At 36.8% G+C, this 72,089-nt stretch overlaps 1 protein-coding gene and 1 non-coding gene across 3 annotated transcripts; both read right to left on the bottom strand.

Annotated features, from left to right (window-relative positions):
* Positions 1 to 28,663: 28,663 nt before the first annotated feature.
* Positions 28,664 to 28,773, bottom strand: LOC145625941 (small nucleolar RNA R71). The gene has a single exon (XR_014110832.1). It is a non-coding gene; the product is annotated as a small nucleolar RNA R71 (small nucleolar RNA).
* A 3,059-nt stretch (positions 28,774 to 31,832) lies between these two features.
* LOC145624005 (hyperosmolality-gated Ca2+ permeable channel 1.7-like) lies at positions 31,833 to 48,774 on the bottom strand. Of its 2 annotated transcripts, none has more exons than XM_081676930.1 (12): positions 48,481 to 48,774; positions 46,374 to 46,710; positions 44,801 to 44,950; positions 41,580 to 41,715; positions 40,842 to 40,943; positions 39,907 to 40,026; positions 38,777 to 38,857; positions 35,998 to 36,338; positions 35,203 to 35,448; positions 34,249 to 34,573; positions 32,804 to 33,037; positions 31,833 to 32,191 (listed from the first exon to the last, which is right to left on the bottom strand). In XM_081676930.1, the coding sequence occupies exons 2-12, from the start codon at positions 46,682 to 46,684 to the stop codon at positions 31,973 to 31,975; spliced, it is 2,265 nt and encodes a 754-aa protein (XP_081533056.1). In that variant the 5' UTR covers positions 46,685 to 46,710; positions 48,481 to 48,774; the 3' UTR covers positions 31,833 to 31,972. The 2 variants fall into 2 exon arrangements, with proteins under 2 accessions (XP_081533056.1, XP_081533057.1); XM_081676931.1 differs by having other exon boundaries at positions 46,374 to 46,704.
* Between the last annotated feature and the right edge of the window lie 23,315 nt (positions 48,775 to 72,089).

Raw genomic sequence — 72,089 nt, 5'->3', positions numbered from 1 at the left:
CTTAGTAATTCACCAATATCAAGACCCGAACCTCGTACAATACCTACAACCACGAAAATAGAGAAAATAAAGGAGAAAAGAGTAGAAAAACCAACAAAATGCATAAAAGCTACAAAATAAGAGAGGAAAGGTAAAACCAAGACCAAATGCATAAAACTAAGCATTTATTAAGCATGAAAGCCATGAAAAGAAGGTGAAAACAACCTTAATGCTCATCAAATGGGTTCCATTTATGACACCCATCACTAGTTTCTACAAGTATACGAATGTGTTATTGCTTTAATTATTTATGACTTTATTTATTACATGTGACTAACGAAAAGGGTTTTGAATTTCAATTTTGTTTAAATAAGGGCCTACAATAATGGTTCCAAGTTGTAGGTTGACTTTATTTCACTTCGTTTGACTTTGGTTTGACTTTACTTTCGTTGTTTGATTTTGTAATCCCCTGTATTTTTAAATAATTTATAAATGAAAATTTATTTTATTTATAATATTTATTTGTTATTTTACATAATTTAATTTCAAAAGTTTCAAATTATTAATCTGGGTTGAAAATTATTTGAACAAATTATTTTATGCACCTTTATTCTACAATTTATGTCCAATCACACAAGCCTAACCCATTTGTTTACTTAATTGACCCATTATTTTTATGAGGCCCAATATTCCTATTTACCCTACAATTATCTCCTATAAATACCCCATGAATCCCCAAAAATTTCCCACACAAAAGGGTAGTCTTATTTTCTTTCTCCTTTGTTTTATTAATTTGTGTAATTATAATTATTGATTTATGGGTTTTAATTTTATTGTTTGAAATTAATTTAATTAGTATCAAATTGTATTTTGATGATTAAACTTTATAATTTCAGATTTTATAAGTGTCATAATTTTCAGATTTTGTAAATTTTATAACCTAGGGTTTTTAATTATTGAAAATCATGATTTTAAGGTTTTTATGAGCAATTGATTAAGGGCTTTTATAGTAATGATGTTTTGAAATTTTGGTGATTATAACTAATGATTAGTTTAACTTAATTCCAGATTATTTTGAACATGTAAATTCGTGTTTTAATTTTTAGATTTCCGTTCGTTAATATTAATCCCGTTTTAATCCCGATCAGGTTCTGAACTCATCCGATTTCGATAAAAAAAAGTAGTGTTTTCCATGTGGAAACAACGTTTTAAGAAAGACTCACTACCTTTGATAGTGGATACCACCCTCTCGTGGCCAAATTCAGCCTCTAAATACGATTTTCGGGCAGTTTTTGATTTTAACGAAGTTTTTTTATACTTAAAATATTCTCCTTGAGTTTGATTAATAAAATGAATTATGTTTATAGTTAATTAAGCATAAATATATGTTTTTATTGAAGTTTTAAGTACCGGAAATAGTTTCTAAGTACTACTTTTGATGTTTTATAAAGAGGGTTTAATCATCCATTAAAAAGGGAGATTATTAGGGGATTTTAAACAATTTTAAGATTTTTATTAAACTTACTTGCTGTAATTTCATGTATAAGAGTGTATTTTAAGGTTTTAATGAAGAAAATTTAAAGAACTACGCCTTTAATTTTAACTAAAGGGGAGGTTTTAAAGTGTTGTTTGATTTGGATTTTGAAGGTTTTAAAGTAAGTTGGTATTGCTGTAAATTTGATTATTGATTGAGATTTGTTATTGTTTGGTTTAGGAGAGGAGTTTATTGAAGGTGATTTCTAGATAGTAAAGTGGCATACCAATTCGTTTATTCAAGGTACGTACGAGTTACGAAACCTTGCTTTTAGATGCATGTTTAAGGACGGATCGAGAACTTAGTATCATGTATAGGGACGACTGAGTTAAATTGTTTGGTTATACATTGTGAATTTCGTATGACGTGCACTATTTTATACTGCAAGAATTATTTATGCTCTAATTATGCAAGGTGCGCTTAGAGGCAAAGGTATGTGATTTGTGGAATGATTTATTTATTACTCATTCATGATTATTGAAATAGGATGAGTAACGGAAGAATTCAAGTCTTATAAGACGAGGTTAAGGTTTTGGGGTGCCTTATGCACTCAAGGTGTTTATACAGCGAGGTAGTTAAAGGAATAAATAATAAATGTTGCTTGTCACTATTAAATCAAGAATTGAAATTGGAAAGTTGTTTTACTTGATTGATTTTGTATTGGATTGATTGTATTATTTGCACATGAGTCATCACCAAGTCTAAACCTGTAAATCACGTAAAGTGCAAGATGGATGAGCAATAAAACTCTAGATTGGTGCACTTCTGGAGTAATGACAATCAGGGGTTGGGGTACGCGGGGTATTAGCCGTGTACTTTTCTCGAGGCCGTTTGATCTACGAGTCTCTTATTTCAAATATTTTTCAAAACTAGGAGTTAGGTGAGATCTCATACTAACTACGATATAGCCTTAACATTTGAACACGTCCCAGAGAATCGCCTGGCGCCGGCGACCCCACCCCCACCCCCCTTTCCTCCACCGATGCACCCCACCCCTTCCTTTTACCCATTTCGTTTCCCGACTCACCACCCCGAAACCACCCTAAACGCCCCCTCCCCAGGAAAACGCCCGTCCTCCCCTTCCTCCTCCCACGGAAACGCCCTCCCTCTCCTTTCCCCCTCCCTTAATCGATTCCCTACCACCCTAGACGAAACCCTAAAACCCATTTAGGGTGGTTTCGGGGTTGTGGGTCGGGAAACAAAAATGGGGAAAGGGAAGGGGTGGGGTGCGTAGGTGGAGGAAAAGGGGGTGGGGTGGGGTCGCCGGCGCCGGGCGATTCTCTGGGACGCCGGACGCCGACAAGGGCCGGGTTTGGGGACAACAGTGGTGGCGCGGTGGGTGGGGCAGGGGTAGTTTTAGGTTTTTAATTTTTTAATTTTTATTTTTTTTTAATTTTTTTTAAATAAATAAAATAGTGACACGTGTCACTGTGGACCACATTTAACGGAATTTTTTAACGGAAACTGTTAAGTGGTGGTAATACCAATTTTTTGGAAATTTCTTTGGTGTTAATACCCTTTTTTTTTTTGGGAGGTGTTAAAAACCATTTTCGGGTTTTTAGCAGGTGTTAAAATCTAAAAAAACCTAAATAATATGAAGGGGTAAATTATTATTGTTGATTATTAATGCTTGATTAATTTCCTATTGATTGATTTAATGCTATGTAATTAGATTTTGCCAGATTTAATTTGTATGAGTTTAGCAATATTGATCCGAGATTCGAGAGATGAGAATTGATGTTTAGGCTTAGTTTCAACAGGCGGTCTAATTTATAAATGGTTAAGTCGAGATTCGAGAGATGAGATTTAATACAGATAAATTAACTCTGTGATTGTAATATGCAGCTAAATCCCTTTATGATCCGATTAATGAATGCATTGATGATGATCATTATGTTTTACCCTGGAATATGATTTCTGGTGAACCTATACCCTAGGCTTTTATTAATTTATTTCTCCTTACTTTATTCTCCCTTAGTTTAATTTAATCATATCTATAATTTAGATAATATTAATTAATTAGGAATATGATGACTTGTTTCCCTGTGGATCGACCCTTCTTCCTTATCTGCATAGTTAGAGGAACTTAAGAATTATTTTTGACTAGGTGATATGACTTTAGCCTGTCACATCAGGAGAAGGATATAGACGACGATGAACAGCCGCAAGGGGACAACAAGGAGGATGCGGCTGTTAATGCTGAAAACCTCTCCTAATTCTTTTAAGCTTTTTAGGGATCTTTTTGCGGCCGAATGGCCAAGTGTTTTTATTTCCGGCGTGCGTGCCAAGTATTTATATATTTTTACCAACCAGGGGGTCAGGCGAATCAACGTTTTCTCCCGGTTAACTCTTTTAGTCGTCCGCAGGGACCACTGTTTTATTTTAATCAAGCATCTAGTCAATCTGACCGGTTTTAATCATATTGATGTGATGCCTTAAAAATTTTAAAGCTTTCAATTTATAATTTGTCGTGCATAGAATTTAAGCTAAGTGTTTAACTTTACTGTATACTATGTGATTGTTTGTGATACCGGATGTCTTTGCCTGTGGCTGGATGTTCGCTTGGTTTTAAAGGGTGGGTTGATTGACTTAGAAATTGTTAATACTTAAAAGAGTATGATCGGTTTTGAAGTCAATCAATCACTGTAGGGATTGCCCCAAACAAAGCGAACAGTCGGCCATCCTGAGCAGACGGGTATGCGCTTAAAATATTCGGCCATCGACCTCAATGAATTATTAAGTCTTTAGACTTAAACTTATAATCGAGATATTGAATCTAGAGGCCTGTCTTGCCGTGAGGCAGTAACAAGTAGTGCCGCATAATAATTTAAGCCTCTAATGAAATAAAGCGGTAGCCGCTTCCCGCCTGTTTTAAATCAGTTGGGAAACTTAAAATTTTGATGTGTCAAATTAGATTAAGTCAAATAGCTGCGAGCCTTATCTTAATCCAGATAGTCGGTAGGGTCGTTTGTTTTTTTATTTATAAAGCAATGTACCACCCGAATGGGAGATGCGCTCTTCAACGAATTCGCCCGAATGGACGTCGCCGGTTGTCGTACTCATGTTGGCGCAGACGGCTTTTATTTATAGAACATATCAGGCCTTCAGCCTCGTTAAGAAGAATAGTTAGCCGCTAAGTTTGTGACACTTAGCTAATAAATTGTACGCAGATTCAGGTCGTCTGCAAATTGTGCAGGCAATGCCTTTAAACATAAATATTCAGGCCGATTGCTTATGGTGTAGGCAGTCTTTATTGATGCATTTTTCAAGATACTAAGTGAGTTCGGGCCGTTAGCAAAATGTGCAGGCGGTTCCCTTGAATGCAGTTAAAAGGTTGAGTTTAGGCCGTCTACACATGGAGCAGCAGGCGGTACCTTTTAATGCAATAAAAAATGTTGAGTTTGGTCCGTCTGCACATTGTGCAGGCGGTGCCCTTGAATGCAAAAAAAATAATAATAAATAATACAATAAAAAATAAATAAATAAAAATAAAAAACCTTAATTTGGAAAGAAGGTAGATTTCTCATTAATGAGTTGAATAAAAAATTTACAAAGTTTAAGAAGTAGTAATTTTTAAAGTTATCTACATTCCAGGTTCTGGGTAGCTGCTTGTTTTCTGGTATTTCTAAACGGTAGGTGCCGCCTCTTACTTCTTCATAGATTCAGTAGGGACCTTCCCAATTTGGGGTTAGCTTTCCTTGCTCATTCGCCCTATCGACTGCCTCCATTTTTTGTAACACAAAGTCCCCAACCTTTAGGGGCCCCTATATGTGAGGCACAAAGGCCCGCATGCAAATCTTCCATAATTTCCTGCCCCTTTTTTGGGATGATGCATTTCAAGAGGGGTTATAGGAACCCTCCCTTAAAAAGTTCTCCTGGCAAATTTTAAAATTGGTTGCACGCTTTTTTGGTGCGGCTGCTTCTGGGGATGAATCTGGCAGCGTGCCGTCTAGCAGATATGCCCGACTGTTATCTATCTAGGTAGAGGTTCGGTTAAGTACTCCAATGGGATCTTCTATAATGCTTCGTTTTTTCCATTACTTCCTAGAAGACTGACCGAGGTGTATCACATGAGGCGGATGATGCCAGCTTAGACAGAGAATCCGCCTGATTGCTTTTACACCGAGGCACTTGACCTAGATTGAATTCTTCAAGTGTCCCGGCCTCAGCTTTGACCACCTGCAAATATTTGATCATAGCCGGATGGGTGGCTTCATAGTCACCATGGTATTGGCTAACAACCAACTGAGTGTCAGAGCAGGCGTCAATCTTAGTTTCCCGTGCCGCCTTGCACATGCGGATGCCGGCTAGCATGGATTCATATTGTGCCTCATTATTTGAGGTCTGGAACTTGAACCATAGTGCATGCTCGTACTTAAATCCCTCAGGAGACTGATATATAACACCTGCACCACAGCCGTTCACAGTGGAGCTCCCGTCCACATACACTTTCTAAACCTGATTAGTGTTATCCGGCGTAGCCGACCTTGTCATTTCGACAATAAAGTCGGCAAATGCCTGCCCCTTTATTTCCTTCCTTGGTTCGTAAGTGATTTCCAGACTTTGTAATTCATTATCCCATTTGAACATTCGGCCCGATGATTTTAGGGTCGTCATTGGGCGCTTGATCAGTTGGTCAGTATAGAGCATTACCGGGTTTGCCAAGAAATAAGGTTTCAAGGAGCTGGGTATTGTCTCTTTCAGCAAGGAGAACAACACTTGGACCATGATATGAGATAGCCCAGTACATGTAGAGCGTCTCTTTGAGTAGAGGGCTGACCAGCCTTGGCAAAGAGTGCAAGTGTCGCTTTAATTTTTGGAAGGCCGCCTCAGCAGCATCCCCGTATTAAAACATATCCTTCTTCCTGATTGCTTGGAAGAAGTAAAGTCACTTGTCACCTGATCGGCTGAGGAATCTCCTCAGGGCCGCAAGGCAACATGTTAATTTTTGTACTTCCTTGACAGTGCGGGGTGACTTCATGTCATTGACCACCTGTATTTTTTCATGGTTGGCCTCTATCCCCCTCTAGGCAATCAGGAATCCGAGAAACTTCTCAGACTCAACACCAAAGACACACTTCTTTTTATTGAGCATGTGTAATGCCCCGACCTCTAACTCAGGTATTAAGGTAATCTTAGCAGCGGAATTAACCTAATTTGGTCAAGACGTCACTGCCGTAACTCACTCATGAGTGTTACAAGGCAACATTCATACCTAAAAACCTTAATTTATATAATATGGAATCTATCCAATACAGATATTAATCCTACTTTAATAATAGAATATCTTATTTTGATATAAACTTACTAAAGTCTTACTTGCTAATTAATAAATCATCTTAAAACTATAAATAACTAGTGAGCTTCTTAAATCCTTGCCACTACGTATTCCCTTTGTTCCAGCAATACATAAAATAGAAAAACATAAAAACGATGAGCCGAATAGTCAGTAACGTACTACTCCAGCAACGTAACATCATTTAATTTCAATTCATTTTAGTTAATAAATCAGGGAGAATAGAATATATTAAAACAAGTAATAAAACACCATTTCAATAAGCCTTCATTCTTAACCTTTTTAATAAAATCATTATAATCATTATACATTTAACAGGGGTAGGACGTCTCCTACTAACAGGGGGAGCCAGTGCTCCATACATATTAGGGGGAGCCAGTGCTCCTAACAGGAGGAGCCAGTGCTCCATATCAAAATTGGCCAGTGCCCTCAGGGGAGCTATTGCTCAATCATATCAGATTATATTTACATTTTCTTATAAATTTATAGAAATCAAGAAATTTCAGTCATTCATAATGCTTTTATAAAATAGTAAAAATCTTTATAAAATATTTACAGTGTACCATAAAACTCATCATTACAGTATCCTTGTGATTTATCATAAAATCATATATTTCGGGAAAATATTTTAGAAAAATCATAGTTATAATCCCGCAAATCATAAAATATATCAAGGACATAAATCACTTTCAGTTCAATCGTAACATCATAATTTAATAAACGCATTTCGAAGGGAATTGCAGGTACTAGCAATAGCCGTTACCTCGATTTCTTTCTGATAACCTTCCTATTAGACTTTATTCTATCGTTCTCACTGAGCTCCGAGGTCCGATTCCTTTTGGGTATAAGAATATATAAATAGGTTCAAGAGATTATTGGTTTCACCAAACCAATCTTTGTCTTAGCAACAACAGAGCACGCAGCACCCAAAATGGAGGAAAAAGATGGTTGGCTTTAGGTGGTGCAAAGGACGCAGCGCACACTGGCAGGGCGACGGTGGTTGGTCGATGATGATGGGCTCAGGCAGTAGTAGGAGAAGAAGGGTGACGGTGATTGCGATGTTTCTTTTACGGTCGAAAAGTAGTATGTTTGTTGCTAAGACTTGTAAGAGAAGGATAGGATTAACTAAGTCACTTGATAACTATAATTTGGTTTTTATATGTATTGGAGGAAATTAAACAAAACTTGGTCTTATCCAAGTCATTTCTTAACCGTGAAGGTGGTAATTGAAGAGGTGAAATTTGTCTTCTTGTTCCTTTCATTCCTTAACCTTGAAGGAGTAGGATAAGCTCAAGGTGGCTAACTCTAACCTCAATTATCCTTGCTTGGTTTGGAAAGACACAAAGCAGCAAGTAATAGGATAAGGAAAAACAACTTTGATCCTCATGACTTAATCGCGAAGAAAGGAGATTGAAGAGGTGGGTTTTGTCCTTTTGTATGAATAAGGGTATTTTGGTCATTTTATTCTCTCGGGTAAAAATACAAAATTTGATGCAAATCTTTAAACATTTTACATATCAGAAATAAAATTTAAAATAATAAATTATTTTCCTTCGTAAAATTAGCTTATGAAATAATATAATATTAAAATAAAATTCAAGACTAAAACATTCGTTCTTGTTAAAATTGAAATAAAACCTTAATTAAGCTAATAAAATAAATATCAGAGTATAATAAATCGGGTTTTAAAATCTCGGGTATTACAGCATGTCAGCATGACCTTGTGCCGCTTGAGTGTGGTGAATTTTTCTTGGAGGTCAGCAAGGTGATCCGCCTGCTGCTTGGATTTGACTAACATGTCATCAATGTACGCCTCTACATTCCTCCCAATCTGATTAATGAAGACTGTATTAATCATTTGTTGGAAAGTAGCAGGCGTATTCTGTAAGCCAAACAGCATCACGGTATAGCAGATTAACCCCTGATCAGTGACGAATGTTGTCTTTTCTTGATCCTTTTCCCATAGGGGAATCTGATGAAAGCCTGAGTAGGCGTCCATAAAGCTCATCAGGGCATTTCCAACTGAAGAGTAGACCAGATTGTCGATCTTTGGAAGTGGATAACTATCCTTCGGATATGCTCTGTTCAAGTTAGTGTAATCAACACACATGCACCAGGTACCATTCAGCTTCTTCACAAGAACAACATTTAATTTGTAACCCAGTCATGGAAGTTACATGGTCGAATGAACCCGGCGTCTAACAACTTTTTAACTTTGGCAGCTGCCGCCTGACTTCTTTCCTCACCGTGATTTCTTTTCTTTTGTCGGATGGGATTCTTTTTTGGATGCACAGCGAGTTTGTGGACAGCAAGATCTGGGCTGATGCCTTGCATCTCTTCCACTTCAAAGGAAAAAATGTCCTTGAATTATTTCGGCAGATTGTGCAAGTCTGCACCCATCTTCACAAAAGCAACCGTCCCCAACTTAACAAATCTCTCTGGACGGCTGTCGTCTAGAGGTATATTAATGTGTTCATGACAGGCTCAAGTCGTAATCACCCAATCAAAAATAATACCTAAATCCACTAACTATGTAGATAGGGAAGAAGGGTCGAACCACAGGGAACGAGCTAATTTATTCCTAATTAATCAAAATAATCTAACTTATCAAGTAACCAAATTGTTATTATAAAAGGTAACTAAACTACTAAGAGTAAAAGTGGGAAGGAATAAAAGTAGGAAGGAAATCAATGAAATAAAAGCCTGGGGCATAGGTTCACCAATAAACAATATTCCAGGGTAAAACATAACAATCAATCATCAATGCATCAATTAACATATCATAAAGGGCTTTCGCTACGTATTACAATCACAGAGTTAATTTAACGGTATTAAATCTCATCTCTCGAATCTCGACTTAACCATTTATAAATTAGTCCGCCTATTGAAACTAAGCCTAAACATCAATTCTCATCTATCGAATCTCGAATCAATATTTCTAAACTCATACAATTAAACCAGGCCTAATCTAATTGCATAGCATTAAATTAATCAATAGGAAAATAATTAAGCATTGACAATCAATAATCATAAATTACCCCATCATATTATTTATTGGATCCCCATAAACCCTAGAAATAAAACTACTCAAACATAATTAAATCTAAACTAAATAAAGCAATTAAAAAAGTCATAAAGGAATAAAAGAATAAAATTGCTGAAATTAATAAAGAAGAAATCGTTACCAAAATCGACGAAACTACAAAGTTGAGTCAAGAACAAGAGTAAAAGTTGAGAGAAATCTAGAGAGAGAAATAATCTAAGTAGAGAGAGAAAGTCTAAGAAAAGAGGTAAACAAAAATATAGTACTAAATCGTACTTAAACAAACTCTAAAAACACCCCTAATTAGAAACTAAGAATTCAGCGAAGACGTCTCCCCGGAAACACGCGCCCGATCGGGCGAAGGGCCGCCCAATCGGGCCCGCCTTTTCTTCGCGTTCTCTTCTAAGAAGCCGCGCCCGATCGAGCTAATGCTCACCCGATCGGGCGCGCCTTGGCCTTGCTAGCACCACATAATTGCGCGCCCGCCCGATCGAGCGAAGGCTTTCCCGATCGGTCCCGGTTCCACCTCGAGGATTGGACTTTGATTGGGTTTGATTCTTTGGCCCAATCCGGATTTCCTCTTTGGGTCTTGAATACTTGGTCCAAATGCCCCGGTATCACATATACCGAGCCCTTAATCACCGGCTTGATGACTCTAACCGGCCTTGGGCTTCAAAGACGGTCGTGCTCCTCCAATGTCCGTAGTTGCTCCATGAAAAACTGGGAAAATGCTCCAAAAGTGCAATTTCCTACAAAACTCAAGCAAAACTACGAAAACACTAGAAAACACCAATTAGTAATAAAAGTGGCTTTAAAGAGCCCAAAACACTACTAATTATGACTAAGGGACGGGGGTAAAATACTATATAAATTAGACACATCAGTTCACCAGCCGGCTGGGAACGGAGGTCGTCTGACCGTTCCCTGGTCAGTGATTGCTATTGCTTCTCTTTTTTTACCACCACCAAGTGATCAATATTTATTTTCTTCACGATTGGTGGGGCTTGATCATCATCCTTGATAATCATCAAGGTCTATTGGCTCCTTCACTTGTCTGGTTACTGTGGCCGCGGGTTTAACGTCTAAGAAATAAGATTCCCTTGCCATCTTCTGATCTCCGTTCATGGAGTCAATAGAGCCATTATCCCTCTCATACTTGAGCAGCATGAGAGATGGGATGATGGTCGGCCTTGTACTCGTTCAGAGTTGGTCGGCCAAGAATGAGGTTATAGGCGGTCAGCTCTTCGACCACCAAAAACTGGACAGTCATGTGCCGCCCTTTGCCCTTTTCTCCCAACTAGACAAGGAGATCTATCTGTCTGGCTAGGTGCATCACTCTTCCCCCAAACCTAATAAGAGGATGGGAGACATCATGCATGCAATCCAGCTTATATTTGATCTTGGAAAGGAACTTGTAGCTGATGATGTCAGAGGAACTACCTGTGTCAATTAAAATGCAGCCAACCAGTTGGTTGGCCACTTTTCCCTCGATGACCACAGGGTCATCATGCGGCCGCCGGACTTTGCCCCGGTCCTTCTTAGTGATGATAACTTCTGGGAAGGCGGTGGTGCCAGGCGCCTGTCCCTCTTCAACAAAATTGACCATCTTTTTCAGATGGTCCTTGGTGCCTTGCATGGTTGGGCCACCTCTAGTGAATCCACCTGCTATAGTGAAGACTGGCTCCTTATCTGTGTTTGAACTACCAGCAGGCTGGGGAGTCTTTTTGGAGGACTGCCCTAGATTTACTTGGAATTCAGTTTGGACTCCACATAGGACTTCAGCACTTCTTTGTCAACCAGACGGTCAAGCGTCCGCTTTTGGCTGTAACAGCCGTTAATGTCATGGCCGACATCCTCATGGTAGTGGCGGTGTTTGTTTTTGTTTCGGATTTTAGCGGTACCTTTTATTGGATATTCGGCTTCTCTAAGATCAGCCGATCCTTTATCTCCATGAGGATGGAGTAGCTGTCCTTATTAAACTCGTACCTTGGAACGTACGGTTTAAATTCTTTTTTCTTTTTCTAGGACGTCTGATCAGAGTTATCAATTGCCCAAATCTCTTTTTACCTCTTGCTCTCTTTAGGCTTTTGATCCGGCTGAGCAAGCTGACTCTCCTTCTGCTTGTCAGACCTTTTATAGTCCGACTGCTTATTTGAAAAGTAGAGTTTGGTCGCCTGTATATAGGCTTTCGCCTCCATCAGGGCTCCTTGGAGGGTAATTTTTTTTTTTTTTGCGGACGAGGTCAAACTTGAAAGTTGACCCATCCTTCAGACCCTTGAAGAAGTCTTTATAGGCTACCTCATTAAACATCCCTTGAATCTAGATTCTCACCCGATTAAACCGTCTGACGCAGGAGCGCAGTCCTTCTCTATCTCCCTGCTGCACATTGCTCAGATCAAGACTTGTTTTCTTTGAAGGGATATTCATAGAGAAGTTTGAAGCAAACAAGAACGCAAGCGTCTTGAAGCTGTTTATGAACCCAGCCGGCGAGTTGCCAAACCACTGTTGGGCTATGCCCTTCAGGGTAGCTGGGAAGCAACGACACCAGGCAGCATCATTCAACCCCTGTAAATACATGAGGTGGGTGTATGCCTGAAGGTGATCCTCTGGGTTGGAGGTATCATCATAGGTTCCCACCAACACATTCTTAACCTTGGCCAGCTATTCGACCTCGGTTATCTCCCTAGAGAATGCAGAGGGTTGTTCTCCAAGGTTTTAGAGACGAAGCTACCAGTCCATAGGCTGGTAGTTGTATGTCGCCTGTCTTCCGAAGTAGGCAGGCTAGATGTAGGGCAAAGCAGGCGGCATGTATAATGGCTGGGCCACATACTGTGCCGAATTGATTACATGGAGACCTGTGTGAACGGAGGGGCCGCCTGACGGAGTCCCATGTACAGATTGTGAATTCCTCACTGAGGTATTCTTGAAGCTATATAGGTAAGTTGACGTGAACACCGACTCAAATAGCTGCTGATTCTTTTTTTGCTCAATGTAATTTCGAGCATCAGAAAAGGTCTTTTTGTTGTCGTCCGACTGCATATACCAGATGGCCTTTCTCTTTGCCGCTTTTGGGAAATGGAGTTTGGAGATATCAGTCAGGGGCCAAGCCTTCTCCTTTGTAGCAGGGTGAGGGGTAGGCTATCAGTCCTTGACTAACTTTGCTTTCTCAGCTTGAGCTGGTTTTTTGGCCGACTGTTCCTTTCTAGGAGCGATCGTCCTTTTGGTGATTAATTCTTTGATTTCACCCTTAAAACTAGTCATGAATTTCATGAGCTCATCTCGGGTGACTGGGGCTGATCCTGCCGCCTAGGTCTGAACAGATGGTTGTCTGGGGGCTTACTTGTACTCGCCTAGTCAATGTTCCACTGTCGTCTGTCTTTGGGACGGATATGTTTAGAGATTAGTGACCCATCAGGGGCCACATAGGTTTTGACTTCATAGTCGTCACCACAGTCATTGTACGAATGGATCTCTCCATCAACCAGAGGCCAGTTGGTCTCTGGAGGCGGTACATGTTCTTTTGAAACTATCCTTGAGGTTCTCGTCCCACAGATGTCGTCAAATGTTTTGGGTGTTTTTGTGTCCTTTGGGAGAGTTACAACTCGAAACTGGATCCAACGAAGCCTCCTGTATCTGCAAAACCACGGATCTCCGGATGTTCGGAGGTCTACTTCCGAAGGTAAAGTTAGTACGGATTCGGAGTAAAACGTGCGGAAAGTAAATATCTTCTCAAATTCCGAGATCAGGGGATCTCTATTTTTTAGAGTAATTAATGATGTGATGATTAAGACGTGCCCCAATACATGGGGAAATCTCCCAATTTATAGGGTCCTAGAAAAGTGTGCCCTATCCTAGGGTTTGATGACCTAAGGATTTAGGCTATGCCGTTTTGCAGCGACCTCGGGAATTAGGCCTTGAAGGCCTCCAATTCCTGAGGGGATATCTGCTTGACACGTGTCGTCCCCTATGAGGTCCAGTTGGTGACCTTCTCATGTGACACGTGGCAAGCTCACATTGTGCCAAGTGGTGGGGTAGAAATACCCAAATCACAATCCACCTTAGCCCCAGCCAATCGGGTCGCGCTCCACTAGCTCCAAATCAACCCTTAAGCTAGCTTCTCATGATTCCTCGAAGGAATCAGAAAAAGATAAAGAAGTGAAAATGATGAGAAGGTTATTCCGATGTCTTAGCCATGCTTACTCAACACCAACAATAATATATACAAAAACGAAGTAACGCTCCCCCCAAAGCTTGAACGAAGCATTGTCCTCAACGCTTAAACAACTGAAGAAAAACGAAACCAACTAAAATATTTTTGTGTTTTTTATTCTTTTCCAAATTTTTATGGATTTTCTTTTTTTTTTTCCTTCTTTTTTTATTTGGTGTCCTTGCCTTTTTTAACTATGGATGACTTTTTCTTGAAACTTCATTTGGTTTTCTTGAATTGCATCTTTCTTTTAAAACGTTTGTTGCATATTCATATCAAGCTCAACCTTCAATAACTTACTTAAACTAATTCTCAAAGTGTTTCTTGCTCATACACAACACGCTCAAAACTCAAACCTCACATGCCAAATTCTTCACTAACTAAAAGGGTTTATAAACATAGGTCATTGGGTTTGTAATGTGGTTAAGACAAGAAAGGAAAATTAGGCTCAAATTGGTTAGCAAGTAGGTTGATGCAAAATAGAAAACCAAATTTGTAACAAAACAAAAAGAAAATAAAGAAAAATTAGAAAAGGTGCCCTTTCCTCCCCTAGAGTGGCTCGGTCACGATCTTGGGATCTAGAGGTCAAAACAAGGATTAAGACATGCATATCCAAGGCTCCTAGATTACTGCTCAATAAGGTGATGAAGTCTAGAACAAATGAAGCTCACAAGGGAACTAAGGCTTCATGGAGCCCTAAAAGTTCTTAAAACGGCTACCTTAGCATATAGTATCCTAGAGTCAACCAATGACATTCTCGAACCGTGCATAGATTTACCATTTAGGAAGAAAAACATCCAAGGATACAAGTCCCAAAATTAAAGCAAATTCCAAAACATATGCATTTCAACTTGCCATGGTCATGTATGACACACAGAAAAGAGGAAAACAAAGCTAAAGAAGGAGGTAGAAATCAAAAGGTTCATAAATGAGGCATATAATCCAAATAAATCCCAATCTTCAAACAAATGATCGTTCGATAACAACATCAACGATCCCAAGTTCCATAGTCCTAATGCAAACAACCTCGAACCATTCAACTTCTTCCTAAACTAAGCACTCAAAGAAAAAGTAAAAGACTAAAACAAGAAAGGTCTCACCGGGAGGTTGGCTTCAAAGAATAAAGGAGCATAAATTAGAATTCACTAACAATTAACAATTTGTTTGGATAAAGAAAGGGGATGGAAAAGAAGGGGAGGGAGGAGAAGATGAGGGGAGAGAAAGGAAGGGGAGGGAAGAATGGTGAGTTTTCCTTCCAAATCTCTCCATTGTTAGAGGGATCTATTTCCTACAATTTAATCATTCCATTTCTCTCCCCGCTAATTCCCTCCCTTCCTCATTTGCTATCCAAATGAAAGATACTCCTTCTCTACATTTCTCTTCCCTTCCTTTCCCTCCATTTCCTTCAATCCAAACACACGGTAAATGTCACTCCGCTCCAAGCTTCCAAAAAGCAACCTACAAGTCAAGACAAGATACAAAAGAAAACATTTAAAGAGAACAAAGAAAGAAAACAAAAAGAAAAAGAAAGGAGGGGGAGAAAAAGGGTTAGAAATCCACCGGGTTGCCTCCCGGGAAGCACTTGTTTATGGTCTCTAGCTTGAATCTTCACCTCATTCAAGGTGGATTAAAGAACATCACCTTCATCAACTTGAGGATGGAATCATAGATTCCCCCAAGCTTGAGAACAAGCACTCCTTGAGGTCTCACATCACCACAAGGGAAAGGAGGGGATGAATCAATGATGAGTTTCATTTATGGCAATCTTAGGGTAGGTTTTCTTTGTATTTTTATACTCATTTTTAGTATTTTATGTCATGTTTTTACATAATAATGCTTGTTTTGCGTGTTTGTGTGTAAGTTTAGAGAAATGCGTGCTTTTGATGATTTTCTTATTATTTTATTCATTTCTCGGCTATTTCTCTCGCTTCTTAGTTTATTTGACTTGTTTTGTAGGTGTGTTGAGTTTCCCGAGGATTGAATATCAAGGAGGAAGCTCGAGCGCATTCAAGGAAGTTGATGGAGCTAAGTTCGGGAATCCAAACATGCAGTTCAAGTTAGCTCCACAAGCACAAGCACCATGAAAGCAATGTTAAGGTTCGAAGTGTTCAAGTGCTTGGAGAATAAAAAGGTCGCCCTTCTCGCGGGTGTAGGGAATACTTCAAGCATTAATCCCTAGCTTGAACCCCACTGTGATCATACACTAAAGTACGGTGGCGTCCAAAGGGAAAGAAGATAGAGCAAAAGAGTCGCCAACAAGTTTTAGGAACTTGTAAACCGTTCACAGGGTGAAGGTTACACCCCTTAATGATCCAAGAGGTCGTCAACTCCAATAGGTCCTGAACCATGACTGGTAGTTCGGGGATGAAGGTACAAATCCAACCTAAAAGAAATTGAACCTGCCCTAATAATAGGCCTCTACTTTATTCTGATCGTATTCATGTGCGCTTTCTGACTAACATGCAATCATTAGGTTTACCCTAAACCTGTTTAATCTATGTTGGTTGAATATTAATGCACAAATAAACTATTATTGGCGATCACTTGAATTATAATCATATTAACCCTAAACAAGATTATTAATTATCTTAATAAGCGTGATTACAAGTACCAATTCTCTTTAAACATGCATAAAAGGTGTGATCAAGCAATAACAATAAATATCAAGCAACTAATCATAATAATAATCATGATTCATAAAATAATCATAATCATGTTAAAGCATAATAATAGCAAGATCCTAGGCATGATACTAATAAGATTAATAACAAACCCTAGCATGTCACTAAGGAATAAAAATCAAATATTTAGCCCTAACATGATACTAACATGATATTAGGCAAGAAAATAGGAAGCATCGCAGGAATCATAATAAGCATATTTGATATTATGACCTTTTCCCTAAACATGATACTAGAAATCATTGTTGTTATTCAAAACATCAAATTAAGAAAAACATCCTAACATGATACTATGAATCAAAATAACAACCTAGACATGATTTATATATCATAATAACAATAAGTCAATTAAAGTACTTACTTGGATGCATCGTATTTCTTTCTAATAACAAAATACACGCGTTAGTAACTTCAAGGAAAATATAAAATCAAAGAATTAAATAATAATTAAAATAAAGATTTGGGACCAAACCCTCAGAAATTAAAACCTTTCACGTCTAGGGCAAAGGCAACTTCGAACAATACTAGGTGTGTCTAGTGCTAATGTATAAGGAATTGTGTTTGTAAAAGGCTAGGCTAGAAAGAGAGAGAGAATCAAGAATTTCTTGATGAGAGTTGATGAGAATTGGTGAATGAATGGAGAGAATTGGTGATTGAAAACGGAGTTTTTAGGAAGCTATTTATAAAGAAAATCAGTCAAAAAGATAAAAAAAATCAAAACAGATTTCTGACGCGTAAAACCAGATTAGCGCCAGACGCTGACATTAGCGCCAGGCACCAAGCTTAGCGTCAGGCGCTAATGCTGGCGTTTGGCGCTGACTAAGATATTGACGCGTTTTCTAGAATCAGATAGAAATTGACCGTACGAGAGGATAAAATCGTATTTTCCTCAAAAACATTCTTTTATTCTGATTAAAACTCTAAAAGTCAACAAAAGTCAATTTATCAATGCTAATTGAATTAGGAATGAAAAGAACCTTCTTGAAGAATCTAGAAGACTAAAATCATTCGTAATTGTATTAGGAATGATAAATCTATATTAGGGCCTCCTCTAGATCATTGGGCCGCATATGAGGCTCAAACCGGGCCCAGTTCAGTAAATTGGCCATAACTTCCTCAACATTCATCGGAATTGGGCTTATAATATATCGTAGGAAAGCTCTTTTCAAACCTTATCCAACTACACTACTATTGGACCCATATCATGGACCAACCGAATTGGATTGGCTGTTTTCTTAAAATAGGTTTTCAAAAACAGAGAGAAGAAAAAAGAAATTAAAACTATCCGCAACACTAAACTTTCCCCACTTTCACTTATTCGATTATGATTCGACGTGAAAGGTACTCATCACCGGGTTTGGTTTTGGGGAGACACAAATGGGTGTCTACAGAAGCCCCCACTTTGACTGAGTTTGGAGAAACACAAGTTTCGAAAACAAAAGTCAAAGTATCGATAGGGACGAAGAATGATTCAGAACGTTCTGCGATCCTAAATCATTCTTGCAACGCCAAAACCTGCAAAACTAGCGTTAGTTAAACAGATAAAAGAGTTAAGAAATGCGTATCTTGCACCGTCGAGCACACATCTCTGAAGGTAACCGATTTGTTGTCGTATTCAGTATTTTTGACGACCTCCTGCAAGCTAGAGAATGCCATTCCGCTTGAAGACTGCTACGCTTGTAACTGCCTCCAATTTCCACTATGATAATCTTCCGCAAGCCAGGGAACACTATCGAAGATCGCTTCGCTTGAAACAATCCTCTTCCGCTTTGTGACCATCTTCCACATCTTAGGGAACACGATCGAAGACAACCTCGCTTGAAATCATCTTCAATTGTTTGTGACAACCCTCCACAACCTAGGGAACGCCATCTTGCTGTTTTGATGTTCACGCATCTCTGAACAAAGAGCTTTTTGAATGATATGCCCACGCGTCTCTGGAGCAAAAGAGCTTGATGATATGTCCACGCGTCTCTAAACAAAGAGCTTGATAATAGGATGCCCACACGTCTCTGAGCAAAAGAGCTTGAATAATATGTCCACGCGTCTCTGAACAAAAGAGCTTCGATGCTTGAATGTTTGTTGCGACAATATTCCGAAGAAAAACTTCTGAAGACCAACGCTTGTCGATCTTTAAAGCTTGCTTGAACTTTGCTTCCGTTATGCCAGTACGTCGGCGCTTTTGATGCTTGTGAACCATTATGTCGGTGCCTCTGCTGTTTATGAACCAGTATGTCGGTGTCTTGCGATGAGACAATGTTTTAGGCGCTTTAAGCTAAGTGAGACGATCTTTCGTCAGGTCGATCACTTATTGCGATTGTAATCAAGCCGACTATTTAATCATGTCAAATTGCTTATAGGGGCTAACTGGCGTACCAAGGAAATTGAAATTGTTGTATGAGGTCGAAATAACTGCTCTGAGTGGTTGAGCGTTCTGTCGCCGCTGCAATGCCTCTAGCGCCGCAATTTGGCTCTATCGCCAGACGCTGGGATCTAGCGCCAGGCACTGAAATCCGTTGTCAGACACTAGATGTTTTCGTCTAGCGTTGGAGTAGGGTCTTGCCTACTCTGCTCTTGTTGTCGTTGTTGCTTGGTTTTGCTCCGAACTTTGAGCTTGGTCGTTTCCTTTCAACCAAATCCGCTCAAATCTTTTGTAAATTAAAGTTCTTCATCTCTAATTTACTAATCCATGTAACTCCTCTTATCTTGGAGGAATCTCCTATGTCACATTTGCGGTTTTTTCGAAAAAAAATCCGGGAATGTCCTCGCTTGCTGGGATGCACCTGCATTTATATCTTTGACCATAGGACTTTGCTTATCTTTCTTTAATTATCTTAGGGTTGTTCTAAGGCTTAGCGTTGCTTGAATTATTGACACGACACGACTCAAGGTATAAACTTGACTCGCTGTGATTGACTCGAGGTTGACTCGACTCGAAGTGAAATGACACGTGTGACTCATGACCCATGTGTGCATTGTAATGTGATCGTGCGACTCGAAAATGCAAAAAATCAAAAATAAAAATTTTCCGTCATTTGGGAGGGTACCGACTTTCTCCCGAAAAAGAAAGGCGCGAAAAAATAATCGAAGTGAAGTTTTTTGAAGATGCATGTTGAATGAGCTTAGTCAAATGTTGTTTGATACTATCTCAATTGTTGATTCCATGATGAAAGTATTTGGGTAACTTAGGCACGGAGGCTAAGCACTTCATACTTTGTAATGCAATGATGATTATGATTGATTTTGACATGACAAGGCATGCTTCAGCGTTGTGTTAAGATTTCATGACAAAGGGTTCCTAAGGGAAGTATATTTGGTTATGTATCTGTGATGTGTGTGATAGTGACAGTAAATTTAGGCTACAAGGGCTAAGTGTGAGGAAAATACATTGAAAAGGGTCAAATGGTGGTGACTCTTGGGCTGGGTAAGCTAATGATGTAAGGATCAAGCCCCCAAGTCTAGCTCTAAGTAGATAGGGATGAGCATAGGAGATCCCTTGATATGATCATGGTGTGAGTGTATGAATGTGAATATGAATGCATCTTTGTTACGGCCGCACCTCGATGTGAGGTTACCTACGTATCCGTTAGGAATCAGGTCGAACGTAGCTCTAGCCGAACCTCGCACAAGTGTGTGTATACCTCAAAAAGGTCTTTTTAAGGGTTGTAATGTGGTTAGGCTAAAGGTTGAAGAAGAAGGGGATAAAAGGCTCAAGACCCTAGATAAGCGCCTAAGGTGTGAAACTTTGCTTTTGAATATTTGTGTTTTTATGCTTGAGGCTTTCTACTCGTTTTTAGCTCTTTTTTATTTTCGCTCTCTTTTTTGCTTTTGCATTTTTTTGTCTTTAAAAGTATGGGCAATCCCGATCATGCGGTCTATCACTCACTTGGCATTCATGTTTCTCAGGCACGGTACCGACCACTCGATAAGAGACACAATCTGAGACGTGTTCTTATCAAAGACATTTTCAAATCAAAGACATTGGAACACTTACCCTTTTGTACACTTTTATTTACTTTTTGCTTATTTTTTGCTATTTTAAGTCACTCAAGCTTTTTATGAAATTGAAAATTGCATAAGTTGCACACTATCCCATCCCAAGGTTAGGTAGATGTAGGTTGAAAAATGAAGGGTCTATCGTTAGACGAGGCTCAAAGTGGTTTATCAAAAAAAACATTGCATATTTGAAGGGTGAAATGTGATATGATGTGGCTACAAGGGGTGCCTCAAATCATTGGTATACCTTGTGCTTAGTTTGACATGGATTTTTTTTTTTTTTTTTTTTTTTTTGGCAATGTAATGATCTTATGCAAGGAAATAAATGCTCATTTTATTAAAAGGGAAAAAGAAATAATCTACACAAATAATCTAAGTGAAAAGAAAGGTGCCTATGCTAGACTTATTGGGGAAAGGGTAAATAAAAGAAATAGAAAAAATAGGTCATGAAATTTCGTCGTTGAAGCTCGCCTCTGTCTTGTGTCGTTTGCTTCATCATCACCCAGTCTTCTCGTTAGCTAGAGGCAATTGGATCTTATTTGCTTCTATGAGATCTTGAATGAGATTTTGAAACCTGTAGCATTCATCAGTAGTATGACCGCGTCCTCGATGGTACTTGCAATAAGAGTTGGGATTCCATCTCGAAGATCAATTTTCTGGCGTTGGATCCTCAGTAGGGCCAATAGGCTTGATTAATCCTCGATCATATAGACGATCGAAAGCAGCATCGTAGGTCATTCCAATGGGTGTGAACTCTCTCCTGAGTTTCCTTTTAGATCCTTGATTGTCCATGGCTAAGACACCATTATGGTCGAAAGTACCAACATTGTTACTAGAGTAGGTGTTTTCGGAAGAAGAAGGATAGTCGTTCTTCTTTCCTTTACAGCCACTGTTTTTATTGTTACTAATCTTGGCCTTCTTGTCGCGCGGAGGAACATGAAGGAGATTTGAATCAATGAGATCTTGAACACGATCTTTGAGGGCAAGACATACTTCGGTGGTGTGACCACGACCTTTATGGTATCGACAATAAGAATTTGGATCCCAATTGGGAAACCGTTTTTCAGGCGGAGGGTCTTGACTGGGACCAATGGGGTGGATAAGACCTTGATTGTGAAAACAGTCAAAAGCTTCATTGTAAGTCATTCCTATTGGTGTGTATTCTTCAATGGTCTGTTTTGCCCGTGGCTTAGGAGCATTGAGTTCTTCATTAAATCCTTGTCGAGAATTTTGTTCGATGACCATCACCCGATTTGCTAGTCCTTCTACCACATTCAAGAGCATGGCAACGACATCTTGCAGTTTTCAAACGTCCTCTTTTAGACTTGACGAGTCTTCCCTGGTATTATCTAAGAAAATACTTTCATCCTCCTCAATTATGGCCACTTCATCGAGAGAGGTTATATAAGTTGTCTCGATCATGGGCTCACCTACAGGTGTGATAAGAAGTGATGGATCGAAGGATGTTTGATCCTCTTCGATAACTAGAATCTCGGAAGTTTCATTGTTATCGATCAGATCTTGAATAGCTTCTTTGAGATTCCAACACTCCTCATTATCGTGACCCTTTCCTTGGTGATATTTGCAGTGCTTATTGGGATCCCATTTGGGTGGCCTGGATTCTGGAACTGGGTCTTTGATAGGCCCTATGGGCATGACTAGTCCTTTGTGGTGTAGCTTCTCGAAAGTTGTTTTATAACTCTTACCAAGTGGAGTGAACACTCTTTTCGACCTTTGGATTCGTGATTTAGAGGCGTTCGTAGCATGTACTTCTTTAATGGGAGAGGAAGAAGAAGGATGGTCGTTCTTCTTTCCTCTCGCACTATTATCTTTCAGAAGGTCATCTTCAATGTCAATGCCTATATTATACACAGCCTTGAAAGTATTCAAGTTGTGTTGGTATTTTAAGTGCTTTGAATATTTCTCTTGGAGATTCTTGATAAACATCCTCACAGATTCTTTTTCGGTAGGAACCTTGACCATATTAGCAGAAGTTTCCCTCCATTTGTTGAAGAAAGACGTGAACCCTTCGTTTTGTTTTTGTTTTAACATCTCAAGTTGTCTATGGTCTGTTTCGTCTTGAATGTTGCATTTATATCTATCTATGAAAGCGTTTGTTATCGACTCCCAAGAAGAGGTTTTCTCTTTGTCAAGGGAAAAGAGCCATTGTTGACAAACGGTCTCAAGGGATAAAGAAAACAAAGAATGAAAGACTTTCTTATCAATCCCCTTAATATTCATTATAGTTTCAAAAGCTCTTAGATGAAGGTAAGGGTTATCTGTTGCCTTGAATTTTGGGATGTTGTTGGCATTGAACTTATGCGGAAGAAGTTCCTTGTCCAGCGAGACCCCTTGTGAACTAATGCCCTGAAATTTATAGTCACTAGATAGCTTGCTCAAGCTTTCTTGCATAAGGTTCATTCGTTGTTGCTTCACAGGGTCATCAATTTTGAGGGTTAAAGCCTTTAACACCTCAGTCACGTCAGTCAATTGACTCCTAAGTTCATTGACCTCTTCTTGACTTGCCATTATCTTTTTAGCTTCCCTCTTTTGACGAATAGGTTTATCAAAAAGTAAGACTCGAATAACGAGGTTGTCCTTGATTAATCGCCCTTCTCTCCTCGACCAAGTACTGTGGAAAAGGAATTTGGGGATATTCATTGTTAATTATTTGACTCAAACTTTATTCAACATGCAATGGATGGAGGAAGTGAAGAAAGATGATGTAGATGGAGGGATATGAAGAATTAGGAATGGAATGTACCCCCAACTTAAATGACGGAAAAAACCAACTCATGAATGAACCTAAGACATGGTCATGGTGTGAAAAGAGTATGTACAAAGTGTGTGCTAAGACTAGTGAGTGTAGGTGACATGTTAAGACTCGTGTCATGACCATGTGGCTAGACTATGTGACTAGACTCAATTAATGACTTAACAAGGTATTATTGACAGAATTAATTAGCGGTCTGTTTAATTAGACACAAGGTGATGACTCGAGCAATAAACCAAACTGTCGCCAAAACGACAGGACTGGCGCCGCACTGAATAGTGTAGCGTCGGACGACAGAGCTGTCACCAAGCGCTACACTCCATAGAGTGGCGCTGTAGTTCAAACTTTGGCGCCATTGCTGGAGCTTCGATCTGAGACTGTTTTCGGTATTATTAATCAACAGGGGTATGCCTAAAGTCGTACTAGGTCAATTCTGGTTAAAATATTAGACTTTATTTACTCAAATTAATTAATTAATTAATTAGGCAAAGTTCTTTTAGTCATTAATTTATTTAATCTTAGCACAAGTCAAACAAACGGTTAAGAAAACATATATCATATGTACAACATATAATGCACAATTAGTCAAGTAGGCACAATATGATGCAATGAGTTTGCAACCTAACCATGGCTCTAGTTCTCTAAAGTTCGGGATATGGGTTAGTCAATAGAGTTTCCATGGTTAATTGTCCGGATGCACCGCGCAAAAGCCTAACCGTGAAGGGTTGGCGCGAGTGGATGGGACACTGCGAGTTTTAGAAAAACTCGCTTCCATGGTTTGGTGAATTCAACATTCTCGGATGTACCCTTTGTTGCTCAGAGCGTTCAATCGGGTAGATGGAGCATGAATTCCCAGGGGGTTATGTCCATATGTAGAACACATATGGGTTTCAGAAAAGTGAAAAAACTCAATCAGGAAGTAGGATCGAGCAAACAATGCTAAAAACTGGTCGAAATTAGAATGCATATTTCTGGCTCGGTATTGGAAGAATTCGGCGCCAGCAAACAGAGATTGGCGCCAAATTTTGGCTTTAGCGCCTGGCGACAAAGCTGTCGTCTGGCGCTACAGTCAAAATTCTGGCGCTAATCTTCGGTTCGCTGACGCTAATTCCTACATGCCTTAGCAGCTTTCTGTGCTCAATAAAATTTTCCAGTTTCGCGCAGTGTTATTTCGGTCCTAGTTGTGAAAGGTATTCCTCAAATTTCCTACGTGTAAAAATCCTATGTTTTAACTCATTACGGATGGTCTTTCCAATGAGATCTTTTTTATGCATATGACAATAATGTTAATCAAAATTACGCACACGAAATACTTAGAACGTTTCGAGTCTCATCCACTCATTCTAAATCATTTCCGAAATAAATTTCAGGAATTAAAATAGAAATTCTCCCCAGTGGAGTCGCCAAAAACTATAGGGAATATTTCAAGAATTAATCCCTAGCTTGAACCCCACTGTGATCATACACTAAAGTATGGTGGCGTCTAAAGGGAAAGAAGATAGAGCAAAAGAGTCGCCAACAAGTTTTAGGAACTTGTAAACCGTTCACAGGGTGAAGGTTACACCCCTTAACGATCCAAGAGATCGTCAACTCCAATAGGTCCTGAACCATGACTGGTAGTTCGGGGATGAAGGTACAAATCCAACCTAAAAGAGATTGAACCTGCCCTAATAATAGGCCTCTACTTTATACTGATCGTATTCATGTGCGCTTTCTGACTAACATGCAATCATTAGGTTTACCCTAAACCTGTTTAATCTATGTTGGTTGAATATTAATGCAAAAATAAACTATTATTGGCGATCACTTGAATTATAATCATATTAACCCTAAACAAGATTATTAATTATCTTATTAAGCGTGATTACAAGTACAAATTCCCTTTAAACATGCATAAAAAGGCGTGATCAAGCAATAACAATAAATATCAAGCAACATAATCATAATAATAATCATGAATCATAAAAATAATCATAATCATGTTAAAGCATAATAATAGCAAGATCCTAGGCATGATACTAATAATATTAATAACAAACCCTAGCATGTCACTAAGCAATAAAAATCAAATGTTTAGCCCTTACATGATACTAACATGATATTAGGAAAGAAAATAGGAAGCATCGCAGGAATCATAATAAGCATATTTGATATTATAACCTTTTCCCTAAACATGATACTAGAAATCATTGTTGTTATTCAAAACATCAAATTAAGAAAAACATCCTAACATGATACTATGAATCAAAATAACAACTTAGACATGATTTCTATATCATAATAACAATAAGTCAATTAAAGTACTTACTTGGATGCCTCGTATTTCTTTCTAATAACAAAATACACGCGTTAGTAGCTTCAAGGAAAATATAAAATCAAAGAATTAAATAATAATTAAAATAAATATTTGGGACCAAACCCTCAGAAATTAAAACCTTTCACGTCTAGGGCGAAGGCAACTTCAAACAATGCTAGGTGTGTCTAGTGCTAATGTATAAGGAATTGTGTTTGTAAAAGGCTAGGCTAGAAAGAGAGAGAGAATCAAGAATTTCTTGATGAGAGTTGATGAGAATTAGTGAATGAATAGAGAGAATTGGTGATTGAAAACGGAGTTTTAGGAAGCTATTTATAAAGAAAATCAGCCAAAAAAATAAAAAAATCAAAACAGAGTTCTGACGCGTAAAACCAGATTAGCGCTAGACGCTGACATTAGCGCCAGGCGCTAATGCTGGCGTTTGGCGCTCACTAAGATATTGACGTGTTTTCTAGAATAAGATAGAAATTGACCGTACGGGAGGATAAAATCGTATTTTCCTCAAAAACATTCTTTTATTCTGATTAAAACTCTAAAAGTCAACAAAAGTCAATTTATCAATGCTAATTGAATTAGGAATGAAAAGAACCTTCTAGAAGAATCTAGAAGACTAAAACCATTCCTAATTGCATTAGGAATGATAAATCTATATTAGGCCCTCCTCTAGATCATTGGGCCGCATATGAGGCTCAAACTGAGCCCAGTTCAGTAAATTGGCCATAACTTCCTCAACATTCATCGGAATTGGGCTTATAATATATCGTCGGAAAGCTCTTTTCTAGCCTTATCCAACTACACTACTATTGGACCCATATCATGGACCAACTGAACTGGATTGGCTGTTTTCTTAAAATAGGTTTTCAAAAATAGAGAGAAGAGAAAAGAAATTAAAACTTTCCGCAACACTAAACTTTCCCCACTTTCACTCATTCGATTATGATTCGACGTGAAAGGTACTCATCACCGGGTTTTGTTTTGGGGAGACACAAATGGGTGTCTACAGTGGGCATCGCCTTAAGTGCACCAATGATAGGGATGCTCGGGAGAGGCAGAGATCGATTGAGCAAGCAAAGGAGGCAAGCCATGAGCACCACAGCAGGGGTGCGCGCACACAGACCTCACTATGCGTGCGCGTAGACCCTACTGTGTGCGCGCTCGCATCAGGACCCTCAATCCTCTTCGCTATATTTTCTATTTATAGCTTTTGACTTTTCTTATTTAGGAGAGACGACTTATTATGTACTTGACGCTTGTTTTCCAAAAATAGAAGAGAGAGAAAGTAGATAGAGAAGCTTAGGATTACTTGATTGTACTCCAATTTGATCTTTGATTTCAACTTGATCTTGGATTTCTTCTTCAAATCAATGAAAGTTTGAGAGATTTCTTTCCTTGAATTTATTTTTATTGCACCTTTAATTCTTCAATGTTTGATTTGAATTTTAATCTTTGCTTTAGAAATTGTTGAATGATTGAATTTCTTCTTGATTAAACTTGAAATGAAAATGTTTGTGATTGAATTTGTTTTGTTTTTCAATTTCACCATGATTAGTGAGTAGATTAGTTGCTAAGGAGAAGGGGAAGCATGCTTGATTGATGATTTTTGCTAGTTGATGATCCTTGATTGATTGAATTGTTGCAATTAAATTGGTTGACATAGTTGTGTTGTGATTAATTAGACTAGGAGTGATTAACCTATAAGATTAATCTAGATTGCATTGCAAATTTCAATGACATGAACCCTTGATTTGAGAATAGCTTTAATTAATTGAATTTGAATGTGATTTTCCTTGTTAGCCATTCATAGTGAACCCTAGCTTGGCTTATAGGAGATAGCTTTTGGATTCCATTGATTGCAACTATTGTTTGTCCTTTGTAATGTTTGAATTGATTGAGTGATCCATCAATTAGCATAATCATTGAGCTTGCATGTGGAACCTATATCCCTAGTGTTTAGCATATTGAATTTCTCGATTTATCTAGCTTTTGATACCTTAGTGCCAACCATATCTTTCTACAATCTTCGAAGTAGCTTGACCTAGGCTAACCTACTTATTCCTTTGGGTTCGACCGTTGACTTACCATATACTCGTATTAGGTTGGTCGAGTGTTTATAATTTTAGTTTGGATCTAGGGAAGGGTAGAAAACGACCTACATTTTCCTTACGTCAAAATGGCGCCGTTGCCGGGGAATAATATTGATGCTTTGTTATGGTTGTTGAGTCTATTTCATCCTTAATTAAAAATTCAAAAAGATTTTTCTTTTTAGGCTACACTTGTAGCCGTGATACTAATCATTTCTTTTGAGATTGTATGCATAAAGCACGTGATCATTCACTAGTGCCATTTGATCTTGAGATTGAGAGGACTATTGCAAGGTTAAGGGTTGCTAGATGATCTTTGAGTTCTAGCACTTCAAGTGAAGAAGAACCACAACAAGAGGAACAAGCTAAGCAAGAATGGGAGAAAATCCAAGGGTGGCGTTGAAAGAATTAGGGATTCCCGGTGCATATAGATTTGAGAGTAGGATTGCTCCACCTACAACACCGGCGAATGATTTGAAATAAGGCCGGCAATGATCACTTTGATAGAGAGGCGACAATTTAGTGGGGCCAAGCATGAAATCCCACTAAATCATCTCAAGGAGTTCGAAAAATATTGTAATACTATCAAGGAGAATGGAATTTCCCGAGAATTCATTCGCCTCAAGATTTTTCCCCTTTCCCTCATAGGGTGTGCCTTAGAATGTCTAGACAAGGAGGTCAAGCTAAATTCTCTAAGGACATGGGACAAAGTGACCAATGAGTTTATATCCCGTTTCTATCCACAAAAGAAAACGGAGGAGGCTAGAGCTTTGATTCAAGGTTTCAAACAAAAGCCTAGTGAGAGCCTCTATAAAGCATGGGACGGAGAGATACAAAGAGTATCAAAGAGAATGTCCTCACCACGGAATTCCTACTTACCAAATTATTCAAATATTCAATGGAGGTCTTAGTCCTCAAGGGGATTCATGTTTAGATGGAGGAGCCGGAGGTCCCATCATGAATAAAACCGAAGAGGAAGTGGTAGACATAATTGAAGACGTAGTGAGATACTATAGAGATTGGCAAGATGGAATGAAAATACCTTATTTTTGCTTTGTTGTTTGTTTTAAAAAAGGAACAAAGGGAAACAATCCCACCGCCACCACCACAACCACCACACAACCACACATTTCATTAATTTTCTACCTTTTCCAACCACCAAACCCCTCCCCTTCCCGTCGCTGCCCTTCCCCTTGCCCCCCAAATCTGCCCCCTCCCTCGTAAAACATCCCACAACCCCCATAAACCCTACAAACGCTTCTCCCTCACCTTAAAACCGTCATCCGCCTCTCCCACCACCCTCGAAACCCTAGGCGCTAGGGTTTTGAGGGTAGGGGAGGACTGGCCGATGGGTTTTATGTAGGAGTTTATAGGTACTAATTGTGGAAAACATGAATCATATTCATATAGTACCTAATCCTAAGATCTAATGCATAACACATAAAGAACATATAATTGTACCTTTGAAGTGTGATTCCACGTGCGATCGAGCAAGAACAATGAGAGATAAAGAACCCCAAACGTGATTCCTCTACTTGGTCCACGAGCACGGATTAAACCTCCACTAATGCTAGATAGTCGTGATTGAATGCTTCAATCAACCTTCAACAGAGAAGAGAGACAAACTAACCAAGAACCACCACGATAACCACCACCTATGGGCGCCGGCCGTACGGACATGAGGGGAGAGGGAGAGCCGTGAGTGAGGTGAGAGAAAAGGGAGTTTAGGGCTTTTGAAAACTGGTTGCCTTGTGTCACAATTTACTGATTGTTTATTGTGACTTATGTCAACCCTAGGCATGGATCTTATTTATAGATCACATCTCTAGATAAAAGTCCATGTCAAGCCCAAAGTCCTATCCCTAATCAAACTACTCTAGCCCAAACCCTTTCATGGTATGTCATAATCTCATGCGGCCTAATAATGGACCTCTAACTTGTTTAACCCAATACTCTTGTGTGTGACCTTATATGATCCATTCTATAAGGCTTTGTGTTGTTTAACCAACCAAAGATCAATATTCATATCTAGCAACAAACATTGACGACCCTATAGAATGAACTAATTATCTCCATAATCGTGATCCTTGATATATCTAGTAATTGCACTTATCGAAGACATAACTCCTTCCTTTTACAGGGAGGGAGAAGAGTTTTTAGGGTTTTTCTTGCTAAGGGAGGTTTTTCGAGGGAGGGATGAGCCTTTTTGTGGCCAGCGAGGGGCGAGGGAATGTCGGCGAAGGGCGACGGGGGGCGGGGAAGGGTCAGCAAAGGGCGGCAAGGGGTTCGGTGGCTGGAAAAGGTGGAAAATTAATGAAATGTGTGGTTGTGTGGTGGTGGCAGTGTGGTGGTGGGATTGTTTCCCTTTGTTCCTTTGTTTTTAAAACAAACAACAAAGCAAAAATAAGGTATTTTCATTTCATTCTATTCCATTCTCTTTGTTCATTCCATTCCGATTACCCCGTGTGAACCAAACGGCCCCTTATTATATTTTAGTAAAACTCGAATTTATTGAGCTTAAAAAATTTACTTCTAAATTGTTACCATGTGGAAACCGTAAATGAAAATAAGTATATGTATCTCGTCAAAAGAAAATCTGGCAATCACGAGATTTTTGAAAAAGTGGAACAAAGCATACTCCTTATGATTGTATTTTACTTATATCAATCCAATTGAAACATATTTGGTGTCTAACCATAAGGTAGGTGACCAAAAAATGTTTAATATAAGCGAATTACCGCTTGGTTCATCTTAGAACAAGAATAATGACAAAGATCATTCGAATTTCAAATTGGCACCCATTAAATAAAATGCGTGTTCCACAGTCAAATGAAGTTCATCGTAAAACTTGTTCACTTGGAAAACTAATCATTAATCCTTCAAAAGGCAAACTTGAAAGTGAAAATCTTGCATTTCTCAAAAGAAAACAAGGAGACATTTACGGGGACCGTATTTTTCTCGTGTTAATTTATGCCTCAACAGACTCAACACATTGGCCACATGTTAGTCTCCTCTACACCATATTGTTGCTTTTGCAAAACTTCTTGCGTAAATTATGCGCTTAAGTGCTAAATTCCGGAATTATTCGATCAAGAAGATCAAACTAGATAATGTCGGAGAATTTGCATCTCATACATTTAATGACTATTGTATGACAATTGAGACAGACGTGGAACACCCGATAGCCCATGTTCACATATAAAAGTATAAAACTACCATCTTCAAATGGCACTTGAGAGCCCATTATGAGCTTCCGTGACCAAGTCCCGTCTCAATCTCCAAATAAGTTGAATGCTCTGTAATGTTTCCTCAATTTGATTCTTACTAGATTCAATTACAATAAATTTCCATCGAGCACATCTATCAAAGTAAAGCCCATTTCAAACAATTTAGATAGGTCATAGCCCCTTCTACATAGGTTGCTAAAATCGTCGAATTGTAATTGTAGCAGATTCCACCCTAGTCCAACCTGGTCCCCATGTTTAACCCAAACTGCATCTGATAATAAAAGACGTGAAGCCTCTCTATTCCGAATGAAACACTCGGGAAACAAAATGAAAGCCTGGGATTAGTAGACGTTTCTTCTGCATGATGATGAAAATTTAAGAAGGAATTGCCCTCATCCTCAAAAAACTGAATGCAAATGCAAATAATTGGTAATCTTAGCCTGCACTACATCCCCAATAGTGGTATTGTTCATGATTTTTTTTTTTAAAACAAGATTGTTATTGATTCTTTGATCCAAATTGTTTCGCATATATTATTTTTTATTTCTTAATGCTATTACAAATATCGTATGACTATTTAATTATCAAATTAATTTCTACATTCGGTAACAAATATTACAACCTTTCATCAAGTTGTCCTCCTTGAATGATCGATACTTCTTGCTGAACTAATATTTTAGTTGCAAATATACAATGGGGGGTGATGGAAGGTAAAAACCACAAAAAAATTTACTCTTGTTCTAGTTTTATTTCAATTCTTACATAAATTTATACTCAAATTACTGAACCATGTACAAACATTATACCTAAGAAAACAAAATTTTCTTCAAATGTACAAACACTATACACTAGCTTCTGAACTGGCAAGAGAGGTAACTTTGCTACTCCTCTGTGATCGTTTTGTTGCTACAAGTGGAGCACCCTCTTCCTCGTCACTAGGAGGCCGAACATAAACCTCACCACCCTTGAAGATTGGATGTAAATAAGCATCACATAGGTAAGTTCTTATGTTCAGCATTGGATCTGTTGCCCGTTCTAAGGTATCCTTCATCATTGCTTCCTGTGTAACAAGGTCAAAAAGATATGTTAAGTGCGTAGAAGACAAGACAAATAATTTGTCCAAGATTTGGTGAACTTGTGAACCACTTTAGCATTACACTACATGGATCCGTCAGTACGTAGGCACGCGCACGCACAAAATTAATCAAAGGAAAGAAAAACCATTTATCATTCTAATAGTGCTGCAACTATCGAAAGCTACATGTTTCTAAAGTTCACTATATTTTAGGTTAACTGTTCTCAGGTTATATATATATATATATATATATATATATATATATATATATAGAGAGAGAGAGAGAGAGAGAGAGAGAGAGAGAGAGAGAGAGTCCAATGCATATTTAGATTATCAAGCAAACTAAAACCTCGAAATTGTGGACACCAACTAGCATAGTTTATCAAAGATTTTGATGGTGATGCCTTTTGATTAATATTGTCTACATCATCTGTCATTGTGGCTCCCCTATAAACCCAAAAAATCAAAATGGTTTCTATATAAATTTTCCTACTTTCTAAAGTATTATCCCCAGGGCATTAAAAGTCTTGCCAATATCCAGGCATCTAAACAAAATAAACATCATAATACTCGCACTGTTTGATTAATAACACTTACCTGTAATGGGAATCTGGTAAATGCTGATTCAAAACGTCCTTTGCAAACTCTATAGAACCATATTGTCAACACTGGGAGGACAATTAATGCTGGTGTTGACATCCTTGCACCTTTTGTGTTCAACAGTCCTAGCAACAAAAGCTGTGATATAACAAGACCAATAATTATGCGCCGATGTACGTCAGGCCAGAAAGCTGCCGCGCTTTCATATTTCCGATCATAGACATTGATGATCTAAAAACAAAGGAAAAGCCATCAGCATTCATCAACGATTACAATATCAGGGTAGATATGTTCAGCTTGTAATGTTAAGGTTCAAAAAGATTACAAGGGGTAAAAGACAGAAAATGCTTTCTTCCAAGCACGGTACTTCCAGTGCTCACAATATTTTAAGAGAATTGGAGGAAAATAAGCAAACATCGAGCGATGTAAAATACAAGATACATCAGCCAAAGTCAAATGTAAGAGGAAATAACTGAAAAATTAAACAGCCAAAACAGGGTGGAACCATTAAAGTGCATTGGTCAAGATATTTATGCATACTATTAAATCAGCCTAATCGATACCTAACAAATCCTAAATTGATCGAAACAAAAGATAGAGAGGTTTTTTTCTTTCTCCTACAGAATAAAGCTCTCTATAATCATTTTCTATTTTGCATGTAAAGGATAATTTATAATGTTCTTTTGTCAAGTCTGTAAAGGGTAATTTATAATGTCCCCCTTTGTCAAGGTATATGCATGTGAAACCTTCCAAAAAAAATGTATATGAATATTCACGAGTTCTGTGACAAGACCAAAGAGTACCTACAAAGCACAGTAGGAGAACAATTTACTAGCTAAGTTGATACAGTAGTTAAATTAACATCATTCCTTTTAACATAAGTAAACTTAAGGCATCATACAAGAAATACGGCATCAAGTATATATCATTGAACAATGAGTAATAGTTTCTACATGCCAATGAGGCAATGAGTCCACCACATAAAAAATGAAAAATAAAACTAAAATTATTGTGACAAAGTACTGATCAGACATGTGAATAATTAAAGGCATTGCCACAGATTTTTAAAAAGGCTAAAGCATTGCCATATATATTAAATAACGGCCTCTTTCGAATCATTACCAGATTTCAATTTTTCAAAAAATTCAACCATTTTGATGAAACTAGAAAGAGTTAATTATGTTTTCAGTGATCAGATTTAATCATCAACAAGAATAGAGCCATTTTAAAGATAAATCTCCAAATTCTTACATAAAATCAAATCACTATATACAATTAATGGAGTATCTAGCTTCTGTTTCCACTTAAAATCACAACTTCACAAGACCAACCCAAAATTCTGCACAGGCTCTCAAACTATGAATAGAAACCAGACATGAAACTCTTTTATATCACATTGACTGCATATACTTGTGTGCCTCATAGCAGGAAAAAGAGCATACCTGATGCCGGAAAACCAGGTATGCAAACGCAAAGAAGACAATGATGAAAGGAAGAAGTATCGGAGTTACTGCACAGTAAACTACTCCAAGCAAAAAGTAAAGTTGGATCCGAGGCTCATAAACAGAAAAGTCAAGGAATCCAGGATCCATTGCTTGCTCCCTATCCTTTTCTGTTTTAACTAAGAATGTATTCTTCAAATGGAACATAACTAGAGGAACTACTCTGAGGACTTCTCCAGCAACACCAGCCCATCCATCCACCATAATGTAAGTTATAAAGAATGTGGCCTTCATGGGCATCGATGCCCCAACAGTTTTTGGAATCCTACATAAAAATACACCATTAGATTATGGGAGACAATATAAGATGCCTCTAAATTGCTGTTGCAAATTACATAACTCAACAATCTTGCATGGTCTCATAAATGTTTGATGTGGGTAAAAGAATAAAAGAAAATATAGTAGGTAAAATTAACTAAAAAGTAGGCTATTGTTTTGAAAAAGGAAATTAAAAGTAATAATTCAATATAAAATATTATTAAAAATAAATTAATTAAAATAAATTAATGTATAATCTGAATTTAAGTTTCGTTTTCAGAAAAGGAATTTAAGAAAGTAATAGTTTCAATTTCATTACAAAGATTTAAAAAAAAAAAAAATTACTGTAAAATCTGAACTTTTAATAAATAAATAAAAATTTTCGGATGATTTGAAGAATAAGCCTATATACAATTCACCTAACCTTCTCCTTTAGAGGTATGATGGGATTTTAGTAACATAATAGGTCTTTGACAACAGGCTAAAAAATTCAACCAAAAATGAAAAGATAAATTTGGTTTTGCAATCGAACTCAAGTATATATCACAATTTTTCAAAATAACTGATGCTAGTATGAAAACAATGAATGCACAACATCCTACTATTTATAGATAATCTTTATCAAACATAACTTACTCGCTAGGAGGCTGATGCAGAAACGTTTTGAGCTGTTCGAGTGCTGTTCCTGCAATTATACTTACAAGGAACACATTTACAAGTATAAATAAATGGTATTTCCTTGCAGCTACTCTCTCCAAAGATGAGAATGAAGTAAAGCCTTCTATCTTGGACATAAACATTATAATCATTGGAATGAGGAGGAGGAATATCTTCAGTATAATTCCAGGAATATATCCTTGGATAAAAGACGTGACAACTTCCCTGAAAAAATTAAACATAATTAGAATCCATATTGAGTTATATTATGTATAACTAAGAAATATTTTGTGCAAGTCATACTTAAGGTAAAATGAAGAGTTTAACATAGGTAAATAAGTTGCTGTAGCAGTTCTCACAATATTATAAGTCGTTTTAGCATTTCTAATATATATAACATATTAAAAATTAGGTCAAATTTTTAGATTTACACTAGCATAACATTCAAAATAATAGTACTACATCCGTCCCACTTTACTATTTGACCAAAAATATCTCATATTGGCAAATAAAACGGGACAGAGGTAGTAAAAAAAAAACTGATTGTCAAATGAACTATAGAACGACGATCATTCTAAGGAGGAGAAAGTACTTAAAATCTCCAATTCTCAATAACATTGCCGTGAAACAGTAATTAATAACATATAGAATGTAGAGGAACAGCAGATTAACAATAAACTACAGTTCAATAATCAAAGCATCAAAGTATGAATGCACAACTAAACAATGTGACAGACATAAACAAAGATAACCAATAGCAACAAGATGACTTACTTTTCAACTAAATGCTTAAGAAAAGGGAAAACCTTCTCAATTCCATTGATGTTGGCAAGTGACTGAACAAATGTTATCGGGACCATATAAAAAAATATGAGGAAAAAAAGGGCAATAGCCATAAGTAGCCTTCGTATCTTGAGTTCAACATAAGGTATTGCAAGATTATCCCAGTAAACATCACTTGGTTCAGGAGCCCATTCAGTTAACCATACAGTAGGATTTCTTGTTTGTTGTGTTTGAGCACAAACAGCAGCTCCCCAGCGATTTTTAAATGAGACAAATGCTGCAGGTAATATAGCTTCTGGATCACTTAAAACTCGTGCCCTCTCTGCAGCTTCCTACATGAAATAATCTAATTAATTAGCAAATAGGTTGTAGGATTATATTCTGATGTAGGACTAACATGTGATCAGTTTCTCGATATATAAAAGGATGTAGGACTAAATCATGATCAGTTTTTTGAAATACAACTGTAACAGATTAGTGAATAGCTGATATTTGATTGCATTAGCATGTTAGACTGGTTGATTGTATTAAAAAATTAGTTAATTGAACCTGGTGAGTTAATTATTTTGTATTGTATAGAAAAATAAAGATTGTCTAAAGGAATGTGTGTGAATTGTGTAAAATTTAAATGTTATGATTATAAAAATAAACAAAAATAAATAAATAAAAAAAACCCACATGTACTCCCTTAGGGAGTAGTAATTTTCATGAATTAAATTTTTATCTAAAAAATAATTCCCACACTATACTCCTCCAATTCCTTCGAGTTCTATCACATTTCAATTTATCCTTGTTATGGTAAAGAGAATTACCTATTTTACTTCACATGGGTTCACTTAATAAATTGAATAATATCTCTTTCCCAGCCAATTTTTTTTTAAAAAAAGGGACTCACTTTCGACTAATTCCCTCATTTTAGCATTTGAAATGAATGGAGTATAATATTTTAAGCATTATAGCATAAAAAGTTAAAAAGTACTTTTTTATGAAATTTTTAAGTCAAATGAAACTTGCAAATTAAAATAAAAAATTAAAAAAAAAACCACACACACACACATAAGTTCACATACATTTGATGACTGTACCAAATTGATTAGGAGTCCAACTACAAACTTTACTAGCACATATATTTCTTATCTACATGCATGACTAAATTCATATCAACAACAAAGTTACATCCTCCTCTCATCATTCAAATTCTTAACTAGTTATATGGCAAACAAGGATCAATCTCATACCCACACACTCGATATTAAACTTTTCTATTCATCTTAGTTAAATAAGTACAGATTAATATAGATGGAATAACATCATATAAGTTGATAAATTAACAGAACGCATCCTCGGAAAGGTTTATACCCAAAGTTGACGTTTAGGACTTGGGTAGATTGAATTAGACCTAAAGTTGAGGATACAGTTTGGCCTTCAAGTCTTTCCTATAATCCAAGAAATAAGGTTGCAACAGTAGCATTAATATTATACCACTTTGTCCCACGTTTGTTCGAACGCAATAGCATTAAAACAGTTCTCCCTTCATCTCACGTTTGTTCGAAGACCTATCGTTGCATAAACATTTAGGTGATAAGTTTAGTTAGACTATCAACTTTCATTTGAATAATTATAAGTAAATATTATAGGTTAATTACATGAGTAGTGGACTTTAAAGAAAGTTAAGATATACTACCTACATACGCTTTCCATTTTAGTCCAATTTAGTTCATTCCTAAAGTTCTCTACATTTTTGTTCCAATTAATTTTTGGCAAACCTCATTAAAAACATTTCAATATGGTAGAAGTTATACTGAAAGTAGATGTAAAATGGTTTTGTCTGTTCGTGCCGACTTTGGAAGAAGGTTTAAAATACATCATTGTTACATTTAAAGCATATGTTGGGGCAAACCAGTAAACTCCATCAATCTGATTATTAAGAACTAAATCAACTGCTTTGACTAGGTGTAATGCCAAAGGTCAGAACCTCTAATTCTGGCCCAAAAAACAATATTCACAAGTTGCTAGTCATATCACCAAAAGAAGTCGGAAACCTCAAGTTATGACCTAAATTAACAAATTAACAAGAAGCTAGCCTCAAGGGATTAGAAAATAGTATTCTCAAAAAAATTAGAAAAAACAACCTAATCTTTTTTTTTTTTTTTTTTTTTTTTTTTTTTTTTTTGAACGGCAACCAACCTAATCTAACTTCCAATAATATACCGTTCAAATTTCCATAAAAAATTAATGAGATAACTACAATACCTTTTTTTTTAAAAAAAAAAAAAAAAAAAAGCATCATACAAAGTATAGGGGAAACTATAAGAGAATACTACTGTTAGCATGTCAACAAAGATTTGAATCTACAAATATATAAGACATTATTCAATTCTTACAAAAATATAATAATGCAAGAAAATACTTTCAAATTAGGAAGATTAAATTGTACATATACGTGGAAGATTATAGGAGAGGTTGCAAAAGAAAAGAAAAGGAGAAAATGTCAAGACCAACTCACACACAGGAAAAAATAAGTTTAAAAGCAATAAAAGAGCTTACTTATGTACAATTTAGCTTCTAAATCTGCAACTTATGTTAATTTCACTACCCAAGTCAAGACCCACCCATATAAGTAACTATTGAATGAAAAAATACACAGCATTTCCTGCAGTTGGAAAGGCCACCCTAACCTAGCCACTAGATCCACCTGGTTGACCTAAAGTAAAAGTTAGAAAATTGGTTACAATCAACAAAAGTAAAAAACATAGTAGAAGCTGCTTACTTGTTCACTAAGTTTCTCAATCTCCTTGGCATAATAATCAATTGCATCCTCACGAGTGCCCCAAAGACCACAAAAACCTGTCTATAGAGCAGAACTCAGACATGTTCTTAAAATTTAGTTAATCTTGCATAGTGTCTGTAAGTGGAATTACTAGATTAAGATAATGAGAAGGTGAAGGGAAACAACAAGAATGAGAAAAATTAACACAAGCTACCACATGGCCTACATATGCATACCAAACACCCCATCCTATTTTTTATCCTACATATACACGTACGTATATATATATATATATATAGGGGAGGGATCCGGTGAGAATAGCTTCATAAGTGAGAATTCATACTTATATGAGAACTAATCTATAATTTAGAACACGTGAGTAAAAATTTAGAACATGCGACTCAAATTTAAATTTAGAACATATGACTAATAATTTTGAACATGTGTGTGAGCAATTATTTAAAAACATCTGATTCAAGAATTAGAACATGTGAGTAAAATTTTAAAAAATTTGCTTTATGAAATTTAGAACATATGATTAAAATTTTAGAACATCTGATTTAAAATTTAGAACATGTGAATAAAAAATTTAGAACACTTGGTATAAAATATAGAGAATGGGAGTAAAAATATTGTACATATAAGTAAAAATATAGAACATGTGAGTAAAAATTGGAACATATGCTTTAGAATATAGAATATATAACTAAAAATCTTAAAACACACGCACAATTTTAAATTATGAACATATAAGTTAAAATTTCGGAATAAGTCATTCGAAATTTATAACATCTAACTAAACTAGTTTATGGTTTAGAACATGTTAGTTCTAATTTAGAACATCTAATTTAATTTAGAACACCTGGGAAAAAGTTTAGAACATCAGATTTAAAATTTAAAAACATACGAGTAAAAATTTAGAACATAAAAAGTGTTCTCACATAAGAAAAATTCTCATATAAGAAAAATTATCACGAAAGTCTCCCCCCTACATATATATATATATATATATATATATATATATATATATATATTTACGATAAAAACATATTCCTCCAAAATTTGATATCTACAAGATGCTTAAAAAATAATGTTCCACCCATGCTCAAAACTCAAAAGAGGGAGAGTACCTTAATAGTGGGTTTTTTTGAAGGTTTTCTCTCATATTTATTTTGGTAGTAGGTCAGGTAGTTCTCCAAAGACTTTTTCTTATCGACCAACTTTGCTAGTTTATTGGCATTGTACACAACCTGTAAAATTAGCACAGGAACAGAAAATGAATAACAACATAGATTGACAGTTGGGATTTTACATGTTTTGGTAAATATTAAAAATCAAACTTAAAATTTTAAAGGGCATATTTTACTGCTTTTATGTTTGGAAGTCAGGTCATAATTTTATACTACATTATGACCAAGCTGTTTATCACTGTTTAAACCAAGAGTTTCCAAATTTTAATAGTGTGTTTGGATAGAGAAAGGGGAAGGAAGGGGAGGGGAGAGAAGAATGATGAGTTTTCCTTCCAAATCTCTCCATTGTTGTGGGGATCAATTTCTTACAATTTAATTTTCCTTCCCTTCCTTTCCCTCCATCTCCTTCAATCCAAACACATTGCAAACATGATGAGATATTTTAAATTATGGGATCTCCATCAAACACAAGTCAGGTATGAGTAAGATGAAATAGAGACACCTGACACGAATGACGATATTAAAATACACACAGGGTTAAAATTTCAGATGGCGGCAAAACAATTGTTTAAAAACCACAAGCTGATCAGTCTAGCAATTAGGTTGCATACAAAACCACTAGAGCTACTTATACAAACTCTGCCGCCGATACTAGACCTACAACAGATGACATTTCATTCCAACCTAATGGCCAAATATTTATAGACATATTTACTGCTTAATGAATTATTCATGTATAATCCAGTAACTCTAAACCAATATGTCACTACAGATATACCAAAAGTCGTGAAAACATATTTTGGCATATTTTTGAGCTGGACAAATACTTGATAATGAATATAAAAATATAAAAATAATAATAAGGAAAACTATACCTGATGTAAGAGGTAATGGTCCGGATGATTCACATAGAAGAAATGTTCAACATGCTCACTAACAGATTCATCAGGATCTGGTGGAACATTTCTCAGAAGAACCTGAAAAGGGTATCAATTTGTCAAATAAATGTTGAAGCAGATTCTACAGCTGTCACCGACCCCTGTTTTAATATAGCATCTTGTCATGTACATCACAAAAGTACGTGAATGTAGACCAGTCAGGCAGCCACACTAGCACTAAAGCACACAGTCAAATTATGTGTGCCAGTGAGGTACACAGACAAGTGTGCACACACACACATACACAGTTGGTACCCATACATTAAAATTAATTCAAGAAGACAGCATTGTGGCCACAAAACTCAGCTTAATCTTCTGACTATTGTGATGTTAAAGGAAATAAAGGAGACATTCAAGGTTCATTTACCAAAGGAGTATTAAAAATAAAAGATAAGACACATATCTTTTTTTTTTTTTTTTTTTTTTTTTGGAGGGGGGGGGGGGGGGGGGAGGGGCTATAACTCTGAATTTCCAGATTTACGTATCACATGCTGAGCTATTTCAGGACCTTGCCTAAACAAACCACGTAAAACAAGTCAACTAGCCCTCTCTACACATAGGTCAGATAAGAAAATGAATCAGCACAAACAGTCCTATGTTGGTACCAACTTTTTTTTTCAATGCAAAACATTCAGTCATAAATCGTTAGTAAAAAAAAACAGTCAAAACACTTACAGTAAATTGGTCCGGACGTCGATCTGAAGATGCGATAAATTGCAACCTCATGGTCATTATTATTTTGTACTCTCTATATAGCATGTAACAAATCCAAAATGTGGAAAAATATGCCACCCCAATATGAGCCCAAAATCTGTAATAAAATAGTTGTGCAATATGTCAGGTCTGGTCTGCTTTGCATAAAAGTGTTATAGACAACATCAATGTGTAAGCTAAACTTGTATCCTAATCAGAATGATGGGTAAATCTCATAAAGTCATTGAAATGTCCACCATCCAGTATAAGAACAACTCCAATGGTTGGGAAAAGGGACTAGCTTGCAAATATTAAAAAGCTTAAGCTAGTAGCTACACCATTGTTGCACATCTTGTTGATTAGCTTTGGCAAGCAAATTAGCTTTGTAGAGCTAATTAGCTTGGCAAATATTTATTAGATAAAAAATATTATTAATTTAAAAATAAATTAATTTACAATTAGCTTAACCATTGGAGCAACACATATCTTGAATTGTTGTAGCTTAAGAAGATGATTTGGCATGCCAAGCTATTAAATAAATTAGCCAACCATTGTAGTTGCTCTAAGCTACCTAGTCATTTTGAGAGTTATTCATCATACCAAGCAAAATGCCTAACATACTCCCTTATATGCTTATTCAAAACTATATCAATACATTCATAATAAAAGATGGTTCTAACAAAGGCAGAAAGGGAGAGGTCAAAGCTGCTATGTAAGCATCTTTAGTCTTTACCGTGAGAGGAAGGGCTTAGATGAATAATTTTGCAAATAGCAGTACTACAAGGATTGATAATGACTGCTGGGTAACTAATAAAATCATAAAATGTAAAGAGCTAAAGCAGGGAAATGAGGAACGCAGACTCTGTATGGTTACCGTCTTACCGATCTACTAGATATTGAAGGCAACTGGAAGAGTAACGTCGATTGGAAATGGTTTTCTTCTCATGTAGCGAAAACTATTCCATTTTCCCAGTGAAAAATTGCACGTGATGGGTGGGAGTGGGGACCGACAGCCTCTGGTGTTTACACTACAAAATCAGGGTATTGGTACGCCCAGTCTGGTAATAGGCAGGGAAAGGAAGAGCCTTCCTTCTGGAAAAAATGGTGGAAATCCAAATATGGCCTAAGCACAAAATCTTTGTATGGAAGATCATAAATAATGCCATCCCTACTGCAAATAATCTTAAGAAGAGAGGCATTAAGGTTGAGAGCTTATGCAGGTTCTGCAAGGCACAGGAGGAGTCTCAGGAGCACATCTTCAGAGATTGCAAGATGACAACTAGGATATGGAGATGCAGTATGTTGGGTATTAACACTTGTATTAGGAGTGACCTTAATCTTGAGAGTTGGTGTTAAATTATATTTCCTACTTCTCCCTAGATGGCAGCAATGAAGATACAATCATGGAGTTTGTTTGTATTCTTTGGAGTGTTGGGGTAAAATGGAATAATGCAATTTCTAGATTAAAACCAGGCACACCACACAATGTGATCCAGCTTGTGCAGCAGTGGAAAACCAGATGGGACCAGGGGGCTGTGCCAGGTCAGAGACAAAATAAAGCCTATTACAAGCACCAGGGATACTACCAATCCTCCTACCATATTCTGGGGAAGCTGCGGCAATATAATCGGTGAAAATTATCATTGCAATAGATGGAGCTTGGAAACAAAGAAATCACAAACAAGATAGCTCGTGGAGAGCTACAGCAGGTTGGGCTGTTGAAGAGAATGGCAATATGGCATGGCTATTAAAAGAGGGAAGGCCCCGTGTGACGAGTGCACTAACTCCTAAGGACCGTGGCTTGATTACTTATGTGCGAAGGAGGGGTCAGCCAAGTAATGAGGAGCCAATGAGGGGAGGTCTGTCAAGGAAGGTGACAGCAGGGCAGTCACCACCAAATCAGTGAGGCAGCCCCTGAGATCATGACAGCTGCTGCATCTTTGTTTTGTCCTTCTTTTGTCAGCTTGTGTAAATATAAGAAAGGGAGGGTAGGAATTGCTAGTTAGGCATGATCATAGTAATTTCTAGGACTAGAGAGTGGTGCCCTAAAGGTGCTAAATAGAGACTAGTAGCCTCAAGCTGCTCTTGTTTGCCATTTCCATTTTCAAGTTAATCAAAAAGCTGCCCATCTTCCCCAAGATTGAATCTTTATTGCATAATTCGATTTTATTACAAGACTTTAACTGTTAGTTTGTTACACCCCGGTTTATTCTTCGTCTCCCTCCCAAGCTGAGGCTATGCTGCTATGTTAGATTAAAACCAGGCACACCACACAATGTGATCCAGCTTGCGCAGCAGTGGAAAACCAGATGGGACTAGGGGGCTGTGCTCAGGTCAGAGACAAAATAAAGCCTATTACAAGCACCAGGGATACTACCAATCCTCCTTCCATATTCTGGGGAAGCTGCGGCAATATCATTGGTGAAAATTATCATTGCAATAGATGGAGCTTGGAAACAAAATAAGCACAAACAAGATAGCTCGTGGAGAGCTACAGCAGGTTGGGCTGTTGAAGAGAATGGCAATATGGCATGGCTATTAAAAGAGGGAAGGCTCCGATTTATTCTTCATCTCCCTCCCAAGCTGAGGCTATGGCTGCTATGTTAGCCCTTAACAGCACTTATCTCACAGGAAAGAATATTATTATGCACACAAGTTCTGCATAGCTGGTGAATGCTTTCATTGACATCAACAGAACAGAGATAGAGATCAAGCAAATTGTGGAACATATTAAACTTTCTAGCAGGAATTTAGGTAACTTTGTTGATTGTTATTATTAAAGCTAATAGATGTAAAGTAGTTGAGGCCCATATCCTAGCCACTGAAGCTATGAAGGGCCTGTAACTATCTCTTTTTTCCTTCTGTTTTGTTTTTCTTGATTGTCCAAAAAAAAAAAAGGAAAGATGGTTTTGGAAATGATTTCATTATTTGTTCTTAACCTAATCATATGAAAAGAAGACACCGCAGTTTCACTTTCAGATTGTGCTGCTGGTTGTCACTTGTCAACAGATTTAATAACAAGTCAGACTATCTAATTGTTGTATTTCCAAACTTTTAGTCACGTAACCCAATATCTGTAATGTATAAGGACGGAGACCAAGCATCGTTCTAACTTTTCACAATATAAGGTAATGATCATTATGTCAATAGAAAAAACAAGCTAACAATAGAGACTAAGCCTCTGCAGAAGGTATAAGACTCACCTATTTGATCCCCATGGAATGTTTGATATTGACAATTTGTCAATATTGCTGAAAGTCAAATCATGAGCACCTTCCAACATTTTTCCAGTCCAATTAACAGGTATCAGAACAGCAAATGCTACTACCGCAATAGGAATAAATATTTTCAAGCTGCAGAGTAACGCTTTCAAAATTAGATCAGCAGAAGAGACACCAAGTTCTTAGTCATTACTATCAAACAAGTATCAAACCAATGTTCATAAATTTATACATGCATTTCAAGAATCAATATTACAGACGACAATAATTACCATACCCTGATACCCTATGTGCAAGTAAGAATGCAAAGGAGCAAGCAAAGGATGAGGAAACCCCAAGAGTACTTGCCTGTAATGACTACCAAGGAAAAATTACAGCAAAAATAACAAAAATGCACATACATACATACTAGTAAGTATCCACCTTGCACAGAGTCTCAAAAGGAGAGGGGGGGGGGGGGGGCACGGGGGCCAGTATAACTTTTAAAAGTTGATGGAATGAATATTATGAAAAGGTTGTAATAGCAGTCTCAGGCACTTTGCATACTTATTTAATTTTTTACAAAGCCTATTACATGCTTGAATCTTTTGATTTAGCTGTTAATAGTTACATTAAAATAAATAAATAAATATAAATATAAATATAAATATAAATAAATAGAACCTCGAAAAGATATACTTCGTATGTAGTTAGTGCAAGAAATCATGTCAACAATTTTCAAAGAACTACCAGAGACAGCTTCCATTACTAAAGGCCAGCTAACGCAAGCTAATCCAGCAGAAGATAAAGAATCACTTCTACACTGGTTATAAAACTAAACGGGGGCCAGTATAACTTTTAAAAGTTGATGGAATGAATATTATGAAAAGGTTGTAATAGCAGTCTCAGGCACTTTGCATACTTATTTAATTTTTTACAAAGCCTATTACATGCTTGAATCTTTTGATTTAGCTGTTAATAGTTACATTAAAATAAATAAATAAATATAAATATAAATATAAATAAATAGAACCTCGAAAAGATATACTTCGTATGTAGTTAGTGCAAGAAATCATGTCAACAATTTTCAAAGAACTACCAGAGACAGCTTCCATTACTAAAGGCCAGCTAACGCAAGCTAATCCAGCAGAAGATAAAGAATCACTTCTACACTGGTTATAAAACTAAACGGGGGCCAGTATAACTTTTAAAAGTTGATGGAATGAATATTATGAAAAGGTTGTAATAGCAGTCTCAGGCACTTTGCATACTTATTTAATTTTTTACAAAGCCTATTACATGCTTGAATCTTTTGATTTAGCTGTTAATAGTTACATTAAAATAAATAAATAAATATAAATATAAATATAAATAAATAGAACCTCGAAAAGATATACTTCGTATGTAGTTAGTGCAAGAAATCATGTCAACAATTTTCAAAGAACTACCAGAGACAGCTTCCATTACTAAAGGCCAGCTAACGCAAGCTAATCCAGCAGAAGATAAAGAATCACTTCTACACTGGTTATAAAACTAAAATTGATGTAGTTATAAGTACATCAAATTAAAAACTCACCCAAGAAGGTAAATTCGAATATAAGCCACAGAATCAAGTCCAGCATGCTCAATAAGCTCAGGTTCTGGCATTCTCAATGCCTCTGGCATCCAGTTTAGAAACCGCAAATACATTCTAAAGTCCAAGTTCACAACCTTATTCACACCCTTAGAATGCGGTGGACTTGCTCTGATTCCTTTTAGATACCATTTTGGAAAGTACACTCTATCATTAATAGGTTGAAGCCTGAATATGGCAAAGGCTATGAGGAATATTAGTGCTGTAAGAAGGTTTACTGCAGCCGAAATACCAATATCCTGAAGGTCGGCCATCCTTCAAAGATAATGAAAACCTGCAGCTGTGAGGGAGTTAGATAAACAGCAATGAGATTAATAATTGCCCAAAAAAAAAAGAAAAAGATATGCCTCTAAAATAGAATATAAAGCGTCATCTTTTAAGCCCTGTCAACTAACATCTCATCACATACTAATAAGCTAAGCATTATGGTAGACTTCTTTTTATAATTAACAAACTAGCAGATAGTAATTCTTTTTTTTTTTTTTTTTAATTTACTAAAGTCTATCATATAATTCAACGAAAAAGGAACATGCACTTGTGTGCCAACTTGCAAATTATACAAGAATATATATTTTTTTTTTTTTAAAAAAAAAGAAAAAAAAAAACACCAATCTAGGAAATGAGAGCAAAGCTATGGTGTCTTTAATCCGCAGTTGGGTGCTGTAAGGATTACCAAGTAGCCATACTTAGGGCCTGTTCTCATTTACAGAATTGAGTCGAACTCAAATTATGTTGCAAACTCAAATTCTGTTGTCATCAGGGCATTTACACAAGTTTCAAACAACTCAATTTGACATGAAAATTCACCTGCCGTTTTTATCTCCTTTCCCTAATATTACTTCAGCAACAAATGGACAACATCGGAAAATTCTAATAACGAAGACTCAGTCTATGATACACAATGCACATCGTTCAATATAGAACAACAGTTTTCATGCATTCCTTTACCTGTTTACCATTTCTCAGATTAGGCAAGACTACAAATAAGTATTAAAACACTACTTTGGATTAAAACCAAAATTCAAGATCACATTTCTGTATGCCCATGATAAACTGAAAATGGGAATCCAAAAACCAAGAATTGTGTCGTGCCTTAATTCCATACTTATCCAGATTAGCACTAAACCCTTAAATTATACAGCAAGATCATTTCGCCGTAATCAGTACAGAAGTACAGACCTTCTCAAAGTCAATTATGTACAGGGAACATCAGGCAAGGATATCCTTGCACGTTTATTATTACTCTTACACTAAAGGGTTGAAATTTCAACACAAACATAAACAGGTGTCTACTACTGAGGTAACTCTTCTACGAAACCATTATATAATACGGAGTACATAACAATATAACATCAAGCTAATAACAAATCAATTGTCGATGGCAACTAGCTTAGTTCGCAAATCTTTAGTGATTGGTGATAAAAATATTAAAAATAAAAATAAAAATTTATTTCATTTATGAAAAATTACGTGTCAAAATTCAAAAGCGAGAGAGCTTACACAAGTAAAATTCAGTTATTCAAGCGCAACAAAAAAAGAAAAGTCAAACAAAATCCAAAAATCTCAGATTAAGAAATCACCCAAAACTTTCTAAAATTAGAAAGTGGAAAGTGAACTACATCAAAAACCTAGGCAAAAATGGTGCTCGTAACATCAAAAAAAAATTGACACCAGTCTTAGAAATCAACAACAATACAACACAAATTTCCAAAGATTGATAAACGCAATAGAAGCAATTTGCGTTTTTCTTTATTAAAGCAGAAAATTAACAAATAAAACCCTACATTATATAATTACACAAAAAAATTAGCAAAATAAAGGTAGGATTTTTGAATGATAAAGAATTAAAAACGCCATTATTGAATAAATAAAGTAATTGAAAGTATATATTATACAGTATAAAGAAAAACCACCATAAAAAATACAAAATCATCTGTACCCACTTTTTTTTTTTTTTTTATTTGATGAACATACCCACTATTTATTCATTCACATTAAAATCAAAAAATGAAAAAATAAAAATAAAAATTCGAGAATAATAAAGATATACCTGGAATATAATGTTAATACTCCTAAAAAGAATGAGATTGAAGATTACAGATTCTGAAGAAGTGGTGAAGTGTTATGTGTTGTGGAAGTAATGAATGAAAAAGTGAGAATCCAATTAGATGATGAATATGTTTGTTTAAGTGCGAAGGAAAAGGGTATCTGGCAAAACTGCGTATAAACCGAGTATGGAAGGCTGTGTCATGTGTTTGTGGTTTGTGTTTATGTTGATGTTACCGTTGTTGCAAATATGAATGTTAGTTGAGGAGGCCCATATATTGATTTCTTACCGTTTTTAAAGTTTATATATATATATATATATATATATATATATATATATATATATATATATATATATATATATATATATATATATATATATATATATATCTTGATTTGGTTGTTATTTTTTGGTGTTTTTTAATGGTTGATTGGGCCCATTTCTAAGATTTTATTAACACGAAAACCTTAGTATTATAATGATATAGTTAAAGTGAAAGTGTAATAGATTAGTTACTTGTTGAGTGTGATCATAAAAAAGCTATGGATTAATTAATGCATGAATCCGCGTGTGACATCATAGCTCAAAATTAGTCAAAATAATAAATTTCTTTTAAAAACTAATTACTACAATATTTTGGAATAATATTATTGTCTTACATGGCCCATATCCTAATAGGGTGTCCACTATTCAAATTACGTTGTAAAATCGAAATTCTATCCAATACAAACTGAATTAGTAATTATATCGTAATTGGATAGGATTGAATTGAAAACTTTTGCAAAATTCAAATTTCAGAATTGGATCAGATAGACATAATTTGGAATCAAAATATTAATGGGTCATTTATTTTTTGGATTGTTCTTATATTCTAACAGGCTGCGTATTTTTTGGATTGTTCTTATATTTTAATAGGTTGCATTTGGGTTTAAGTAAAACCCAATTATTTTAAGTCTCGCACTCATGCATCTCACTCCTCTATCCTCTTCAAAAAAAAAAATTAGTCTCAAAATATCACATTTTTGAGGTTATAATTTATATCCTTTTATTTTTCTTCTTCTATTGTAATTTCTTTTAAGTTTTGATAAATTTAATTAATAAATTATTTACTTAATTCATATCATAGTATGTTTAAGATGTCATATATCTCAAAATAAAAATAAATAAATAAATCCCATTAAATAAATAAATGCCATTAAAGTTGATTTTTAAGGGAATACTTTAATCAAAGTCAAAGAAAAAAAACTTTTAAAATGAAGAGGATGAATGATAGATCCAGAGGTGTAGACACTTAAAAATGTCTCTCCGAAACCAAACTCGATGATGAACAATCTTTCACCGCCACTATTGGTCGGGTTGAGTATTTAATCTCGGGAGTGCTTAAAACTCATATTCAATCAAACTCGGTTCATAAAATCAGTACTAATGTTTAGTCAAAGCATAGTCCAATTTTTATTTTGGCCCAAACCTTTTTTTATTCATTTCATATTATTTATTATTTTAGCCCAATTAATAAATAATAAGCCTAAATAGCCCAAAATTATGAAATGTCACTTAAAAATGATGAGCGTAATTAGGGCAAGAGTGAATCTGGGCGCAAAAATGGAAGTAAAATCCACCGTGTCACGGGGACAGTTGTCGCGCCACGGGATTTTGCACTGCGTCACGGTATAATCTCCCGTGTGAAGGTGCCCATCCCGTGACACGGGGTTGATGATGTGTCTATTTTATATAGTATTTTACCCCCGTCCCTTGGTCATAATTAGTAGTGTTTTTTGCTCTTTAGAGCCACTTTTATTACTAATTAGTGTTTTCTAGTATTTTCGTAGATTTGGTTGACTTTTGCAGGGATTTATGCTTTTGGAGTATTTTCCCGAGTTATTTTGGAGCAATCACGAGCATTGGAGAAACACGACCAGATTTTATAGCCCAGGGCTGGTTAGAGCCATCGAACCGGTGATTAAGGGCTCGGTATAGGTGATACCGGGGCATTTGGACCGAGTATTCAAGACCGGAAGAGGAAACCCAGATTGGCCCGAAGAATTGGAGCCCAATCGTAGTCCAAATAGTGGCCCAAGTGAGCAGCCCGGCCAAAGAGGCTGGCGCCCGGAGGCGCGCCCGGGCGGGCGGGAGAAGCTAAGGTTGGCGCCCGGTGACGCGCCCGGCCGGGCGCGAGATTAGTATTAGGGAGCAAAAGGCGCGCCCGATCGGGCGGTGCCTCGCCCGATCGGGCGCGTGTATTCATTAAGGGACGATTAGCGTTGTTTTAGTTTGTTTTAGTTTAGGATTTGTACGGAGTATAAATACTCCTCCGTAATACGGTTTTAGGATCGCTTCCTCTCTCTCTTTCCTTTTACTCTTTCTTTACTCTCTTAATTGTTCTCTTAGATTTCTTTCTCTTAAACCTTTGTTCTTAATTCTACTCTTAATTCCAGCTTTATTTTGGTAAACGATTTCTCTTCTCTTAATCTTAGTTGTTTATTTTATTCCTTTAATCATGTCTTACTTTATTGCTTTGATTAGTTTAGTTTCTATCATGTGTGAGTAGTTTTATTTCTAGGGTTCATGGGGATCCATAAATAATATGAAGGGGTAATTTATTGCTGTTAATTATCAATGCTAGATTAATTTCCTATTGATTGATTTAATGCTATGTGACTAGATTAGGCCTGATCTTTTATGCATGAGTTTGACAATATTGATTCGAGATTCGAGAGATGAGAATTGATGTTTAGGTCTAGTTTCAATAGGCAGGTTAATTTATAAATGGTTAATTCGAGATTCGAGAGATGAGATTTAATACCGGTAGATTAATTCTGTGATTGTAATACGTAGCGAAATCCCTTTACGATCTGGTTAATTGATGCATTGATGATTGACTATTATTGATTTTTGATATTGCATGATAATTTCCTATTGAATTGTTTTAACGCTTTACAATTATGGCTTGTAAAAGTATAGCAATATTGAAATGATGAATCGAGCAGATGTTAATTTGATATTAAAGGCTATTTTCAATAAGAACTTAGATCTAGTAAATTGCGAGAGCCTGTTAATTATGTTATTTATGCAATGTCAATGATTGATTATTATGTTTTACCCTGGAGTATTATTTATTGGTGAACCTATGCCCTAGATCCTTTTATATATTGTTCTCTCCCTATTCTCATTCTTTGTAGTTTAGTTTCATATTCAAATATAAATATTGGTTACTTCATAATCTAGATTATTTTAGTTAATTAGGAATAGAAAGACCTGTTTTCCTGTGGAGATCAACCCTACTTCCCTATCTTCTTTAGTTAGAGGACTTAGGTATTTATTTTTGATTAGGGGATACGACTTTACCCTGTCAAAATTTGGCACCGTTGCCGGGGAAACGGTTTAATTTTTATTTCTGATTATTTTTGTAGTCTAGATTATTTTCTTCTTGTCTCAGAGAACATTAGTTCTCTGAGGCAAATCTCATATTTGCTTCTAGTTTTTGTTTATGCCCAGGTGTTCCAGATCAGGGTACATCCCATTCGATCCTGAGATCGAACGCTCCTTTCATAGACAGAAAAATTTCTACAAGCAAATCCTGGCAGATTCTGGTGATAATAACAATAATCACCGTGATCCTCCAACTGGTTCTAGCGATTCAGAGGTATCATCAGATCCAGAATCAGAGATGACGGCTCCAAAGAAGCTTAGTGATTACTCACAACCCAAGCTTACAGATTTTCCACATCTCACCCCTACTCCGGCTCTTGATGGGGTTCAATTTGAAATTAAGCCTCGATTTATAACGATGATAGAGAGGAGGGAATTTAGTGGAGCTAAGGGTGAAGACCCGAATCAAGCTCAATCGACAATTGCAATTCCTAAATCAATGGTCCGTATCATTAGAAACTACAATGCAATCTAGAATAATTCTCAAGGCCTAATCAAATTACACACATGCAAACTTCCATTAATCAACACAATCCCCAAGTTAAGCACAATTAATCAATCATACAAGTTTCACCCAATCCCTAGCCAAACAACTACTCAAACATCATCATCTAATCAACAAACAACTAAAGAAATCAAGAATCAACAAAATATGGAGAACAATTACACTAATCAACAATCAAACATCAAAATCAAACCAAACAAATCTGAAATCAAACAAAGCAATAAAATGAGATAGAGTTAGAAATCCTCATTGATTGATTTGGTGATCTTCAATACAATTGTCACCTTGAATCTTCAAATCACTCAAATCACCATTGAAATTCCTCACTTTCTATCTCTAAAATCTACTCCTAAAACTAACCTTAAAACTAGAGAGAGAAGCTCTCAACTAAGCTAAGAATATGATCTAAATCTAAAATGACACTTGCTGCAAAAATTGGGTTCAAAAGGGTATTTATAAGAGGCGCAAAACGAAGAAGAGCGAAGCCGGAACCCGCGGAGGAGCACCCGCGCAGCAATAGTGCGTGCCCGCGCTCTTCTAGGTTTCTTCGGATCTTCTCGCGGCTTCGTGCGTTCGCTAAGGTCTTTGAATGAACGCACAAAATGATGATGATAAATACTAAGAGAGGCAGTCCCAAAAGCACTTGATTGTGGGTTCAACACCCCATCTTCATGAGAGCACGGCTTGAAAGCGCAAGAGCTAGAACTTGGAGAATCCACTTCCTTGCATCTTGAGCTTTCCAATTACCATGAGCTTGCTCCAAAAGCATATCCTACCTTAGTAATTCACCAATATCAAGACCCAAACCTCCTACAATACATACAACCACGAAAATAGAGCAAATGAAGGAGAAAAGAGTAAAAAAAAAAACCAACAAAATGCATAAAAGCTACAAAATAAGAGAGGAAAGGTAAAACCAAGACCAAATGCATAAAACTAAGAATTTATTAAGCATGAAAGCCATGAAAACAAGGTGAAAACAACCTAAATGCTCATCAAATGGGTGCCATTTATGACACCCATCAGAAGGCGATGAGTTCTCAACATCTGAGAAACAAGTTTGGAAAGTCTAGTGTTGTAGACACCCATTTGTGTCTCCCCAAAACCAAACCCAGTGATGAATACCTTTCACGTCGAATCATAATCGAATGAAGTGAAAGTGTGGAAAGTCTAGTGTTGCGGTTAGTTTTTTTTTCTCTTCTTTTTCTTTGTTTTTGAAAACCTATTTTATGAAAATAGCCAATACAGTTTAGTTTGGTCCATGGAAAGGGTCCAATAATAGTGTAGTTGGATTGGGCTCGAAAATACCTTTCTAACGATATATTATAAGCCCAATTCCGATGAATAATGAGGAAGTTATGGCCAAATTACCAGGCCCGGTTTGATCTTTATATGCGGCCCAATGATCTAGAGGAGGGCCTATTATGATTTATCATTCCTAATGCAATTAGGATTGATTATAGTCTTCTAGAAGGTTCTTTTGAATCCTAATGTGGTTAGCATTGATAAATTGACTTTTAAGAGTTTTATTTAGAATAAAAGAAGTGTTTTTAAGGAAATTACAGTTTTACCCTTCGTACGCTTAAATTTTATCAAAATATGAAAACGCGTGGAAAAACTGTCTGCAGTGCCGCAATACTGGCTGTCGCCCGGCGACAGGCTCTGTCGTTTGGCGACAGGGGCTAGTGTGACGCTGCAGTCGTGTTTTATTCTTTTCGAAACTCTGATTCTTTTTTATCATATTCCGGCTGATTTTCATTATAAATAGCCTCCTAAAACCTCCGTTTCAAATCACCAACTATCATCAAGAAATTCTTGATACTCTCTTTCTCTCTCTTTTCTAAACTAGCCTTTTCTCAAATACAAAATTCCGCATTCACAAGATCTAGACACACCTAGCCAAGTTCGAAGTTGCCTTCGCCCTAAATGTGAAAGGTTTTAACTTATAAGGGTTTGGTCCAAAATCTCTATTTAAATTATTTAATTTAATTCTTTAATTGTTTGGTTATTATTTTCCTTGAAGTTTCTAACGTGTGTATTTTGTTATTAGAAAGAGGTATGAGGCATCCAAGTAAGTACTTTAATTGTTCAATTGATATTGTGATATAGAAATCATGCTTAGACTGTTATTTTGATTCCTAGTATCATGTTAGGATGTTTTATTGCTTCCTAGTATCATGTTTAGGGTAACAACTGAATATTTCTAATATCAAGTATGATTAAAATGATGCTTCCTACTTTCTTTCCTAATATTCATATTAGTATCATGTTAGGGCTAAATATTTGATTTTTATTGATTAGTGACATGCTAGGGTTTGTTATTAATCTTGTTAGTATTACACCTAGGATCTTGCTATTATTATGCTTTGTTTTTAACATGAACATGATTATTTTAATTATGATTATAATTGTTATAATTTATGATTATTATGTTGCTTGATATATTTATTGTTAGTGCTTGATCACACCTTTTATGCATGTTTAAAGGGAATTGGTACTTGTAATCACGCTTAATAAGATAATTAATAATCTTGTTTAGGGTTAATTTGATTATAATTCAAGTGATGGCCAATAATAGATTTATTTGTGTATTAATATTCAACCAATATAGATAAACAGGTTTATGGTAAACCTATTGATTGCATGTTAGTCATAAAGCGCACATGAATACGAGTAGAATAAAGTAGAGGCCTATTATTAGGGCAGGTTCTTTCTCTTTTAAATTTGATTTGTACCTTCATCCCCGAACACCAGTCATGGTTCCAAACCTATTGGAGTTGACGATCTCATGGATCGTTAAGGGGTGTAACCTTCACCTTGTGAACGGTTTACAAGTTCCTAAAACTTGTTGGCGACTCTTTTGCTCTAGTTTCCTTCCCTTTGGACGCCACCATGCTTAAGTGTATGATCACAGTGGGGTTCAAGTTTGAGCTAATGCTTGAAATGTTCTCTACACGTATGAAACCGGATGTGGCTCTTAAAATCAAGGAAGAAATCAGAAAGCAATTGGCTACAGGTTTCATCAAAGTATCCAGAGTGGATAGCTAATGTGGTTCCAGTTCCAAAGAAAGATGGAAGGCTCAGAATGTGTGTTGATTACAGGGATCTCAATAAACCAAGCCCAAAGGATGGGTTCCCTCTACCTCACATTGACAATCTGGTCGACAACACATCAAACCATGCACTCCTATCTTTCATGGACGGCCGCTAGATATAATCAAGTACTGATGGCTGAGGAAGACATGGAAAAAACCACATTCATCACACAATGGGGTACAAATTGCTATACGATAATGTCATTCGGGTTGAAAAACGCGGGTGCCACCTACCAAAGAGCAGCAATATCATTATTAAATGATATGATGCATAAAGAGGTGGAGGTCTATGTTAATGATATGATAGTCAAGTCAAACGATCGGCCAGGCCACATCATTGCACTTCGCAAATTTTTCGAGAGACTCCGCAAGTATAACATGAGATTGAATCCAGCAAAATGTGCATTCGGAGTTACGTCAGGAAAACTACTTGGCTATGTGATCAGTTCTCGAGGAATTGAAATAGATCCCACAAAAGTCAAGGCAATCATGGCTATGCCACCACCCAAGACCGAGAAGGAGATTCGAGGTTTCATCGGAAGGTTGCAATAAATAAGTAGGTTCATGTCCAAACTCACTGCGATATGTGAACCTATATTCAAGAAGTTAAAGAAGAACATTCCAATTACATGGGACGACAATTGCCAAAAAGCTTTCGACAAGATAAAAGAATACTTGGAAAATCCACCAGTGCTAGCACCAACAATACCTGACTTTCCTCTTTGACTCTACCTTGTGGTTACAAGAGAAACGATGGGGGCAATGGGTAGCACAAGAAATCGAGAGCAAAGAAAACACAATCTATTATTTGAGTAAAAAACTTCAAGGTTATGAGACCAGGTACACACCACTTGAAAAGTTGTGTCTCGCACTCGTGTGGACCGCACAAAAATTAAGACATTACATGCTCACTCATACAGTTCATGTTGTGTCAAAAATGGATCCTGTAACACCCTAAAAATTCCTTTCTTTTAAAATACCTATTTTTGCCCTGTTTAAAACTTAAAATAAGAATACCTAAGACATTACCGCCACCGTGAAAACGGCTAAGGCAACTATCAAAGACACACAACAGAAGGCTAATTTCAAAACCATTCAAAACAAGCAACTTAAAAAGTCAATTAACAAAAGTAATGTAAAACCAAATTTAAACGAAGTAAAATAAAATCAACCTACAACTTGGAACCATTATAGGCCCTTATTAAAACCAAACCAAAATCAAAACCTTTTCGTTAGTCATGCATAATAATAATATCATAAATAATTAAAGCAGTAAACACATCATATACTTATAGAAACTATCATGATTCGCTCTTCACTCATGCCCATTCATGAATATGCTTCATCACCTGAAAATTTTCTCTCTACTTGTTTCCACTACTCTCCATTAAAAATGGGTCATCATAGGGCCAAGATAAATACAAGGCCAACAAAAACACAAAACACACAATCAGCAAAGCTGAGTACATAAGCGTAATTAACACACTAACATATAATTTCCTATCAACACACAACTTCCCTTGTTGCACCTGTTTTTCAAGCATACAACATTCAATAAAACTTCTCACTAGACCACTACATAATTTTTTTAATGTTGACTACGCATCAAACAGGTTTCCCCACTAACCTCCCCCAATAAATTGAGGTTACTGACATGGGAGTTAACCGTGCCCACATTAATAACCACTCGTAAGTGGCGGAATTCATGCACATAATAGTAATAAAAAGGAATATACAACATCATGTACTCCATTAGAAGTTATGGTTTAATATAAAACCCCATAATTCCCCTCATATGTTCATACTCAAGGTATATATGTTCCAAGAGTTTTAGTGTGTAATCTCTTACACTTTACGTTATTTACAGATTATTAAAATTGGTGATGACTCTCAAACCATAATCATTCAATCAACAATAATTATTCAAACAATCAAACATACCAATTTAATTCTTGAATAATTAGTGACCACATAAAGTTTAATGTTGAACCCTTTTTATTTTACCTTGGTGCCAATGACACCTTAAACGCATTTAGCGCCACAAATCGGTGTTAAAAACACCTTAAGTGCACGAAGGCACCAACTTATAATTTATTCCTCGTGTACATAGATACTTATATAGCTCCTTTCTCGTGCTTATAGCTTCAATAAAAGTTATATGAACCATAATAAAATTCCTTTCCAATATTCCAAACCAAATTATACATTTATTTTCATTAAACGTGCTCTCTAAAATGCCACAAATAAATAGGTGGTTCATAAACAATACTCCAAACTATAATTTTCCAACCAATAATCCATCACAAATAAATCATGCCTCATTATTCATTCACCAACAACAACCAATTTTTAATTTCCATTCCAAATCTAGCATTATACTACTTGTAATCAATTAAGCACATCTAGCATGCTACTACATCAATAAAATTATGCTAAGTACGCGAACGTACCTTGTATGTGATCTTAAAATCACCACGACTAATAGAAATCGCTCACTTCAAAGTCTCCTACGATTTAAAATCATAGAAGAGTATTAAAATCTTCTTTACACAAATTTTCAGTAATATATACTATTATAAAACCCCTCATAATTAAATTAAAATAAGCTGAAATTATATTTAAAACGTCATACTTTAATCCCAATTAATGGGTAATTAAAATTCCTTAAAGAAACTTGATTTTTAATGCACTACCAAAAATTCCAGCATTATATTTTAATGAAAACTTGCTATAATTAAGCCATAAAACACTTTAATCAAAGGTTAAAACCATTATACATCAAAACCCTTCAATAATTTATAATTCAAGAACCTAGGGTTTCAAAAATTGGGGCTTTTTAATTTAAAATATAATCTGAAAATTAATTAACATATTACTCATAACCAAACATAAAAAATTAAATCACAAAACTCATAATTAATAATTAGATCTAGGATTAAATTTATTTTTAAAACAAAGTTTCAATTTTTTTCAAAAGAAGAGGTGGCAGCGGCAGCCACCACGCCAGCTGCCAGCGCCGGTGGCTGCCTGCTGTCGGCGGCTAACGCGGCCGGCGGCTACTTGCTGCTGGTGGTCGGCGGTGAGGGAGGGTGGTGCCAAGAAGGGGGAAGGGGAAATGGAGAAAGAAAAAGAAAATAAAGAGAAAAAGGGAGAGAAGTTACCTTGGGTTTTCTCCACTATAGGCAAAGTTTGATTTGCCTCAAGTGTTGAATATTTATACCCCTTCTCTAGAAACCCTTATCCCTAAACTTTCCTCTTTTAATTTTTCCTAATCCCTTCCCTAATAAAACTTTACTAAAATAAAACTTTCCTTAAATTAAACCCCAACTTAAATAAAATAATTAATTAAATAAACTTTCCTTTTATAAAATATTCCCAAACTTATTTAAAATAAATAATTAAAATACTTTAAATAAAACAATTCAATTTAATTAAATACTTCTCAAAATACTTATTTTAATTAAAATACGTATAAAAATACAAGGTATTATAGATCCTCTCAAGTACCTATTCGAAAAGGCGACACTCAATGGCAGATTGTCAAGATGGATAGTCAACCTTGCTCGGTTTGACTTGAAATTCGTACCACAAAAGGCCATTAAAGGTTCTGCGGTCTCTGACTTTTTAGTAGATTTTCCATTAGAAGAAGTTGAGAAAGAAGAAGAAGAGTACGTATGATTTCCCTGATGAAGATCTACTAATGGCTGAGGATGATAGTTGGACGCTCTATTACGATGGAGCTTTGAACCAAAAAGGTTGTGGTGTAGGAGTCTTGCTTGTATCGCCCAATGAAGAACACATCCCAATTTCCATGAAGCTCGACTTCGATGTCACCAACAATGCTGCAGAATATGAAGCATGCATCTTTGGATTAGAAACAACTGTGGCCCTTGGAATGAAGAAGCTCAGAATCTACGGCGATTCGTCACTAATCATCAACCAGATCTCCAATAGATGGAAAGTGAGAAGTGAAAGTCTCGCTACGTATCAAGCTCATCTGGAAACACTCACGGAGAAACTAGATGAAGTAGAATACACATATTTGCTTAGAGAAGAAAATCAGTTTGCCGACGCACTAGCTAAGTTGGCATCAATGGTGCGAATTCCAAGAGATATGATTCGAATGCCATTGACCATAGAACGAAGATATGAATCGGTTTATGTTCATGAGCTTGATGATGAACAAGAATCAGATGAAGAGCCATGGTATACATATATCCTTAATTATGTAACGAAGGGAGAATACCCTCCTAACACTAATAAAAGGGCACGCCGTGCTTTGAGGCTCCTGCCCTCACAGTATATGCTCATCAGAGAAGAACTCCACAAAAGGACCATTCAAGGGAGAAATCTCTTATGCACAGCTAAGAAAGAAGCATACAACACCATGGAAAACCTTCACGCTGAAATATATGTGGAATGCATATGAACGCTATAATGTTAGACCAAAAGATTCAATGACAAGGTTATTATTGGACTACCATGGAGACAGACTGCCACGAATATGTAAAGAAATGTATGAAGTGTCAAGTCTACGCAAATTTGCAACATATTACACCTTCGCTTCTCTACACATAAACTTCTCCGTGGCCTTTCTTTACTTAGGAAATCGACATCATTGGGAAGATAACACCACCAGGACAAGGAGGACACGAGTTCATCCTTGTAGCAATCGACTACTTCACCAAATGGGTCGAGGCAACTTTATATGTTAAACTCACAGCAAAACATGTAGCTCAATTCATCGAAAAAAATATCATATGCCGCTATGGTGTACCGCACAAAATGATCAGTGATAATGGGATGCATTTCCAAGCTGAGTGCGCAAAATTGTTACAAAAATACCACATCAAACATCACAGATCGTCACCCTATAGACCACAAACAAATGGTGCGGTTGAATAGGCCAATAAGAATGTGAAAACTATCATCGAAAAGATGACAGAAAATTACAAAGATTGGCCGAGCATGCTACATTTCGGTCTTTGGGGTTATCGAACTTCTGTTCGTACATCAACATGGGCTACCTCTTTCTCTTTAGTCTATGGAGTTGAAGCTGTACAACCAATAGAATTCGATATCCCTTCTTTACGAATTGCGTTGGAAAGTCAACTAGATGAAGTCGATTCGATTAGAGCGAGATATGATGAACTAGTCTTACTTAACGAAAAACGCTTGGCAGCTTTGCATCATGTCCAAATCTACCAACAGCGTATAGCATGACAATTCAATAAAAAAAAGTCAAGACTAGGAACATTAAAGAAGGTGACTTAGTGCTTAAGGCACTTCGCAAAAATGTGTTGGATCCAAGAGGAAAATTTAGATCAAACTGATCAGGTCCATACATTGTCAAGTCCATTTTGTCTGGTGGAGCGTGTAGACATCTACTTTTGGCCTCCTGTCCCGACAGGAAGTGCAATGACGATTAATAAAACCATCTTCGTGTTAGATTGAAGTGGGAATGCTTATGGATAGCTGGTTAAGCTACAAAACACAAAAACTAGCCTGAACGAAATAAACAAAGCTAAAACGAGGTCCAATTAATTAAATATGATCAATATTAGGCTTAAGCCCGTGCATAAAACCCAATAATGACGGATTTTGGAGCGTCTAGGATAAATTTTAATGCTGCCGCAGGAAAATCCGCGCGCATCTCAATCAGTCGCGCTGGGCAGGCGCGCACAACTAATTCAGTTGCGCGCGACACTCAGCGCAACCACCGGAGGTGCGCTCGCGGAAGATTCAGAATTTTTTGAAAATATGGAATCGAATCTTACCTTAAAGCCACGCGCAAGACACTTAGCCAAACCACTTGCGCTAGGATGCCGCGCGCAACTAATCCTGTTGCGTGCGACACCTGCTGCGGCAGGATGTTCAAAACCCTAATCCTACCCGTTCCCTATAAATAGAGGCTTAATCCGAGTCTTAAACACACAAAAAATAACCTAAAACTCTGGCGGAATACTTGTGAATTTGTGCTACCTAAACCCTCTTGTCCTAAACACTCACCCCTTGATCTTTTGTTACTATGGTGGAGGTTTTCCAACAAGAAGGTGTCCATAAGTGTTTTAAACGGAGATCTAGCAAAGAGAAGTGGTAATTTCCCGAGCACTTAGTTAAATCATATTTATTTTCTTGTTTAAAGGAACCTTAATTAATTAATTTGTGTTGTTTGATCACCTTAAAAGGACTAATTAATTATTTTCGCATAGTATCTTGCATTAAATAAAGATTTGAATTGGATAATTAATTGTTGGTTAATCACTTAAGCCAAGGCAAATATTGTTTATCTTCTTGTTCTTTTCACGAATTTTATTAAATAAAGAATAACAACGTTGCAATGTAATTCCTACGTGAATTAACGTGTGTAAATAAAATCAACTAACTTAGTTTTAGGTATCACGTTGCATATATTTTTTGGTAATGAAATTGCAAAAAAGGAAGAGCTAGTAGAGGCCGTATTAGGGCTAGAATAGCGATTCCTCCTTAAAAGGAACGTTATTTTAGTACCCTCGCTCCCGAACTCATTTCTGGTTTATGTAGACCAATTTGGGCATGGGTAAACTTACGATTCGTGCTAATTATTCCATGAACTCCACATGGAAGAAAGGCATGAACGAGGTTTATGAGTTTTCCTAAAACTCATTAGCGACTCCTACTTGTTTCTTATAAAAAAGCGTGATGAGAGTATCATTTCTAATTCAAGGTCTCCCAAACAGTCAGGAATTCAAATCCTAATACACCCTAACAAGTGTAAAGTTCTAGGCTTTTAAATGGCCATGGGAATCTAAGGAAGGACCCCCTTACGATGGGATCACCCTCCTTACAGTGGCGACTCCACTGGGGACTTAGAGGTTACAAGATTACTTCGTAGTTATGGTCCATGGTTTCCAACTCTAGGTTGCCTAAGGGTTATAACGAGAATTAACTTGGATAATCTCTAGTCAGAGAGCGAGACTCGAACACATAATATCTTCCTTTTGCGCCAAAGTAAAAACCAAACAAGCAACATTGCATCATGCATAAGTATAACACACTTTAACCATTGGGGATTTGCTCATTGATTAGGGGTCGCCAACACTAGGCTTCTATCCCGAAATCAATAACAATCACCCCACCCATATCACCAACAAAATGATGGGAGGACGATGTCATGAGTCAACACGTTGAGTGATTGATTTGTGCGTCGTTTCTTAAGATATGATACCTTTGGACACCCAAGCCTCTTTGACCTTAGAATGGCATTGCGTAAATCTTATCTTATGATATGCTTTATGTGCTTATGTGACTATGAGCAACGTGTTAGGATAGTCTTCTTCTTTTTATTTTTTTAGTTCGGTCTAGGTTCCCAATTACGAAGTAGTCTCTTCGTAATTTTGAGTCATATTCGAAGGGTAAAAAAAACGATGACAAAACAAAAAAAAAGAAGCGCTCGAATTAAAAAAAAAAATTACGAGCAGGTGGCGCGCGCAACTTAATAAGTTGCGCAACCCCAACCAGCGCAAGAGATTTGGTTGCGCGCAACATCTGCGCGCAACTCTATCTCTTGCGCGCGCTCACTGTTACGAGTCAATTTGATTTCTCAAAAAAACAAGTCGACTCGTTCAAACAATACCTTTATCGGAGAATTGTTTAAGTTTTATTCGTTCGAATATATTACGTCATTTCTTTTTTTTTTCTTTTAAACAAGTGTATCGATTCACTTATCCTCTCGTACTTCCTTTAGGGCCGGTTCTCAAGCTTGGGAACGAAGACTCCCGGGCGCTCGTATTATACGTTTATCATCAAGTAATCCACCTCTTTCAAACCACCTTCCCTCGACAACTAGTCCTAGTCCAACAACAATGTCAACCATCGAACAACTTCAAGAAGAGATTGCTCGATTAAGAGAAGAAAAGGCTCAAGAAGCCGAGGAAAGAAGAATTAAGAAACTTGAAAAAGCTGAAAAGAAAAATGCCGAGGCTGTAGCCTTGCAACAAAAGATGGAACACTTATTCGTCAAAGAAAAGTCGTTGGAGAAGCTTGTTCTTCGTTCCACCATGGGGAACAAGTACTTCGATGTAGAAAAGTTTGCTCCTCCCTCAGGACTTGCATTACCAGAAAAGTTCGTAGCTACGGACTTGCCAATATTTAAGGTGACCAATAATCCACAAAACCACTTAATGTGTTTTACTGGCACCATGGCATTAAAGGGAGTTGATCCTAAGCTTTATGCTTTAACTTTCCCTTTATCTTTAGACCCAACCGCGAGAGAATGGTACTATGGGTTGGATCCAAAATTTAAAACAACATGGGAATATGTAGTTTCGTATTTCATTACCCAATATGAGAGTAACGTAAAGTTCAAATCGACTCAACGTGAGCTAGAAATGCTTAAGCAAGGCGACGATGAAGGTTTCCTTGCTTTCTATGGTAGATGGCGAGAAAAGGCGGCCCACCTTGCCCAAAGGCCACCTGAACTCGAGTTGGTATAAAAATTTATCGACAACTGTCATGAAAAGTACAACAAACATCTACGCTACCTTGGTCTAGACACTTTTCAAAAGGTCTATTCTGTGGCTACTAGGATTGAAGATGATCTTGCTAAAGAAAAAGCAAATAAACCCCATTATCATCATCAACCTAAGAATAACTACAAAAGGGGAATGATAATACATGATCCTCTATTGATGTATTTGCGACCACCACGCAATACAATAATACAAATCAATACAATAATAATGATCCTAGAAGGAGGTGGACAAAACAAAGAAAATTTACACAATTTCCTGTAAGCTATAAAGAGTTATTAGAAAAATTAAGCGAAAAAGGCTTACTTGCGCCAACAGGGCCAACACTACCCACTCCACCAGGAAGAAGGTTTCCTCAATGGGATGGTAATGCTTATTGTGCTTATCATAGAGGCGTTGGGCACGATACTGAACGTTGCTACGTCTTAAAGCACAAAATACAAGATTTAGTAGATGATGGGAGAATTCCCACGCCTAAACCTAACAATAATGCATCCCCATTAGGGGTGTTTCATATTGATGAGGATTATATGGGAAGTGGTACGTTCAATCCTTTGGACTATATCACATCTATAGAAAAACCTCTAGCCATAATACTCATAGGGGCAACTAACGAAGTATGTGGATTATGGGGCGGCGACTTTCAAGACTTATATGTCTCTAAGTATGTCGCCGTCCCACCTCCATCTTGTTTACAAAATGAGACAAATGGAGCGCTTGATTGGGATCATTTCTTGGGAAAGTCACAAGACTTATCAAATCTCTCCTTGGATGAACAATGACATTAAGCACAACTCATGGAACATCTTAAAATGGAGGCACATCCAAAGCCTCTAAAAGAAAGTTGGTTTGTGAGTCCTACGACTAATCTAAATGAGGTAGATCATCTAACTCCACTGGACGAGTTTATCAAGCACCACCACCACCAAAGGGATCTTCGACCACACAAAATCAAACTCAAGGTCAAATGCAGAACACAATACCACCTCCACTTGAGGTAGAAGATCCATTGGTTAAACAACTTCGCCAATCCAAGGCGAATCTTAGCATTTGGGAACTCTTAAGTACTTCTAAAGAACATAGGAATTCTCTTATGAATGCTCTAACGGCCTTGTCTATAAGCACAGACACGGCCCCTCAGGATCTTGTTAGCTTGCTTACTAGCAAAAAATCCGACAAATCAATCATTTTCACTAATGATGATTTGTCTTCAAAAGACACTACCCACAAAAATGCATTATACTTAACTGTGGGGTGCAAGGGATACAACATTCCTCTTACTTTGGTAGATAATGGTTCATCTGTAAATGTATGCCCATTGCGAATTGCGAAATATTTAGGCCTTAATCCAAAAAAAAGTCTTTCAATCAACAACACAAAGTATTAGGGCCTATGACAACTCGAGAAGATCGGTGTGTGGAACAGTTAAGCTACCAATTACCACAGGCCCAATTCAAAAGATGGTTGAATTCCATGTTATGGACATTAAACCTACATTCAACCTTCTACTTGGACGTCCTTGGATACATGAGCTTGGTGTAATACCATCCTCACTTCATCAAATGATTAGGTTGAACTATTAAGGGCTTCCTATGACTATACATGCTTCTCCACTCAAAATAGCCATAAATGACCAATCACTTTTGGAAATAAACCATGATAATGATGAAGATGACATGAGGGGATTTGCCGCAGAGCCAATCTACACAATTGAAATGGAAGAAAGCCTTGAAGAATCGTTCAAGCTTGATCCATATTCTACCAAGATAGTAAACAACATCTTGTTCAAGAGTAGTTACTTTCCTGGGATGCCTTTGGGAATGGGAATGAAGAAATCCCTCTTACTTCCTATCCCAAAGAAAGGCTTCTCCTTTGGATTGGGATATAAACCAACCAAATAAGAACTAGAGTCTCACGATGCAAAAAAAAAAAAAAAAAAACCACGTAGAGACAACAACAAGAAAGGGATAGTCACTTTACTCCCATCATACCAACGAACCCTTAATGGACAATTCATTAGGGAGGGAGAAGATTACCCATGTTACGACTTTCCAGAACCATTACTTTTGGAAGGGATCAAGAAGCCTGGATTCAAAATATTCCACGATTGCTACTTCTTGAATGACGATCTTAAAATCGTTGAATCAACATGCCCAACTCCAGGGTGTTATGATGGGCAAGCATTTAACTTGCTATTTGGACTAGAGCAAAATCATGTCGCTAAAATGACCAATCAGAATTCCATTCAAGATGAAGCTTTTGACCCAACCTCGTTGATCACCCCTTCTAATGAAACCTTTGAGCATGGATAGAGGAAATCTTTCAAATAGACCAATTACAAAGGCGATAAATTGGAGATCATCACAGGCGAAGGGAAGATGTTTGAAGAATCAAACGATGAATCTAGCATAGACTCTAGGGAAGCTTAAAATTTAGGCCTTGTGGCCATTACTGAATCTTTATTTTCTAGTTCTAAGGATAAGGATCCCAAAAAGGATTCTTCTCTTGATGTACTTTCTTTTGAATTTAATAATATAAGCTCTATTTCCGAGTATATGCCTTCTCTTGAATCTTTCGAATGCTATAACAATCAATCTATTAAAGATGATGACATTAATAAATTGGTTGAATTAATGAATGAACGAGAACAAAAGAATCCTATCATTAAAGAAACTGATATAGTCAATACAGGAACCAATGAAAACAAAACATAAGTCAAAATTGGCTTAACTTTAAATCCGGAAGAGCGATCGACCCTCATATCGACGTTCAAAGAATTCGAAGACGTGTTCGCTTGGTCATACAAGGACATGCCTGGAATAGATAGGGAAATCGTGGAACATACCATTCCCTTGAACCCTACCTCAAAACCAGTAAAACAAAAACTTCGACGAATGAAACCTGATGTCGCACTAAAAGTAAAAGAAGAAGTATAGAAACAATTGGACGCAGGTTTCATTCGCGTATGTAATTACCCAGAATGGGTGGCGAACATCATCCCAGTCCCTAAAAAGGATGGACGAGTTCACATGTGTGTCGATTTTAGGGACCTTAATAAAGCTAGCCTTAAAGACTATTTTCCTCTACCACATATTGATATATTGGTAGATAACACGGCTGAACATGCGATGTTGTCCTTTATGGATGGATACGCAGGTTATAACCAAACTTAAATGCCAAAATAAGACAAAGAAAAGACATGCTTTATTACCCCTTGGGGAACATATTGCTACACGGTCATGCCATTTGGTTTAAAAAATGCAGGAGCTACATACCAAAGAACGGCTACGACTCTCTTGCACGATATGATGCATAAAGAAATAGAAGTTTATGTGGATGATATGATTGTAAAGTCCAAAGATAGAATGGGACATATAAAAGCTTTACGCAAATTTTTTGCTCGCATAAAAGAATACAAAATGCGATTGAATCAACAAAAATGCGCCTTCGAAGTAACTTCTGGCAAGTTACTCGGATACGTAGTAAGCACACATGGTATTGAGATCGATCTCTCTAAAATAAAAGGCAATTGTTGACATGCCTCCCCCTCAAACAGAAAAAGAAATTAGGGGGTTCCTTGGAAAATTACAGTACATCAGTCGATTCATCAACAAATTGACTATGACTTGTGAGCCAATATTTAAAAAACTGAAAAAAGAGGAAAAACATGAATGGGAAGATCAATGCCAAAAGGCCTTTGAGAAAATCAAAGAGTATCTCAAAAGTCCACCAATTTTAGCACCACCAGTACCCAAGCTACCTCTTAGGTTATACATCACAATTACAGACACAGCCACAGGCGCCATGTTAGCACAAGAGGTAGAAAAAGTTGAGCGTGCAATATATTACTAAGTAAAAGGTTCATTCAATATGAAACAAAATATAACACCTTGGAAAAAAGAGTCTAGCATTAGTGTTGGCGACTAAAAAATTATGACATTATATGCTACCACACACCACTCATGTAATTTCTCAACAAAATCCGATAAAGTATTTGTTTGAACAACCACCTATACAAGGAAGGATATCCAAGTGGTTGGTGATGTTGGCCTAATTCGAGCTAAAATATATTCCTGAAAAGCCAATGAAAGGAAAAGTGATTTCCGACTTTCTAGCCCAACATCCAATTCAAACAAGTCATGCAGAAACTACTCATCTTCCGGATGAAGAGATTCTCATGACACAAGATGATAAATGGGTAATGTACTTCAAAGGTGCGTCCAATAAAAAAGGATGTGGCATAGGAGTGTTACTCATAAGTCCAGAGGGAGAACATACTCCAATCTCTATCAAATTAGACTTTGAGGTTACTAATAATGCCGCGGAATGTGAAGCGTGCATTATCGGATTAAAAGCAACCACTAGCATAGGTGTGCAAAAATTAGAGGTATATGGAGATTCTAGTTTTATTATAAATCATATACTAAAAAATAGGAAAATAAAGAACTCCACAATGATATTATACCAAGCACACCTAGAGCAACTCATCGAGCATTTTGAACATATTGATTTTAAATATCTCCCAAGGGATGATAATCAATTTGCCGATGCGCTAGCAAAATTAGCCTCAATGATCAACATTCCAGATTACTTAAACATGATGCCATTATGCGTTGATTGAAGAGAAGAACCATCATATTGCAACGCAATAGAGGAAATAAATGACATTGAAGGAGATAATCCTTGGTATTATCATATCCTCCTATATATTACCCATGGCACATACCCTGAAAATACTTCATCGAAAGACCAAAGAGCCTTAAGAACACTTGCGGCACAATACGGTCTAGTAAACGGTCAACTATGCAAAAAAGGACCTAATGGTCAAAGCTTATTATGTATAGACCAACCCGAATCCACACGCCTTATGGAAGATACTCACAAAGGTGTTTGTGGACCTCACATGAATGGAAAAGTGCTTGCAAAGATAATTTCACGATAAGGGTACTATTAGTCCACTATGGAACATGATTGTATACAATATGTCAAAAAATGTCCAGAGTGCCAAATGTTCGCTAATTTACGACACCTTCCACCATTCGAACTATACAACCTCACTTCCCCTTGGCCTTTTTCAACATGGGGAATTGACATAATTGGTAAAATTTCACCAACAGGAGCAGGAGGGCACGAGTACGTATTAGTAGCCATCGATTACTTTACCAAGTGGATTGAGGCTGCTTCTTACGGGAATATCACTTCTAAACATGTCGCAAAGTTTCTCGAACGAAACATATTTTGTAGATATGGAGTTCCACATGAACTAATTAGTGATCAGGGATCTCAATTCAAAGCTGAAGTCGAGACCCTCTTAACTCGTTATAAAGTAAAACATCATCACTCATCTCCATACAGACCTCAAATGAATGGAGCTGTAGAATCGGCAAACAAAAACATATCAGTCATCATTAAGAAAATGGCAGAAAATTATAAAGACTGGACGAATAAACTACACTTCGCATTGTGGGGTTATAGAACATATATACGAACATCAATAGGGGTAGCTCCATACTCCTTAGTTTTCGGAATGGACGCGGTTCAACCAATCAAACTAGAAATACCATCCCTACGCATCGTACTCGAAAGTAAGCTACCAGAAGCTGAATGGGTAAGAGCAAGGTATGAAGAGCTTTTATTCCTCGATGAACGACGGTTAAGAGCTTTGCATCATGTACAAGTCTACCAACGGCGCATTGCGCGTCATTTTAATAAAAGAGTAAAACCCAGAAATATCAAAGAAGGTGACTTTGTACTAAAGGAGGTTAGGGGTCCACCAATCGATCAAAGAGGGAAATTCAATCCTAATTGGATAGGTCCCTACCGCGTAATTGAAATCCTATCAGGAGGATCCGTCAGATTAATGGATATTGTAGGAGATGAAATTCGCCAATTAATAAACATTGACCGACTTAAAAAATATTACATATGAAACTCGGATAAACTCGTTCATTCATTAAATAAATCATTTCTAGCATTCAATCGAAAGATTCTAAGTATAATGCACTTCACTGAATAACACGACAAAGCACATAACACTTGGGGGGGTAATGTAAGTTAAAAAGATCATTCTAAGTGTTCAGATTTTTTCGAACATCACGAAAAACTCTTTACACTTGGGGGGTAATAATGTAAAAAAATAAAAAAAAATTAACGCTCGTAGCACAGGTGTCGCGCGCAACAAATTTCGTTGCGCGCGACAGGCTCGCGCAACCACGGATGTTGCGCGCGCCACCTGACGATGAACTAAGAACCCGAATTTTTATGCTTGAAAAAAGTTCCGACTTTTACTTGCGACAAAAAGAGGGCGTTTCTAAAAAATAACATATACTTGGAAAATAAAAAAAAATTAAACTTTGATTTGAATGTTTTCTTTTTAAACAAAGTTTATTAGTTTTTCCATTTAATTTCTATTCAACAGATTAAAGGAAAATAAATAATGATATACAATAAATAAAAAGGGAAGAACTACGCAAAGACCTGATTTCGTATTACGAATACGTAGGCAATCTTTACGATTCGGCCATATCAAAATTAAAAAAAAATAAAGCTCATTTTTATTTTATTTAAAATCCAAAAGAGAGAGAGACATTATTGAATTAAATATTAAATGACAAAAAAAAAAAAACATAGTAGTGATTACACTTTATTCGAATAAAACTAATGATAAAATTGTGTAACACTCTAAGGTTTACTATATCCTCGATTGTCACAGATGATGGATGAGTGGTTTCATCGCAGTATTTTCAGAAGCCTTGGAGCTCTCCCCTACACTATTCTTTTTCACCCAAACATTGTTTTTCAATTTAGGGATTGGGGCCTTTGCAACCTGTTTTCCTTTCCTTTTGACGATTGGAGCTTTCTTGCGAGTGTTTGGTGAAGGTTCTTTGATTTTCACACCTTGTTGCGCGGGTTTAGAGGGAGCTTTCCTTTTTGTTTCCTTCGAACAAGCCTTAGGGGATGAGAAATCTAATTTTCTTCTCACTCCTTTGTTTTGGCCACTAGGAGGAGTAGTAGTGGTTGAATGCATCAAAGGCTTAGGGTGGATTGCGAAAGGTGGTGGCTTGAAGTTGAGATCGAGCCTTGTTTAATTCGCCCTTATCCGCCGCATTCATCCAAACTTTGTAAAAGGAAGATAATACAATACCGTTGTAGGATTTTGTACTACCCACATAGGAAGACTAGACCAATATTCCATCCAACGAGGAATTCTTTCAGGTTTAAAGATCACATCTTTAGGGGCATCACAATCTTGTGGGGGAATGATTTGTTTCATCCCGTATTTTCTCATTACCCTACAGCAAGGAAAAATATAAGTGGTACTAGATAGGCCTAGAAGCCTAATATAAGGGCAATTAAAACTATTTCCCACCATACTACTTATGTTCAACCAAGGAATCACAAAGCGTATGTTGGGAACCCCGTGACAGAAAAACGACGTCCATTCTTCTTCATTCTTATGCTTGTAAAGAATTCAACGTCTAGGGAATTTCCTTACTCCGCTAGCTTCAAGATTTTGTGGTTGATCAAAAATTCGCAAATGCTCCATGAGCCAAATCTAAAATAAAAAGAAAAAAATTAGTTTGCGATTTACACATGCAGGTGGCACGCGCATCAAAACCAGTTGCGCGTGTCAACCGCGCGCATCGCAGAAGATTGCGTTGGTCGTTCCAGCGCAACTTCATGACTTGCACTGGTCGTTCCAGCGCAACTTCATGACTTGCGCTGGAATACAACGTAAAAAAAATGTACGTGTAAAAGGAGTGGACTTCCTGTCAAACCGTTTTCGTTAGGATATCTTCTAAGGCGATTCAAGCATAGAACGATTTCCGCAAAGCCAAAGGAGCGGGTGAATGACATCCCTCTATTTTCTTTACTATGGACACCATGGAATAATCTCCATACTCTTTTCCTGTCCTAAGTAAACAATTAACAACAAGACAATAACATAAAGCATGAACTTTAAAGCGTTGTTTAGTCATGTTGTCACGAGGGGCGACGAAGTGTTCAAAAAATTGGATCAAATTCACGCCTTCTTCACTTCCAAAGTTAGTCATATCATTGTCAGACAAACCA

This window comes from Chenopodium album, chromosome 3 (assembly GCF_948465745.1).
Source record: "Chenopodium album chromosome 3, dcCheAlbu1.1, whole genome shotgun sequence".
Taxonomy (NCBI): Eukaryota; Viridiplantae; Streptophyta; class Magnoliopsida; order Caryophyllales; family Amaranthaceae; genus Chenopodium; species Chenopodium album.
This window is presented reverse-complemented; position numbering and strand designations above follow the sequence as displayed.

Coding starts and splice junctions, on each gene's coding strand:
- LOC145624005 (XM_081676930.1), bottom strand. CDS start 46,684: ATGGCCGACCTTCAGGATATTGGTATTTCGGCTGCAGTAAACCTTCTT. Junction 40,027..40,841: donor ACCATTACCTCTTACATCAG/GTATAGTTTTCC, acceptor CTAATTTTACAG/GTTGTGTACAATGCCAATAA. Junction 38,858..39,906: donor CAAAAAAACCCACTATTAAG/GTACTCTCCCTC, acceptor TCTGCTCTATAG/ACAGGTTTTTGTGGTCTTTG.